Source organism: Primulina tabacum, chromosome 2 (assembly GCF_025594145.1).
Source record: "Primulina tabacum isolate GXHZ01 chromosome 2, ASM2559414v2, whole genome shotgun sequence".
Taxonomy (NCBI): domain Eukaryota; kingdom Viridiplantae; phylum Streptophyta; class Magnoliopsida; order Lamiales; family Gesneriaceae; genus Primulina; species Primulina tabacum.
This window is the reverse complement of record NC_134551.1, coordinates 10,629,038-10,701,126: the sequence shown is the minus strand read 5'-3', so window position 1 is coordinate 10,701,126 and position 72,089 is coordinate 10,629,038. Positions and strand designations below refer to the sequence as shown.

Genomic DNA, 72,089 nt, shown 5'->3' with positions numbered 1-72,089 from the left:
TTGCTGATATTTTTACCAAGAGCTTGAGCAAGGAACATCACACCTATTTGTTGTCCAAGATTGGTGTTTTAAATCTACACCAATCTTGAGGGGGAGTGTTAGTTGGTTTATTATTAGTTGTTATACATAAAAGTGTTACTTAGCTAAACACGCTTCTATTCTTTTGCCTTCTATTCTTTTGCCTTGTATATAAATGCCTACAACTGTATTTGAAAGAATAAGTGCGGGAATAGGTTCAGTGATATTCTTGTCTATTGTAACAAATTCTACAAGAACACTATCACATATGTTCTTCTAGAAGTGCATTACATCCAAGTTCTGTTGAAGTGATACGTATTGCCAGTATTCAAGCTAGAAAAATATTCTTTTTTTACCAATTAAGCTCGATAATTGAACGCTTGCGCTTTATACCCCCATAATGCTTATGCTTTCTAGGAAGATCAACATGCACATGTTCTAGCTGGGCTAATATATCTTCAGCGTTATTTCTTTAGGAGGAGATCTTGGTTCTACCTTACTATCAAATTGTTTGCTTCGCAATTGATCATTTAAAGGAAGAAAACGTCTATTCCCAATGTAAGCTATCTTACTTCTTATGCCTTCTGAAGGAGTTTCTTCGTTACAGGTTGGACATGCTTTATACCTTTTATACTCCATCTAGACATTAAATCATAAGCAAGATAATCATTGTTGGTCCACAAAACAGCTGCACGCATTAAAAAAGTATCATTAGTCACTTCATCTCAAGTATTCATTCACGTCTTCCCACAATTTTTTTAACTCTTCAATTAGTGGCTTAAGGAAAACATCCATATTTTTTCCGGGAGATGTCGATCCAGGTATTAATAAAGACAACATCATGTTTCAAACTTATACACTTCCAATGTGGCATGTTATACGGAACAACCATAACAGACCACATAATATAAGTCGTGTTCATGCTACCAAATGGATTAAAACTGTCTGTTGCCAAACCAAGACGTACATTTTTAGGATCCATGGAAAATGATGAAAATTTCTCATCAAACATCTTCCAAGAATAATCATTTGCGAGGTGCCTTAAAACACCATATTTTTTTAGTCACTCAACATCATGCCATCTCATATCTCTTACGGTGTGCCTAGAACTATACAAACACTTTAATCTAGGAGTTAAGGGAAAATATCGCATCACCGTTTTTGGTATTTTTTTTCCTTATTGTATTTTTGTCAATCCATCTACTCTTGCCACATGCAGGACGATATTGAAGCCCGACATTATATTTCCAGAAAAGGACACAATCATGTTCGCATACATGGATTGACACGTATCCCAATCCCAATTCACTTAGCTTTCTCTTTGCCTCATAGTGTGAGCCAAGTAATAATGCTTGAGGAAATGTCTGTTCAATAACTTAAGTAACATACCAAAAGATTTGTTGCTCCATTTGTTCAGTACTTTCACATGCGTTAATTTTACCCAGAAATTAAGCGCCGAGAAATTTACACATCCCGGATACAATTCTTTCTCAATTTCCTTCAACATATCATCGAAATTCTCAGTTTGCAAACCTTGATGTCGAACTGGCTCACTGCATTCTTCTTTCTCTACTGGTCCAGTCAAATCAGTCAGAACTTCTGTCATTTCATCTTGGGCATCACTATCAGATAAAACTTCATGCTCTGTCGGCGGATGTTCATATTTCTCACACCATGGTAGTCCCATACTTTGTATGACTGTTTTATCTCATACTTTATTAGGTGTATATCTACTAAGCGCAATGGCTGATACAGATGATTCAAACAAGTATTATATGGAGATCTTATTTTCCACTCTTCATTGACGTACTCGATAGCTCGTGTTATAAATCATAAATGAAGGAATATTGAGTCCATAAGCCTTTACTAAGAATTGGAACAGATGAATTCTTTAAAAACTTTATAATAACAAATCATTATATAACCCTCCCTTTCAAAGTATGAGGGAAGTTCGCTTATCAAAAAGTACGTTAATCATTAAATGGAGTATTGAAATCATACCGTTTAACATCAAAATTTTATCACCTAACCTAAAGAATACGGTATTTTCTCTCGGTTACAATGAAAACAAAACACTCTTGGCCCCGCCTCTTCCGATTAACAGCAACTCTCTCAAAACCTTCACCTAAGCCACTTCCCGATAGAAAAAAAGGATATGAAAATATTTATGAGGGCAATGATATGAGGATTTTATGAGGAGGAGAAAAAATATCAATGATTTGGGGATTCTATGAGAAGGAGAAAAAATATCGATGATTAGGGAATTGAGAATTCTTTGAGGCGGAAAAATATCGATGATTAGGCCATCTCCAACCCATTTGCACCATATTCTGCACTACATTTTGCGCTACATTAGTGTTACACCAAAATCATCTCCAACCCGTTGCACTACATTTCGCACTGCAATCGAATATTCTCAGAATATTCTTTTTTATTTCAACATTAATATTTATATTTCCTAATAAATATTTATAGTGTGATAATACGATAATAATTAAAGCTTATAATTTATATATTAAAATTGGAATTAATTATTTCGCATAAAATATTAAAATATTTGAATTAATTATTTCATATAAATTAATTAAACAAAATATTCTTTAAAAAAATATACAAGTCATTGGAAGTAAAAAAAACACGAGCATTTGATATTAAATGAATAATACAACACAAACACAATATTCGAAGAACTATATTGTTCCCACAAGTGCTCAATTAATGCATTTTGTAGTTCATAGTGAGCATCTCTATTTTTTATTTTTTTATAACGAACGAAAAATTCTTGAAATCTTGCATTTTCGTCATTGACCACCATTTCAACGTCTGGAGTCGGTGCTTCCATTGCATCTTGAATTGGTGCACTAAGAACACGTTCATCTTCAATCATGTTGTGCATGATAATGCAAGCTTTCATTATGTAATGTAAATCGTTTTTACGCGAAGACCGTGCTGGAGATGCCACGATCGCAAATCAAGATTGAAGAACACCAAATGCACGCTCCACATCTTTTCTGCATGAATCTTGTTTCATAGAAAAATATCTCTTTTTCGGTCCAAGTGGGTCACGAATAGTTTGCACAATAGTTGACTACTTTGGGTAGATACCATCGGCTAAGCATATTCTTTTCCACATATAGTATAATGAGCAGGTGGAGCAATGCCTTGAGCCAAATCGGAAAACGAAGTGGATGCCTCCAAAACATTGATGTCATTATTTGAACAAGGCATACCAAAATACGCATGCCATATCCAAAGATCATAATCGGCCACTGCTTCTAAAATAATTGTTGGTGACCCACTACGACCTGTATATTGTCTAGCCCAAGCAGTAGGACAATTTTTCCATTTCCAATGCATACAATCGAGACTTTCCAACATCCCTGGGAAGCCTCGTTGTTTACCAATATATAAGATTCGAGCAACATTATTGGCATTTGGAGATCTCAAGTGCTGGTTTGCAAAAACTTCCACCACTGCTCGGCAAAAGTGTTGCAAGCATTTAATCACAGTTGACTCTCATATTTTGATGTATTCATCAGCCGCATCCGCAGGCAAGCCGTATGCTAATAATCGAATTGCAGCTGTTGTTTTTTGATTAGTTGATAGCCCAAGTCGTCCCAAACCATCACTCCGTTGTATAAATAGCTATCATGATTTTTGACAGCGTCAACGATACGAAGAAATAGATTACGAGACGTCCGAAATCGTCGTTGAAAATAACCTTCATGAAATCTGGGATTCTCAAAGAAATAGTCATTGAACAAATTACGATCGGCTATTTCTCTATCGCGACGAATTACAACATGACCAGGAATTGATCCTCTTCTCGTGCCTTCGTTAACTTGTTGATTGATATAGGTATTCATCATTATATTGCGTGTCATCCAACAGATGATATATGGATGAGATCTCAATGGATGAGATCTATTGAAATACCATCCAAAGGTCACCATTTCCTTTACATATTTCAAGGGATAACTCTAAATATTATAAATAAGCCTGTATCTATTCATAAACATATCTAACACAATATAAGCATCTTATATTGAGAGTGATGGACGAAAGTTCAAGAAAGAACTACACTGTTGACGAAGATAAGTTCTTATGTCATATTTATTTTGATATTTCGCAGGATCCCATAATAGGTATAAACCAATCGAGAGGTCAAATTTGGTCTCGGGTTGCAGAGAAGTACAAGAAAGAAAAAAGAAGTGATTTACATCCGCGTCCTCAAAGATCAATTTAAAAATGCATTGAAGCATACTCACTTGTGTTGCACATTTGAGATGATGTGTTCGGAAAAATGAAAATCTCAATCCGAGTGATGCATCGGAACAAGATATCGTGAGTTATTTTTAAAAAAATAAATTTACAAGTCATTAATAATCAAAATTTTCTAATTAATTTTTTATATAATCAAAATTTTCTAATTAATTTTTTATACTTTTATGCAGATGAATCGCACAAAAGTACTGTATGTGCAAGAGAGTAAAGATAACAAAGCATTTCCATTCGATCATGTGTGGAATATTGTTAAGGATTGTGAAAAATTTTCAGCAGACAAAATTCCTTCAACAAAGAAATCTAGAATGCTTGCTACTAATCTAGATACATCACAATCTGATACTCCACTTGAAGAATCGCCCCAATCAGGTTCACCTATATTCTCTACATTTCTACTAAATTTAAGTGATGAAAATATCGATGACAGATCCCAAAGACCAATTGGAGTGAAAAAAACCAAATTAAAGAAGAAAAAAGATGAAGACATTTCTCAAATTCAACGTACAATGGAAGAACAACATCGCGAGCTTTTGAATGTTTTGAAACAAGGAACTGCCGAAAGACAACAAAACTACGACTTTCAAAAGAGTAGACTTGAACAGGAGGAAATAAAAATGGATGACAGTATTTTATACCAAGATTTGAGCAAAATTACTGATCCAACTCTGCATGAGTATACTAGAACTCAACAAAAAAATTTTTTGCAAAAAAGACTTGAAGCTTATACTAGAACTCAACAAAAAAAAATTTTGCAAAAAAGACTTGAAGCTGAACGTCGAGATAATGGCAACTTTGGATCTTATTTTGGAGATATTGGAGGATCGAGTTCTGGTTTACCTTATTACTAAACATCTATTTTTTATGTAATCTTTTATGTTTCATAATTTTGTTGTTTATTAGTTTTTGTTATTTGTTGTTTCGTATTGTTGTTGGTTGTTCGTAATTTGTATCATTTTTAATGCATTAATAATTTAATTTGGTTTTTAAAAAAATTTTATATTTTTATACTTAATTAATTTTAAATCAAAGTATTAAAATTTTATTATTAAAATTTCAAAATTTTAAAAAAAATTTAACTTAATATTTATTTACTTTTTTAAATAATAATTTATAAGTTTTATTATTTAATTGAAAAATTAAACTAATATAAAACATTTCAAAATAATAAAATAAAAAAATAAAATATATGTGGCGCAGCTACAGTTCTGCCCCACATCTGGAGTGAGAATTGGAGTCAACCTATTCCAACGTTAAATGTAGAGTTGCATTGGAGCAAATATTTCAACACTACGCAGGTGCTAAAACCATTGTAGAGGCATGATTGCAGTTGCTCTTAGGGAATCGAGAATTCTTTGAGGCGGGGAGATGAGATTGGGGGAGAGTGATTTGGTGGGAGAATGAATAATAAATATTTATATATATAACACTTTAATAAATAAACATAATAAAAATTTATAATTTTGTGTGTATATATATATATAATAAATAATAAAATCATAAATTTTACCTAACAAAAACTAAATTTAATTCAAAGAAATAATGAAATAAAAGTTTTTTAAAATACTAAATGTTCAAAAAATAAGTGACAAATTTTTAATTATAATTTAAACAAATTTAAATGTTTAAAAGTAACTGACATAAAAAGTGAATACAAAAACTCATGAAACGATTTAACATGTCAATATTATAAAATATATATCTTCTTTGATTTGACACATGAAAAATATTACTTTTTATGTCAAAGTAATATTTTTAATTGTTGATATGAGTCGTGTTGACTCGTCTCACGGATATAGATATGTGAGATAGTCTCACAAAAGATAATATTGTTCATCTGTCGGTTCGGTTCGGATCGTTTCGTTTCGTTTTGACACTATTTTATTTCAGTTTTTTGGTCCGAAAACTCCGGTTTGATTCGGTTTATGCAAAATGGTAATGCCTCGATTTATTCACCTTGGACAATTATTTGAATTTGAAATTAAAACATTGTTTAAAATTTTAGATATTATTTTTTTAGTTATTTTTTTTAAATATTTAATTATAAGATGAAAATGAATTAAATAAATATTAATAAACTAAAAATTAACAAACTTATACTTAATTCACTAAATAATATTTTATAAAATATATATGATCCATATAAAAATAAAAAATTAATGTAGTTAAATTTCGATTTTTTTTGTTTGTTCAATTTTGACATACATAATCCGAAACCTAACCATATAAATTTCATTTTTAACATTTGTATCCAAAATAAAAAAATTCGGTTTTCGGTTCAGTTACTTATTTTTCGGTTTGGATTTCTGGTTTTTTCATGTTTTAACAAAAGTTTGAACACCCCTAAAATGAGAATTACTTAAAGCTCAATGAAAAAAGGGTTAATAAATTAAGTTTATATGTTAATATTAGGGATGTAAATGAATGAAATATAATGAAAAATCGAAGCCTCAAATTCGGATCAAAACACATATTATTATGCTCGAACTCGATTCAAATTTAGAAATTTTTAAAATATTTTGCTCGATTTTGGTTCGAATAAGGGCTTGGGTTTGAGCTTCGACTTTAATTATTCGAATATGTTCACAAGCTATTCGAATAATTAAATGCTCAAAATCAATTTATTTAATATATATTTACATTATATTAATAAAATATCGAAGCTCGCGAGCTATATATTGACCAAAATAATTTGGGCTTCTAGTGCAGCTCGAATTCAATTAAGTATTTTTCGAGCCGGTTCAAAAAGTTGGTGGATAGGCTCAGTTCTTTACATTCCTTGATATCGGTTAAAAAAAAGAAGAAGCTATTCAGCGATGCACAAAGGCAAATGAGTCTTGTTACCAAAGGACACTCCACGTTTAAGTAATGTTGTGTGTGCTCTGCGTCACACTCAACGTCGCGAATGGAACAATGAAATATCTTTTCCATAAAAAATTTCCGGCGAAGTTTGCAATGCGTTGTGGAATGAAGTTTTGCAACACGTTAACTGAGTTGCGTAGCCAAAGGACCCAGAACATTAGAGGGAAAATTTCCCGCTACATTTCAGTGACGCTGAGTGTGCTTTGCGTCTCCATATGTTTACATTTAGTGCGCATCAACTTTGTCCATTCGCCAAATAATCTAAAGCAAAGGTGAGAAAATGGGCGCGAACAATTTTCTATCTTAGCGATCCTGAGCACATTATGTGTAGCCAAATGTTACATTTTAGCGATGTTGACCGCGCGGTGCGTAGGGAAAGATCAAATTTCTTGTAGTAAATTGTACCGTTTTATGATATATTATAGATCAGAAAAATGTTCCAATGATGATGATTCTGACCCACTTTTTTAAAGAAAATGGTTGGAACAAGAAATATGTTAATTGATTACTCTAGAACTGAGTAAACTATCTGCATTTAAGTTCTACATCTACCACGACAAGGTTCGTCTCAAGTTTAAATTCTGAGCTGGGGTGAGTGCCACTCTGCTTTAGTTTTACTATCTCAAAATCTATAAGCACAAAAGATTAAAACGGTCAAATTCGTTTAATGTATGTAACTCAATTCGACAAAAACGGAATGACAATCTTTATGAAGCACGTGGGACACAAATGAAACTATATAAACATAAGCTTCTTTGGAATTGGAGCTCATACTTTTTGAATGACGTAGAGAGCATTAGAATGTGATTTATAGTTGCGGACCATGTCCAGTAATGCTGATAGTCATTCTTGTTGTTATGGGATTAAAATTTGACAGGAAAAATAAGAAGAAAACAAAGAAATTGGCTTGTAGAGGCAAGTGTTGAACAATTTCTCCTTGAAAAGAATTTCCCTCTCACAATGTGTTAGAGGTTTGTGGCAATCTTCTCCCAAGATACAACTACAACTCTTGGATAATGAGCACTCAAATATCCAAGTTCTATAACAAGGAAATGAATGTAACTCTCTCTTGTTGAAGAAAAGAAGAAGAATAATATGCAAAAGAAAGAATTATGTATGTTTTATTTTCAATAAATCAAGCATTAAATGTTTTTCATGTGAAAAGACATGATCTTTCATTCATAAGGATGTCCCTTGGCCATTGTAACTGACCACAAGCATAAAAAAATGCCAAGGAAATGAAAACATACCAGAAAAATCCGAAGGGACATGAAAATCCGAAGAGGAGCCGCTCCGGGCGTTGAGCGCACGCCTGCGCACAGGCGTGCATGATTCCGAGCGCTCTCGGCAGCACCTGCTACTATTCACCGAAAATTTTTTCTTTTTTTTCGGTTTTCGTCCCTTACATGTTCCGACTACTCGTTTGAAGTTCTTTCAATATTCGATGAACTCATTTCGATTTTAATTTAGAACCACCGAACTTAATATTCGTTCATTAAGCTTCGTTCTTCGTTTCCAATTTTTCCGATCAAACATTGATTAATTTGCTTAATTTTCGTTGATTAAGCATCAAAATTATCCAACAATCCCCCACATGAATGAAATTAATGAATGAATCCTCGTGATGCATAAGAGAGAGTATATACGAAAAATTATCGCATCAGGAGAGGTGGCTTTTGGCTTTGAACCTTCCTTAGTGGAATACAATCGGATTTACTAGGCCACGAAGTGAACTTGATATCTTGAATTTCTTGGCGGTTCATGTAAACCTAGACAATTGTACCCACATGATAACCTTCCTTCCATTTCCATTTTGTTTTATTGGTTGTGTCTGTTTTGGTCATGGAACATATCTTGGCTTCATACGTGTTTCATCGAGGCGGCTCATCCTCACACGTACATAGGTGATCTCCTTGTACAAGGGTTGTGAAGTTCCGAAAATTTTAAGTCCATATGAACCACGTGCGTGCAAGTTATTAAATTCCTTATGTATTTTATGATTTTAATGCATACTTTCATTTAATTTATGAAATTTATTATTTTAATTATTTATGTTTATTTAATGTACGTTAAAATGTTTTCTTGAGTTTATGTTCAGATGTTTATTCGAGGCGGAATCAAGGAAAGGAGACCGGGACGATTTTAGTAAATATTATTGTGGTATTTTATTTTAGGTTAGGCTTGATGCATTTTTAAATAATTTATGAAGTTTAAAGCCTAATTTGAATATTAAGTTATTTTAGAATTTTAAACTTTTAAAGTTTATTAATTTAAGGATGTATTATTTTTAGTAGAGAATCATCATTTTTATTTAGTATACTAATTGATTAATTAGTATTTTTATTATATTAATTTAAAATCCTTAAAATGATCATTTACTAAATGATTTATTTAAACATGCAAGCACACACAAATTGACTCACACACACACTCACACCTTTACACATACATATACACGTATATTACATATACACACAAAACAAAACACATGTTATTCAACCTATTTGACTAAGGAGAAAAGAAAGTTTTTAAAAACTCTTCTCTCCATTATTATTTTTGGTTCCTCTCCACTTTTCTTTATCAAATTGTCTTTCCAAGAGCACGTCCATCTTTTTTTTCCTTTGAAATATTCCAGCATCTTTTGGTTGAGGTTATTCAAGAAAAATTCGAGCAAAGTTAGTCCCGGATCGTCTTCCGTATCGTCTCCGCTTCGGTATCGTCGTTACGGTATTTTTAAATATCAAAAGGCACGTATAATCTATTCTTGCTGCATCGATCATGTCATATTATGTATTAAGTTGTTTTTAAGCATAAAAATGTATGTATGATGTAGAAGTTTGAGCAGGAAAATCTACCGAATGTATTTGAAAGTATTTTTGGAGTTGAAATTTCGTGTTATGATGGTCTTTCGAAAACTGCGATTTTTCTGTACATATTTTGAGAAAACTTTCAACTACAAAAACGTAGATCTTTTCGATACGTTCGATTTGATATAAAATTCGAGTTATTTGGATTAAAAACGAGTGAGTTATGGTATTTTTAGTATGACTGCTCAAATTAGATCCGAAAATTCCTGTTTTGATGTTCTTTCAAAAACTGCAATTTTTCGGTACATATTTTGAGAAAACTTTCAATTACAAAAACGTAGATCTTTTTGATACGTTCGATTTGATATAAAATTTGAGTTATTTGGATTAAAAACAAGTGAGTTATGATATTTTTCGTATGACTGCTCAAATCGTGTTTCAAGAAAGTTATGAATTTTAATGTGTTCTTGAAGTTTTTATGTTGCAGGCTTTGTTGGGGATCGATGGGTGATCGTTGCTGCATATAAGAAAGTTAGTAATGATGTTTAGAGTATTTTTGAGGTTTCGATTCATGTCGTTAAAAGCTTGAATTATTAAGAAGTCGTAAGAAATAAACTTTAATATAAATGACAGTATTTTTGGGTCGTATAAATTGTAGGGTGATTATAAAAGTTTAGTTCATTGTTATGGTGTCCTAGAATGGTCTCATAGTGTGGAATCTTGATGCATTATGTGTTAATTGGGAGAATAGACATGTCATAAAATTTTCATCAAATAATTCGTTGGGCAGACGGACACGGACCCGGAGACGGAGGTTAGCACGGGGTTCGTGCCTTCTCATTTCTTCGACACATATTTAAACGCACAGACACGGACCCGTACACGGACCTAGGGACGGGGTCCGTGCTCCTTCTTTTACATGACACATATGAGGCAGTACCTACACAGACCCGGGGCCTGACTTGGGTACGGGGTCCGTGTAGCTTCAGTTTTTGGGATAAATATTTTATCACTTAAGGTTTGGTTTGAGGTGTTATGGTATGATTTAACATTAATGTTTTACAAGGTCAAGTGGTGAGAAATTATAGAATGTTCTAAGAAATTATTTAGCTTGAGATTAAGCATGACTTTTACGTTTAAGTTGTACACGTTAAGCTTATGAATTCATGTTAGTATGTTGCAGCAACGACACGATTGACATACAACGAATCCCTCAGCGCTAAGTAAGTATGTATGACGTGCAAAGAAAATATTTGAAGTTTTTGAGGTATGCTAAATGTCTTGTGACCAAAAGTAAATGGGTTTGGAAGTCGGTGAACGTGGCCGAGGACCTCTCCACCCCGTTAAATTATGAACGGGTTTGAAGTTAGGATTGGAAAGCGTTAAATTATGAACGGGGACCAATCCGCCCGTTAAATTATGAACGGGTTAGATCGTGGTTGTGAAGCGTTAAATTATGAACGTGGATCAACTGGCCTGTTAAATTATGAACAGGGATCTCATGTATGTGGCAGTGGATACGTCCCTGTCAGCCCAGTACTGTGGTTTGTCTGATCAGATATTTATTATGTTAAGGGTCACTTGCTTTGAAACATCATCTACGAAAATGATGAAGTTACGTATGTTCAAGTATGCAGTATGTTTATGAAAGTTTATGATGATGGCACGTCAGAGTATGTATGTACGTATGTTCAAAGTCATTATGCAAAATTCAAAGTTATTATGCAAAGTTCAAGCTATTATTCAAGTTCAAGTTTCAAAGTATGTATGTTCAAGTTTTAAGGTTATTATGAAAGTTTTAAATTTATTATGCAAGTTTCAAGTTTATTATGCAAGTTCAAGTTTGAAGTTATGTATGTTCTATTTTTAAGTTGCATGCGATTTTATTATGTAGTACTCGTTATTCCAGTTTATATGTGTTGAGTCTTTAGACTCACTAGACTTGATCGATGCAGGTGAGTATGTTGATGAGGAGACAGGAGGTGGCGACCAAGGGGCAGGCTTGGACTGAGCGGAAGGCTAAACCCGAGGACCACTATGTTTATGTTTTATGAAAACTTTAAAATATTATGTTTTTATGTTGGTTATGAGATAATTTGGAATAAGTACTTTGTTGGAAAATTTGAGTATGAGATGTTGATTTTAAATATTATTATGTTGAATGATAAGTAACGACTGTATGAATTTTATGTTTAAGAAAATTTTTAATTTTTCCGCAAATTTTGAAGTAGTAAAAGTACGGTACGTTACAAGGGTATCCTACTTACCCCGTATTTTCAAGCTAAGGAATCATTAAAAGTACCATACTTAACATCACTACCTTTGTAGGCAACTTCACTCATCGTCTTAGGAATGAGGAGTCATTCCTCAAGTTTTCATAACTTAGTTGTCTCATTGAACCAAGATCTTGGGATCTCAAATCAACAAGGTTGGGTTGCCACTGTAAAAACTTTATTTGGTAGGTTTTAAACTCATTCCTCTTGACAGACAGTACATTTGATCTCTATTTAATGCTTTTGTAAGTGGATCCGCTAAGTTATCCTTTGATTTAATATAATCAACGGATATAACTCCATTAAAGATCAACCGTCGCACAGTATTATGTCTTTGACGAATGTGTCGAGAATTTCCATTGTACATACTGTTTTGTGCCCTTGCAATTGCCGACTGACTGTCGCAATATATCAAGATTGCTGGAACTGGACTTGTCCACCACAGAATGTCCTCTAGAAAGATGCGAAGCCATTCAGCTTCTTCTGCAGCTTTATCTAGCGCTATGAACTCTGATTCCATAGTAGATCTAGCAATGCAAGTTTTTTTCGATGACCTCCAAGAGACTGCTCCTCCATCAATGCTAAATATATAGCCGCTGGTGGATTTGGAGTCCTTGGTGTCAGAAATCCAATTTGCAACACAGTATCCTTCAAGTACTGCAGGATATCTTGTGTAATTTAGTCCATATTCTGAGGTGTGCTTTAAATATTTAAGCACCCTTGTCAACGCCTTCCAGTGTGCATCACGAGGGTTACTTGTAAACCGACTTAACTTGTTAACCACACAAGCAACGTCAGGTCTAGTACAGTTAGTGATGTACATAAGGCTTCCAATAATTCTGGAGTATTCCAGTTGTGAAAACTGGTTCTCCACGATTCTTCGCCAAATGGACATTCACGTCTAAAGGCGTTTTTACTGGGGTAGAGTCATAAACGTTGAACTTCTTTAACACTGTTTCTACATAATAAGACTGAGATAGGACTATTGCTTCTGGGGTTTTAAATATTTAAATCCATAGAATTACATCAACAATACTCATATCTTTCATATCAAAATGTTTTGTCAACATTTTCTTTGTACCCTTAATCAACTCTTGGATATTCCCCATTATTAGCATGTCATCCACATATAGACATATTATTACATAAGATTCTCGAGTGCCTTTAATGTAAACACATATGTCACACTCATTAATTTTAAATCCATTTAACAATACTATTGTGGCACCCGGTTTAGGAATTCATAATTATTCCCTTACTAAGTGCCACATTTACCTTTAATCTTTCTCGATTGAACTGCTATTTTTATTTTTACCATTATTATTATTAAACAGATATGGTAGATAAAAATTTAAATATTTTCTACTATCATTTAAAGATTATATACAAATATTTACATTCTTATTTCAAATATGTACAATTATTTTACAGCGGAAGTTTAACATTTATTTATAAACAGATCATCCCAACTTTCAAATGCTCTTATTTCAGCTTCAGTTATTTTCCTCCTGTTCTAATTCTGGGGTTCCTGTGTCTGGAAATTTATGATAGTAGAAAATATTTACATTCTTATTTCAAATATGTACAATTATTTTACAGCGTAAGTTTAACATTTATTTATAAACAGATCATCCCAACTTTCAAATGCTCTTATTTTAGCTTCAGTTATTTTCCTCCTGTTCCAATTCTGGGGTTCCTGTGTCTGAAAATTACAATAGACGAAAAGAAACAGAGGGTTGAGTCTTTGAGGACTTAGTGAGTTTAAATTAGTATATGGCTTTTAAATAACGCTTCATTATGCATGAAATAATATAACAATTTAGATATTATGAATGATATGCAATGAAATAATAGATAAATGAAATTCCATAAATTAACATTGGTGGCTTTAATTGAGTACTTTTTACGAGCCGGGTGAACCATTTTCCGGACCGAAATATTCGGTGCGCGTTGTTCAGATGAACCATATACCCGAGACTTTTGACCCATTGTTCATTGGACTCATTTTCCGGGCCGAAGCCACGTTGTCCAGTGGACTCAATTTCCGGACCAAAATCCGTTGTCCATGACTCCATTCATTAATGGTATATCAATCCATTTATAAATATGCAAGAAAATATATCAGTAGTTGAAATGAATTGTAGATGATATTTGAATATTAAATAAATGCTATTGAAATTTTCAGGCCAAATGCCAAAGGCTTTAATAGAAAAATGAATAGTAATTTCCTCACCTGATAACTTACAGTTTAGGATTGATTAATAATCCGAGTTGCTGGAGCAAGTCCTAAAAATGTATTATGAATGATATTTATATGTTAGAGTTTTTAAGTAACTAGCTGATCATTTTCAGATTATTTTTTGTTCAAAATTTAACCCGGTTGATTTTACTTAAGTTTGCAAAATTCATATTAATTAGAATATATCTCCAAACATTACGAAAGTTGGCCAAAAATTCGGAAATATCACCAGGAATGTTCGGCCATCGGAAAATCGCCGATCCGACGGCGCGTGAGGTACACGCGCCGATGGTTCCGGCGCGTGGCTGGCCTTCCGGCGGCCACGCGTGGCCGGATTTTTTCCAGATTATGTAACTTTTGAAGATCTTTAATTCTTCTGTTGAAAGTTTTGTCAAATTCCTACCCGATCAATACCAGAATTAAATATCGTCGTATGGTTAACTAAGGTACTCCGGCATTCCGAAAATGTTAGTTCCGGTTGGGACGACGGGCGGTATGTACCTCATCTATTCAACAAGAGGTACAACTTTTATGTTCAAGCCGACCTCTAGTATGGTGTGTAGCTATAAGAAAAATAAGCGTATACTACCTTGCTTGAAATGGAATTCCGATACCGTTTCTCGGAATGTCTTTGTTTGATTTTTCTGGTTTTTGCTCGATCTTTTTACGTCACCTCCAGTGCTATATTGCTTTACGATATGAGGTGAATAGTTGGTGATTTATCAGGATTTTTTTGGAAAAAGGTATGGATTTTTCTTCTTTTTTTTCCCTTTTCTTCTCCTTCCCTCTTCCTTTCTTTCCTTCTTCTCGGCTCTCTCTCTCGGGTGGTTTGGGAAAGAAGTTCAGCTATATATATAGCCGTGCCTCATACTTATTTAAATTGATTTTTATTATTATTTTTTTTATTTTATTATTATTTATTTATTAAATAGAAAAATGTTATGTTTATCCAAACTTAATATTATTATATTCTTGTATCTAATTATGTATTGAACCTAATTATAACTTATTTTACATTGAACTTAATAATTATTGTACTTAATTACTTAACATATATATTGAGCTCAATTATAATATTTTATTATATTTTGGGTATTTAATTTTGAAATGTGAACCTCATAGTGCTTGATGAATTTTTATGTGTATTGTGATGTATTTTAATGTATTTCTAGATACTTTGGACAAATAAAATTTGTACCAAAAAATAATGTGATAAAATTTTAAAAATGCTAATAGTAAAATTTATACTAATAAAAATGCATTTATGCACCTTTGTTTTTAGGGTCTCAAAATATCCCCTACTTTTTTAAAAATCTGGTCCCCAGATTTAAGAGTTATTGGAATAAATGAGGATATTGACATCTCATATCTTTCTCTATTTCTCATGTTGCTTCTTCAATGTTGTGGTTTTTCCATAAGACTTTTATCAGCTGAATTGGTCGACCACGAAGTTCCTTTATTCTTTGGTCCAAAATCTTCACAGATTGTTATTTATATGTTAGATTTTCTTCCAGATCTATCTGTTGGTGGTCAATCAATTGGGCTGAGTCTACTTTGCATTTCCTTAGTTGCGATACGTGAAATACGTTATGTATACCGGAAATATTTTCAGGTAGAGATAGACGATAAGCCACAGTGCCTATACATTCTATCATTTCAAAGGGTCCTACAAATCGAGGATGCAACTTTCCCTTCTTTCCAGTAAGCTTGATTCCTTTTCTTGGTGATACTTTTAGTAACACGTAATCTCTGACTTCAAATTTCAAATCTTTCTGCCTTTTATCTGCATAACTCTTCTGCCGACTTTGAGCTGTTTGTATTCGTTGCCTGATAAGTTGTATTTTGTCGATAGCTTCTTGTATAATGTCAGGCCTGATTGCTCGTTCTTGTCCATTTCTTGTGCCTCTCCATTCATCCATATCCCAGTTAAGAGGAGAACGACATTTTCTTCCATATAATGCTTCATATGGTGCCATTTTTATTGAGGATTGATAACTATTGTTGTATGAAAATTCAACTAGAGGCAAATGTTTTCCCCAGTTTGCCCCAAAATCTAGCACACATGCGCGAAGCATGTCTTCCAATATTTGAATGGTTCGTTGAGACTGACCATCAGTTTACGGATGCGCTACTGTGCTAAAATTTAATTTGGTACCAAGGCATTCCTGAAGTTTTTTCCATAATCTTGACGTAAACTTTGGATCTCTATCAGATACTATGGTAGTGGGGATACCAAGTAACCGTATAATTTCCTTTTGATAGAGTTCAGCCAGTTTTTCCACCCCATATTTGTGACTTATGGGTATGAAATGTGCTGACTTGGTCAAGCGATCAACGATTACCCATATGCTATTAAAACCTCCTGGGAGCTGGGGTAATCCGGTCACAAAGTCCATAGTTATTTGATCCCATTTCCATTCTGGTATAGGGAGTGGTTGCAAAAGACCTGCTGGTCTTTGATGTTCAGCCTTTATCATTTGGCAAGATAGGCATTGTGAAATGAAATCTGCAATATCTCGTTTCATTCCTTTCCACCAGAAGTGTTTTTTAATCTCTTGGTACATCTTAGATTCTCCTGGATGAATGCTGATCCGAGACTGATGTGATTTTTCCATTATTTCCTTTTTCATTGAGCTAGGCACACAAATACGGTCATGATAGCATAGTATTCCTTGTGAATTGGTGACGAAATTGGTATCAGTACGGAGTTTTGAAACTTCTTGGTCCAATTCTTGATTTTGCTTAATTCTGGTATGAAATTCAGGTTCAATTCTCAATCCGGCCAAATGCCCACGAGAATGGATGTGTACCCATGCTCTGACTTCTTTCATTTCCAAACAAGCCATGCTAATCTTTCTGCTTAAAGCATCAGCCACTACATTAGCTTTATCTGATTGATAAAGAATGGAACAATCGTAATCTTCCAAAAATTCAATCCATCTTCTTTGCCTCATGTTCAGCTCTTTTTGACTAAATAAATACTTCAGGCTTTTGTGGTCTGTATAAATATCAAAAGTGGAACCGTAAAAGTAGTGTCTCCATTTTGCAAATGCAAACACTATTGCTCCTAATTCTAAATCATGAGTGGGATAATTTAACTCGTGATTCTTTAATTTTCTAGACGCATATGCAATAACTTTATCATTTTGCATCAATACACATCCAAAGCCTTCTTTTGAGGCATCTGTGTAAACCACAAATCCTTCTGTTCCTTCTGGTAAAGCTAAGACAGGTGCACTGGTAAGCATTTCTTTTAATTTGCAGAAACTTTTCTCACACTCATCATTCCATAGGAAAGGGTTGTCTTTGCGAGTTAGCTGTGTCAGGGGGACTGCAATTTTCGCAAAATCTTTAATGAATCTTCGATAGTATCCTGCTAAGCCGAGAAAAATTCTAATTTCTGTGATGTTGATTTGTTGTTTCCAACGAGATATGGCTTCTATATTTGCAGGATCTACTTCCAGTCCTTTCTTAGAAATAAAGTGGCCAAGAAATGACACTTTTTCTAGCCAAAATTCACACTTACTGAATTTGGCATATAATTGATGCTCTTTCAAAGTTTTGAGAATCAATCTTAAATGTTGAGCATGTTCCTCGTGATTTCTTAAAAATATCAAAATGTCATCTATGAATATGACAACGAATTTATACAAGAATGGTTGGAATATTCGATGCATCATATCCATGAAAGCTGCAGGAGCGTTGGTTAATCCGAATGGCATTAGTGTCCATAACGGGTATTAAAAGCCGTTTTGGAGATGTCATCCTCCTTAATTCTCAATTGGTAATATCCTTGTCGCAAATCAAGTTTTGAATATACTTGAGACCCTTGTAAAACATCAAACAATTCTTCGATATGTGGTAGAGGATATTTGTTTTTGATGGTAACATTGTTAAGTTCTCGATAATCAATGCACATCCTTAGAGTTCCATCTTTCTTTTTGACAAATAATACAGGAGCACCCCATGGAGATGTACTAGGCCTGACGTATTTCTTGTCCATGAGCTCTTGTAATTGAAATTTTAATTCTTTTAACTCTGAAGGTGCCATTCGGTATGGAGTTTTAGATCTGGGTTGTGCTCCAAGTATTAGATCAATGGAAAATTCTACGTCTCTCTGAGGAGGTAAAATATTGATCTCTTCAGGAAAAACCTCTGGAAATTCTTGTACAACTGAGATTTCTGAGATCTTGAGTTGATCCTTTGGCTTATTTATTAAATAAGCTAGAAATCCTTGTCCATTGTCTTTTAGAATAGCCTTAGCTTCTGTAGTTGATACTATTCCCATGGTATGGTTAGCTTTGGAATTGATTGGATGAGAAGTTTGAAGATAAACTTCTTTTGTGTAGCAATTGAGCTGGGCTTGGTGTCTAAATAACCAGTCCATTCCAAGAATAATATCATAGTTCTTGATAGGTAATTCAATCAAATCTGCTAGATATTCTTTTTCTTGGAAGTTTAAGGGACAGTTTCTGTAAATGATGTCAGTAATCATCGTTGTCCCTAAAGGTGAGCAAATTTCGAAGCTATATGGTAGCGGCTCAAATAACAGTGGTAATTTACATACAAAAACTTTTGAGATAAAAGAATGAGTAGCTCCTGGATCAAATAAAGTTTTTGCAGAACTGGATAATATGGTAACAGTACCTTCTACGACTGTAGTGGGGTCAACTTCCTCCTCTTGGTCCTAAGAGGACATAGGCTCGAGCGGGTATCTTTGGCTTGGTTGTGGGTTGGGTCTTCTGCGTTCTTTTTGGAAAATCTTGAATACAGTGTTGCTCACTTTCGCAAATAAGACATTTCCCACCTTTTCTCCAGCACTTTTCTTCTTCATGATTTGGTAATCCGCAATATCCACACTTTTTACTGCTGTTTCTTGGAAATTTTCCTTTTACAGCTTCTCCTTGCCTGACTGGTTGTGTTCTCTTTTCAAATTTTCTTTTCCGGTTATTATCCTCAAAAGGGTTGGGCTTCCTGATCTTCTTTTCTTCTTCCTCTTTTTTAAGAAGTGCCTTGATGTCTTCTTCCACTCGTAGGGCTTGATTAACAGCAGAAACATAACTGGTAACTTCTGTGGACAGTGTTGCCCAACGAATATCGAGCTTTAATCCTTGAACAAATTTTTTCTTTTTCTTACCTCATCTTCCATGTAATGTGGTGCATAATGTATAAGACGGTGGAATTCTGCCTCATATTGAGCTACGGTCATGTCACCTTGGACTAAATCCATAAATTCACGTTCTCGGGTATTTAATATAACTTGAGTTATATATTTACCTTCGAATTCTTGCAGAAAATTGTCCCACATTTTTGGGGTGTGGTTCTTTGTCCATTTATGTTCCACCGTACGCCACCAGTTATGAGCTGCTTCTTCAAATAAGTAAGTGGAAAAATTTACCTTTTGTTCTTCAGAGTAATTAAGAATAGAGAATATATGTTAATTTTGCTCAGCCAAGATTCTGCTTGATACGCATCTGGTTTGCCTTCAAACTTTGGCGGCTTGAATCTCAAAAATCTCTCAAGAGCTCGATCATTTGCCTCAATGTGATGTTCTTGAGCTTGATCATGAGGTCGTGGTTGATTTTGCTGATAAAACTGCACAAATTGATGCATTATTTCAAACATATTTTGTATGTTTTGTTCTCCGGGGGGATTGTGTTGAGCGTTTCTGAAATTTCCACCAGTTGCCGAGTTGTGGTCATCTTGAGGGGGGATATCTTGTCCAATTCTGGCTTGAGTACTATTTTGTGAAGACGTCATTTTAAACACATAAATATAAAATATGAACATATCTTGCAATGAATGTACATAGTTATGTCAGAGGGTAAACATTCAGTTTTATTTATAAACAAGACATGTTTCAAATATTTACAATACACAAGCAAAATACAAACAAAACAAGCAAACTGAGTCATCATGCCTACAAAAAATGATGACCATGATAATCATCATGCCTACAAAAGATGATGATTATTAATACTAGTTATATACTAGTGCAAAATAGTCATTGTCTTCATTCGTCGTCGGAGAGATCTATAAAAGTTGTGTGGCTCGAGCCTTCATTTGTGCCTGTGGTTCCCATGGTAACATTTTGATCCGTATTCGGCAGTGATGTATGTGGTTCAACTGGGTATGGTTCATAACTAAGCTCATTTTCATTTTCACTTTCAGGTAGGATAGTCATTGGAATAAGTTCATCTACTCCAAATACAAAGTTTTCCCACATGGGGTCAGAAAGAAATTCAACTTCCGGTGACTGCAACAGATAATATTTTATCATAAAGGGGTCTTGATCTATTGCTATGTTCATGATTCCAGAATATTCTGCAAAAGGGACTGGTACATACTCTGGAATACTACTACGGTGCTAGTGATGGGAGAAGCTGTGGTCTGATTTGTGTAAGATGGACCGATAACACCAGGTTCCATTCCGTGGATAGATTGATAAACCAGTTCACGCCCATGCATGATTAAGTGGTCAATGTGGATCGAAGGGTGTGATACTCCTTTTAAGAAACTAATCAAACCTCGGTCATAGAATTCATGCATGTCTAGTAAGTATATAAGAGTGCGGTCTCTTTCATACAGTACATGACCCAATTCTCCCTGATATGCTAGATTATCAGCCCTCATCCGTTCTTCAATAAATCCATGAAAAGTTTCAGTTGTTCCAAAGGTTTCAAAATGCTCCTGATACATATTCACTAGGCATTTCAAATCCGAATTTTCTTTGCTTAATTTTGTTATTTCATCCTCCATTTGTTTGATGATTATAGTTTGTTTATTTCTTGATGTCCCACTAGACTCCGTCATCCTAAAAGGAAAACATTTCAATTATGAAGACAACATAAAGATTAACGTATGACATTATAATAAACCTTAGGTTCCTGTTTCTAGGTTCTAAGAAACCTAGGCTCTGATACCACCTCTGTGGCGCCAGGTTTAGGAATTCATAATTATTCCCTTACTAAGTGCCACATTTACCTTCAATCTTTCTTGATTGAACTGCTATTTTTATTTTTACCATTATTATTATTAAACAGATATGGTAGATAAAAATTTAAATATTTTCTACTATCATTTAAAGATTATATAAAAATATTTACATTCTTATTTCAAATATGTACAATTATTTTACAGCGGAAGTTTAACATTTATTTATAAACAGATCATCTCAACTTTCAAATGCTCTTATTTCAGCTTCAGTTATTTTTCTCCTGTTCCAATTCTGGGGTTCCTGTGTCTGGAAATTTATGATAATAGAAAATATTTACATTCTTATTTCAAATATGTACAATTATTTTACAGCGGAAGTTTAACATTTATTTATAAACAGATCATCCCAACTTTCAAATGCTCTTATTTCAGTTTCAGTTATTTTCCTCATGTTCAAATTCTGGGGTTCCTGTGTCTGGAAATTACAATAGACGAAAAGAAACAGAGGGTTAAGTCTTTGAGAACTTAGTGAGTTTAAATTAGTATATGGCTTTTAAATAACGCTTCATTATGAATGAAATAATATAACAATTTAGATATTATGAATGATATGCAATGAAATAATAGATAAATGAAAATTCCATAAATTAACATTGGTGGCTCTAATTGAGCACTTTTTACGAGCCGGGTGAACCAATTTCCGGACCGAAATATTCGGTGCGCGTTGTTCAGATGAACCATATACCCGGGACTTTGGACCAGTTGTTCATTGGACTCATTTTCCGGATCGAAGCCACGTTGTCCAGTGGACTCAATTTCCGAACCGAAATCCGTTGTCCATGACTCCATTCATTAATGGTATATCAATCCATTCATAAATATGCAAGAAAATATATCAGTAGTTGAAATGAATTGTAGATGATATTTGAACATTAAATAAATGCTATTGACATTTCCAGGCCAAATGCCAAAGGCTTTAATAGAAAAATAAATAGTAATTTCCTCGCCTGATAACTTACAGTTTAGGCTTGATTAATAATCCGAGTTGCTGGAGCAAGTCCTAAAAATGTATTATGAATGATATTTATATGTTAGAGTTTTTAAGTAACTAGCTGATCATTTCCAGATTATTTTTTGTTCAAAATTTAACCCGGTTGATTTTACTTAAGTTTGCAAAATTCATATTAATTAGAATATATCTCCAAACATTACGAAAGTTGGCCAAAAAGTCGGAAATATCTCTAGGAATGTTCGGCCACCGGAAAATCGCCGATCCGACGGCGCGTGAGGTACAAGCGCCGACGGTTCCGGTGCGTGGCTGGCCTTTCAGCGGCCACGCGCGGCCGGATTTTTTCCAGATTATGTAACTTTTGAAGATCTTTAGTTCTTATGTTGAAAATTTTGTCAAATTCCTACCCGATCAATACCAGAATTAAATATCGTCGTATGGTTAACTAAGGTACTCCGTGTAGTGCCCAAATTAAGTACACTTATAATTCATGCATTTATTTAATTATTAAAGCATTTATTTAATTTTAAAACGAGTCCTAGTAGTGCATGAATTATTTAAATGCATTATTTTAAATTAATTATTTTTATGCGATGCACGTTAAAATATTTTTCGAGTTTCATGTTTCAGGCGATTATTCGAGGCGGGATCTAGGAAAAGACCGGGGACGATTCTTGGCAATTTGAAATGCCGTATTTTATTTTAAAATCTAGGAAGGGGCATTTTAAATAATTTATTTAGTTTAGCATTTTAAAGCCTTATTTATGTGTTTAGTTATTTAAAAATTTAAAACTTTTAAAATTAGCATTTTTGTGTGTATTATTTTAATTGAGGGATTTTAGTAAAGTTTAAAGAGTGTTAGTATTTTAAATAGTTTTATTTATTATTTAATTAAGCAATTTTTCCCTAAATTACTAATCTCACACACACACACTTTTACACACACTTAGAACCGATCAAAACACAAACACACTTATTTCATTCAGTTTTTATTACTTTTGAGAGGAGAATTACCAGGGTTCTTACTCCTAGAAGCAGCCGCCCCATCCCTCCATATTTCCTAGCGAGTTTTCGTTGGTTTTCTTCAAGAATTTTAGCGCCACGTTCGTCCCGGATCGACCCTCACTCCGTCTCCGCTTTGGTATCGTCGTTACGGTATTTTAAATATCAAAAGGCACGTATATTCTGTTATTTCTGCATCGATCTCGTTATATTATGCGTTGCGTTGTTATTTATGTGTAAAAATTCATGGGTGACGTTCGTTGTTTGAGCGGAAAACGATTTGGATCAGTTTTGAAATAAGTTTAGATCTCAAATCCCGTTTTTGCTGTTCTTTTGAAAATCTGAGATTTTTCGGTCGGGATTCTGAGAAAACTTTCAACATGAAAATTGTAGAATTTTTTGATACCTTCGATTTGATATAAAATTTGAAATATTTGGATAAAAATTGAGTGAGTTATGATGTTTTTCGTGGGACTGCTCAAACTTCGTTTTTCAGAAAATTATGTGTTGATGCGTTTTTGAGATTTTATTGTTGCAGGCTTAGTTGGGAATCGACAGGTGATCGTTACTGCGTCTAGGTATGATTAGTATGATGTTGGGTTGTTATTTGACATGTCGTTCGGTGTTGTTAGGCACTCGAATACGCTAGAAGTCGTAGGAACCGATTTGGTGTCAATTGCCACGTTTTTGAATTGTATGTGTCGTAGGGTGAACGTCGTTGCTTTGGGTGCTTGTATGTAATTGGTTCGATGTTTTGGCATGTTATGATGTGTCTCGAGGTGTTGGTTCTTGGTCCGTACAAACGAGTCTAGAATGTTAAGCATGACACGTACAGGATTTTCGTGAGTTTGCGTCCAACGATAATACACGGACCCGAACACGGACCCCGTGCACGGGGTCCGTGTCTTTGTCTATTCTTGATCGTCATTTTTGCGCACGGACACGGACCTCCACACGGACCAGATCACGGGGTCCGTGCCTTTGTATTTTTTTCGGTGTCAATTTGCGCACACACACGGACCCTTACACGGACCTAGACACGGGGTCCGTGCCTTCCTCCTTCTGCACGACACATTTTAGCGCACGAACACTGACCCCTACCCGGACCTAGGCACGGGGTCCGTGTCCTTCATATTTTGGGAAAAATTTTATATAGCATGTTCGGGGTTTGATGTCATGGTTTAGTACGATGATTTACAAGGTCGGGTCATGGGAATTTTAGAACGTCCTAAGGAATTGAATGTACTCGTAAGTAAGCATGATTACCTACGTCTAAGTTATGCAAGGTAAGCATGTAAATTCATGATTAGGATGTGCAGCAACGGCCCCAATCGAAGTCCAACGAATCCCTCAACGCCAAGTAAGTATGTTGACGTGCAAAAGAAAATATTTCAAGTCTTTTTGAGGTATGCTAAATGTCTTGTGATCAAATTATGAATGAGTTTGGAATTCGGTGAACGTGGCTGAGGACCTCTCCACCCCGTTAAATTATGAACGGGTTTAGATCGTGATTGGAAAGAGTTAAATTATGAACGTGGACCAATCAGCCCGTTAAATTATGAACGGGGATCTCATGTATGTGGCAATGGATACGTCCCTTTCATCCCAGTACTGTGGTTTAGTCTGATCAGGCGAATTATGTTATGGGTCACTTGCTTTGAAACATCCTCTACGCAAAATGATGAAGTTGTGTATGTTCAAGTATGTTCATGTATGCAAGCACGTTTAAGAAAAGTTTATGTTGATGGCACGTCTAAGTATGTATGTGCGTATGTTCAGTTTTATTATGCAAGTTCAAGTTTTCAGTATGTATGTCCTATTTTAAAGTTGCATGTGATTTTATTATGTACTACTCGTTACTTTCAGTTTATACGTGTTGAGTCTTTAGACTCACTAGACTTGATCGATGCAGGTGAGGATGTTTATGAGGAGACCGAAGGTGGGGACCGAGGAGCAGGCTTGGACTGAGCGGGAGGCTAAACCCGAGGACCGCCATGTTTTAAGCTTTATGAAAATATTGAACACTTTTGTCAAACTTTAACTTTCAAATCTGTTGTTGCGACAACTTGTGAGGCGTACAGTTTATTTATTTTAGCAAATTTTGAATGTTCACGTTTATTTAAGAAAAATTTTAATTCTTCCGCAAATTTTGAGTAGTAAAAGTACGGTACGTTACAGTTGGTATCAGAGCCGTGTTCTTGTAAAGGGTTACGCCTACTGCCAGTCGCAAGAAGCTCACGAAGTCACACCTCAAGTCTGTAAGTTTCAAAGTTTTAAATTTATGTTATGTAGTAAGCATGTAGTTCTGATTTCAGCATGTTCATGTTTTTAAGTTCAAGTACGTGCATCTTATGTTGTCTATATCATGTTCATGCATGTTGGGTTTACGTGTTGAGTAAATGTGGGAAAAGTATATCTCCTAGATGTAGGATTGTGCGTGAAGTAGGAGATGAGAATAGGGAAGCCCAGGATGGGGAGAGGGCCACTCCTCCTCGTCCACTGCCTGATATGCAGGATTAGAAGCTTGTAAGGATGACTCAGTTCGTCGCATAGTTTGCAGGGAACCAAGCTACAGTGGATGCAGGGGCGAGGCCCAGACCGGAAGCAGTTTACGAGAGGTTTAGGAGGATGGATCCTAAGGAGTTCTCGGGGACTACTGACCCGATGATAGCAGAAGTATGGATTAAGTTCATCGAGGTAATCTTTGCGTTTATGGAGCTGCAGGATGCAGACAGAGTTAGATGTGCAACCTTTTTGTTGACAGAGGACGCCAGGCTATGGGGGGAGAGCACGTCCATGTCGATGAATCTGCAGACTCTGTCATGGGATGACTTTAAGGAGGTCTTTTACTCCAATTAATTCAATGAGGAAGTACGATCCAGACTGACTAGGGAGTTTATGACGTTGCGTTAGGGGGATATCAGCGTTGCGGAGTTTGAGAGGGGGTGTCACTTTGTACCCCTGATTGCGAATGATGCGCGGGAGATGTTGAGGTATTTTATTGTAGGTTACGACCGATCTTGCGTCGTGATGTGAGGGTTGCTGGTCCGACGACTTATGCAGTTGCCGTGTCGAGAATTTTGGCGACAGAGCAGGACTAGAGGGACATTGAGGTCGATAGGCAGGGCAAGAGGCCCTATCAGGCACCTCGTCTTGAGGAATCTTCGTAAGTCATTAAGAAACTTAGGATTTAGTGGATATGAGTACTGAATTAGGTTATCTAAGACTACTTTGGTTGTGTAAGCTTTAATTTCAAGTTTATGAAATATGTGATTATACGGGGATATTTGATGAAATAAAAACAAAAGGGAATTAGTTGTATTCAACATAGGTTAGCAATGGTCGAATATTAAGATTTTTATCGAGTAAGAAATTTAAAATCTTTATATGAGGATTCTAAAATTCTGTGGGTTATAAGTGAAGTTGATTTATTAGAATTAGTCCATCATTAACATGGGGAAACTTATTAAGCTTTATACGTTAGAATGAATTAAGTACTGAGGATACGTCAAAGTGTGACATTCGTTCCAATGAGGAGGGTTTAAGTTTCTTAGGCCTCAACTATAATGTAATTGGGAAGGAAATAGTTTAAGCATGTGTTTGATGCTAGGAAGGTTTTATTATCTAAGCAGAATATCGATAATGTATATTTTGGGGTTTTATGGATTAATGTTACTCGAAATTTAAGATTTGCAACAATCTTTATTTGGGATGTACTTATAAATGGCTAAGTTACGTAAGTTTGGTGTCGTAATGTAAAGATTCGATTCAAGGATCGTAGGTCAATGTTATTACTGGGTTAAGATAAAGTTTAACTTTTGAGTGTAGAACCAAGGATAGAAGTTGATCAGTAACTTTTGGTACTAAGATTTCTTAGGTTGAGCTGCATAAATGCTAAGGTAATAGATCGATGAACATTACGGGTATAGTATAAGGAAAGTGAGATAAGATAAGTTTGAATCTCCATTTTTAATATTGGGAATTGTGAGAAAAGTCAGAATTCGAGGTCATAGTAAAGTAAAACTAAGACAATCTTCAGGACTAGATATGAACATTATGAGTTTTTAGCGACTAATGCTCCAGCAATTTTCATGGACCTCATGAATCGAGTATTTCAGCCTTACCTCGACCAGTTCGTCATAGTTTTATTGACGATATCCTTATTTACGCGAAGGGCCACGAGGAGCACAGTTAGCACTTGAAGACAGTTTTGCAGACTTTGCAGAGTCGCAAGTTATTTGCAAAGTTCAGTAAGTGTGAATTTTGGTTGGAGAAGGTAGCATTTTTGGGTCATATAATTTCTAGCAGCGGCATTGAGGTGGATCCAGCAAAGGTAGCAGCCGTTAAGGAATGGGTTGAACCGAAGAATGCATCAGAGATCCGCAGTTTTCTGGGATTAGCCGGCTACTATCGTAAGTTCATTCAGGGGTTTTCGTCCATAGCAGTGCCACTCACTTCGCTGACCAAGAAGAATGTTAAGTTCGTGTGGAGTGGCGAGTGTCAGAAAAGCTTCGATACTTTGAAATAAGCTCTTATTCTAGCGCCAGCGTTAGCCATGCCAACAGGGCAAGGTGATTTTGTGCTATACACCGATGCATCTAAGCTCGGGTTAGGCGCAGTACTGATGCAACAGAGTCGAGTTATAGCTTATGCTTCCAGGCAGTTGAAAGTGCATGAGAAGAACTACCCGACTCACGACCTGGAATTAGCCGCCGTTGTCTTTGCGTTGAAGATTTGGAGACATTACTTGTACGGCGAGAAATGTCAGATATTTATCGATCACAAGAGTCTCAAGTATTTCTTCACACAGAAGAAACTGAACATGAGACAGAGATGGTGGTTAGAATTGGTGAAAGACTACGACTGTGAGATTAGCTACCATCCGGGAAAGGCTAATGTCGTCGCAGACGCCTTGAGTAGAAAAGTGGCAGTTGTAGCACAGTTGTCAGCACAGAGACCTCTTCAGTCTGAGATTCAGAGGTTTGATTTAGAAGTTTTTCGCAAGGGAAGAGTTCCAAAGCTGTCTAATCTGACAGTCCAATCTTCTTTGCTAGACCGTATTCGTGCGGGCCAGCCTTCAGACAAGCAGTTGCAGAAGTGGAGGCTGAAGGATGAAGCCAAGGGCAGTGTACTCTACACAGTGTCAAATGGTATTGTGAGATACAGAGGCAGAATGTGGGTGCCTAGAGTCAATTCGATCAGAGAGGATATTCTGACAGAGGCACATGCATCTCCCTATTCCATTCATCCAGGAGATACCAAGATGTACAAGGACCTACAGACTTTGTATTGGTGGCCAGGAATGAAGAGAGACATCCGCATATTTGTGTCTGAATGCCTCACTTGTCAGCAGGTGAAGGCAGAGCATCAGAGGCCAGTAGGATTGGTTAAGCCACTCCCCATCCCAGAGTGAAAATGGGAGAATATTACAATGGACTTTGTGGTTGGGTTGCCAAAGTCAGTCAGAGGATCGAATTCCATTTGGGTTATAGTGGACCGACTCACTAAATCAGCGCACATTTTACCAGTAAAGACTGTCACGCCCCGAGACCGGGGTTGGTCGACACTGGCGTTGTTCATCAATCACACAATCGAAAAACAACCAGCCTCGTAGCACAGTATAAACCGAAACCAGTTTATTTCATAAATTCGCAAAATTTGAACATTTGTCTTTACAACGGAAAATAAATAAATGCGGAAACGTCTTACAAATAAAAAAAATACGAAAATTCTAAATCCGAATACTACAATTCTCGAAATTTATCACCAGTCCCAGAATTGTTCTGACTCTTCTTCCTCAACCTGCTCTTCGGATTTATCTGGGGAAGGGTGTAAGGGGTGAGTATTTTGGGAAATACTCAGCAAGTGGGGGCCGTTCGATTACACAACAACATGCATATAAAATTTCGAAATACATACACACACCATGCATATTTTGACTCATACCACATTCGTATCATTGACCTGACACTGAGATTCTTCTACTTTCAAAGGTTTACTGAATTCAGTCCCTAATTTTTATTCCTCTAATGGGGCGAGACCGAATCGGTTATATCCCCACCGTATGAGGGTCATATCATAGTTGGGATTCCCTCCCATATCAAGTTGAATCCCCACAGTGTCAACATAAAACCCATGCAGCAATCATAACCAGAAGGGGGGGTAGAAGAAGAATTGTACTCGACCGAAATTTCAAAAAACGAAAATGCATACACCGAAATTACACATTTAAAACAAGCCCACTTACCTTAAATTCTTGAGGAGAAAAACGTGAAAACCTCGGGATTCTTGCACTAGAATTTCGAAAATTCCTCATCGGCGACTGAACTGCGGCAGTGCTTCGCGGCTCTCGAGAATCCTAAGAAAACTAGGGGAGAAACTCGAAAAATTGGAGTAGAAAATGGTGTGAATTTTCGAGTTATAGGCCCTCCTATTTATAGGGGTTGACTGCTATCTCGATCGAGTTTATCCGCGCGTTTGAATTGAATCAAATCTTCATCTAGAATCATGATCTAAATCTAAATATTTATCCCTGATCCTGGATGATAAATTTCGAAATCTTGATATCCTTCCCTTGGATAAATTTCGAAATTATGTCATGTCCAGCCTGAAAAATTTTGACTTTTGTGTCTAATTTCCAATATTCGGTAAACTTTTTATTTCCCAATTATATTTCTTAAAACCCAAGATTTCCCTACTTAAACTCGAAATTTAGTGGTATTTTTCCAAGATAAGATTTTGATATATTTTTTTTTCTTAAAAATCCTGGTAGTTAAACTTTTAAATTTTTCCCAAGCCTGTATTTTATCGTGCAGACTTTTCCCTATATCTCATCAATTTCGAAAATCCTCCCTAAATCCTTCAATATTTTCGAAAATCCTATGATATCTACTTCAAGATTTGTAATCCAAGATTGAATTATCTTCCTGCTTAAATCATTATCCAGGTATATCAAATCTTAGATCTATATCCGGTATAATTCTGCATATCTCAAATTCCGAAATATACACGATATTATTTAAATTCTTGAGTTCCAAATAATGCTCAAGATAAAATTATCCATTCCATTTCGAAAATCTTGCAAATCTTGGTACAAAATATTATCATGATAAAATCTAAAATCATGGATTTTAGATCCCTCCCTCCTTATGGGAAGTTTCGTCCTCAAAACTTGGGTTGACTAGTTCTATGAAGAGGTAAGGGTATTGGTTCCTCATCCTTTCTTCCAGCTCCCATGTGGCTTCTCTTTTAGTGTGGTTAGACCATTGCACCTTGACGTAGGGAATGATTCGTCGCCTTAGTACTTGGTCTTTGGTGTCCACGATCCTGATGGGAACTTCTTCGTACTTCAGCTCTTCTCCCAAGTTACTTTCGATTATGAGCGGTTCTACTTCCAACACGTGGCTTGGATCCGAGATGTATTTCCGTAGTTGGGACACATGGAAAACATTATGAATTCTTGACATGTTTGGCGGCAGTGCCAATCTGTATGCCAGTGTACCCACTTTTTCCAGAATTTTGAAGGGTCCTACATAACGGGGGTTCAGCTTCCCAGCTTTGCTGAATCGGACAACTCCTTTCATAGGCGAGACTTTTACGTAGGTCTTATCGCCCACGTTGAATTCCACTGGCCTTTTTTTCAGATCTGCCCAACTCTTTTGTCGGTCTTGAGCTGCCTTGAGTTTTTCTCGGACAACTGTAACCTTGTCTACTGTTATCTGTATGAGCTCGGGTCCTACTATTGCTTTTTCTTCCACTTCATCCCAATAAAGTGGTAATCGACATTTCCTTCCATAAAGAGCTTCGTATGGGGCCATTCCGATATTGATGTGATAGCTGTTGTTGTAAGCAAACTCAATTAAAGGTAGATGAGTGCTCCAATTGCTACTGAATTCAAGAGTGCATGCTCGCAGCATATCCTCCAAAGTTTGGATGGTTCTCTTCGTTTGTCCATCGGTTTGAGGATGATAGGCCGTACTTAGGGTTACTTTCGTTCCCATGGCCTCTTGAAAGCTCTTCCAAAAGCGCGAGACGAACCTTGGGTCTCTGTCAGACAGTATGCTCACTGGTACTCCATGAAGTCTTACAATATTGTCCATGTACAGTGTAGCTAATTTTTCCAGATTGTAGTTCATACGGACGGGTAGGAAGTGTGCAGATTTTGTTAGTTTATCTACAATTACCCATATTCCGTCCTGACCTTGCCTTGACTTTGGTAATCCTACCACAAAGTCCATGGAGATATGGTCTCACTTCCACTCAGGTATCTCCAACGGTTGCAATAATCCTCCGGGTCGCTGGTGCTCTGCTTTGACCTGTTGACAAACCTGACACTTAGAGACGAATACTGCCACATCTCTTTTCATTCCGTTCCACAAAAAATTCCTCTTAAGGTCTCTGTACATTTTTGTACTGCATGGATGGACTGAAAACTTGGACTTGTGTGCTTTTGATAGTATTTCTTGGCGAAGTTTATCGTTGTTCGGTACGCACAGTCGTCCATTCATCCATAGGACTCCCTTGTCATCAATTTGTAGATCTTGAGACTTCCCGCTTTCGACTTGCTCCTTAAGTTTCTTTAGCTCGGGGTCTCGGTCCTGATTTAACTTGACGGTCTCCTGCAGACATGGCTGGGCCGAGAGGGAAGCTAGAGTGATCTTGCCTCTATTTTTCCGACTCAGAGCATCGGTCACTTTGTTCGCTTTACCTGGATGGTAACTTATAGTCAAGTCGTAATCTTTCAGTAGTTCGATCCATCGCCTTTGCCTCATGTTTAGTTCTTTTTGGGTGTACAAGTACTTGAGGCTTTGGTGATCTGTGAAAATTTCACACTTGGCGCCATAGAGGTAGTGCCTCCAAATTTTTAAGGCAAAGACAACTGCTGCTAACTCAAGATCATGCGTAGGGTAGTTCTTTTCGTGCGGTTTCAACTGCCTTGACGCATAGGCGATCACTCTTCCCTCTTGCATGAGTACGCATCCCAGACCTTCCTTAGATGCGTCACTGTAGATGGTGAATTCCTTATCTTCAGTAGGTAAGATTAGCACTGGCGTGGATGCAAGTTTTTCTTTCAATGTCTAAAAACTTTTCTCGCAACCTTCGTCCCAGATGAACTTGGAATTCTTCTGAGTGAGCTTAGTCAGTGGTATAGCTACGGAAGAAAAACCTTCGACGAACTTCCTGTAATAACCTGCCAGTCCAAGAAAGCTCCTGATGCCTGTGGCGTTCTTAGGTTTTGGCCACTCTGTAATTGCCCCAACTTTCTTGGGATCCACTGATACTCCTGCTTCCGAGATCACATGTCCTAAAAAGGATACACTCTTAAGCCAGAACTCACATTTCTTAAACTTAGCATATAGCTCTTTCTTCCTCAGTGTCTGTAGTGCAAGGCGGAGGTGCTCTTCATGTTCTTCCTCGTTGGGAGAATAAATGAGGATGTCATCAATAAATACAACTACGAACCGGTCCAGAAATGGTTTGAACACTCTGTTCATTAGGTCCATAAAGGCTGCAGGCGCATTGGTCAACCCAAAAGGCATCAGTGTGAACTCATAATGCCCATATCTTGTCCGAAAAGCTGTTTTGGAGATATATGCAGCCCGCCCTGACCTTCAGTTGGTGGTATCCAATCCTCAGATTCAATTTAGAAAAGACTGCGGCTCCCTTGAGCTGGTCAAATAGATCGTCTATTCTCGGAAGAGGGTACTTGTTCTTGATAGTGATCTTGTTCAGTTCTCTATAGTCGATGCACAATCTCATACTCCCATCTTTCTTCTTCACAAAGAGTACTGGTGCTCCCCATGGGGACACACTAGGTCGAATTTGCTTTTTGTCCAGTAATTCTTGGAGTTGCTCTTTTAGCTCCTTGAGTTCAGCTGGCGCCATCCTGTAAGGTGCTTTAGAGATTGGTGCTGCACCAGGAACCAGATTAATTTCGAACTCACTTCGTGGTCCGGAACTGTCCATGGGAGTTCTTCTGGGAAAACATCCGGGAACTCACATACTATTGGGATGTCTTCTATCCTCATTTCGACTTCTCCTTGACTTCGTTGATCATTGCTATGTAGATTTCTTCTCCGGATTTCATGGCCTTCCATGCCTGGGAAGCGGAAATGAGTGATTTTCTTTTCTTGGATTTACCATGATACACGATCTCTTTCTGATTTGGGGTTCGGAGCTTAACTCTTTTCCCTTTACAGTCCACTATTGCATGGTTTTTGGCTAACCAATCCATCCCTATAATGATGTCGAAATCGACCATAACCAATTGTATCAAGTCGGCACTGAAAGTCTGATTAGCGATACCGATCTTACAATCCTTGTGAATTTCATGAGTTTCTATGGTCTTACTCGTAGGTGTGGCTATCCGAAAAGGTTCAGTTAGAGATTCGGGCTTAAGTCATAATTTCTTAGCAAACCTTTTAGACACAAAAGAGTGTGTAGCACCACGGTCAAACAATGCATAAGCAGGTACTTTTTGAAGTAAGATGGTACCTGATACGACTTCATTGGCGTCGTCCGCCTCTTCTTGGTTCATAGCGAACACCCTGGCATTAGGCTTATTCTCCTTTGGTTTGTTGGGGTTAGCTCCCACATTCGGCCCAGTTCTCTTGTTGGGCCCAGCTGCTTGGTTGGCGGCCGTAGGACAATCTGCGATCCTGTGCCCTGCTTTCCCACATCCGAAGCACGCACCACTGGCTCTTCGACATTCCCCGGGGTGTCTGAAACCGCACTTCGGGCATGGCTTTGGTCCTTGATGGTTGGCCGCTGAGGTTTGCCCTGAGGAATGTCCGCCTGATTGGTTTGGCTTTCTAAACTTCTGACCGCCCTGAGAAGACTGACCGGCATGAGGTCGCTTGTTCTTATTCTCTCCCTCCCTGCGTCGGATGTTGGTTTCAGCTCGGATAGCTGCGCCCATAAGATCTGCAAAATTGGCGGGCTGATAAACTGCTAAGGCTGACTGGATTCTACTGTTTAATCCTCTCTTGAAGCGGTGCAGCTTCAAAACTTCGTCCTCCATGATGGCCGGAGCATAAGACCCAAGTGCATTAAACTGGGAGGTGTATTCCACCACTGACATGTCTGGAGCTTGAGTGAGATTTTCAAACTCACTTAACTTCTGCAATCTGACCTCTGCCGGATAGTACTGTTTCAGAAATGTTTCTCGAAAGTTTCGCCATGTGATTGGTCCAGCAGCGATCATGGCTGGCGAGACTGCTTCCCACCATTTAGCTGCTCTGTCTTCCAGGAAAGTTACAATCACATCCACTTTGAGTGCCTCGGGAACTTCCAAAAGCCTTAACTGAGTCTCGACACTCTTTAGCCAACTCTGGCCAACTTCGGGATCAGCGTCCCCTCTTAATATCGGACATCTGTTCTTTCGGAGAGATTCATAATGAAAATTGATTCCATTCGGTGGTGGTGGTGGAGGTGGTTGATTGGCATTTGGGTTTCCCAACCCTTGCAGTGTTGTCGCCACTATGGTGGCTATGGCCATAAGATCAGCTCGGCTTAGATTAACTGCAGGCGGTGGTCCTTTCTCCTGTCGATTCTCCTGTCTCTCTTCGCGATCGGCATTAGCGTAACGCGGGTTGCGGTTTTGCCTTGGGGGTCTGCCGGCCATTTCCTACATTCGCAAGTTCTAAAAATTGGTACGAGTAGGTTTCATGCAATAGATTGCGCAGAAGTAAATTGAAATCAATGGAACAAATAAAATATTTTATTGATTTCTCAAACAGGAAAATAAATGAACATGACCAATCTAAATAAATAAATGTACTGAAGAAAAGAAAACGTTAGCAACAATGAGAATAAACTACTAAGAATGATTCACTAAAATGCTCTAATCCGCTATCTCTCCATTCCCCTTGGCCACGTCAGGTAGGGCTTCTTCCACCTCGGGATCCTCAGGCACCTCTGGGTCTAAGAACTCTGCAAGCTGCATCTGAAGACTCTAATTTTCCGATTCCAACTCAGCAATCTCTTCCCTGTGGGTCAGAATCTTTCCTATCGCGTCATTCAATTCATTTCTTGCGTGTGCGCAGTTTGCTTCATTCTTCTGGATGAGCTCCTTCTCCTTTCCTTTCCTTTCGTCTACCTCCTTGGATAGCCTTTGGTTATTCTCAGATAATTTCATGATCACATTCCAAGATTCTTCAATTTTTTTCTTATCCCTCAGCCGGGCTTGACGGGCTTCAGACAGTTCTATGGTGCGTCTATCCACTTCCTTCTTAGCTTGCTTGGCTTGACTCATCGTTATTTGTAATGACTCTCACAGTTCGCAGTTATGTTCTTTAACGAGCTCGAACATTTGGAAGACCTCGTCAATTCTTTTCTCTGCTGCCTCCAGTTTGGTAGTCAGATTTTCCACTTGTTGCCTCCTCTCAAGATTACTAGCTCTCAGCCTCCTGATAGTCCTATCCTGGTGTCCTATAGCCAATTCCTTTAAATGTATAGCAGCCTGAGCGCGCGTGCGATGCTGGTTGTAATCCAACTGAATAGTCTCCCTATGGGTAATCAGGGTTACTTTCTTACGAGCAGTGACACGAAAACGAGCCATTTCTTGAAAAAAATAAAAAGGAAATGCTCAGAATATCACAAATAGGACAGAATAAAAATTTCAAGGTTATATAGAGTCAAATATACGAAAATAATCAAAATTTTCGGAAATTTCCAAAAATGGAAAGTTTTGAGATAGACACATGGATTCAAAGCATATGTCGAGAGGATTCCAGAACAGTTGACGGAATCGAATTCGGAGTTTCCTATGAAAAGTTATAAGGGTTACAAAACTTTCCTAAAACGGCAAAAACGACGTTTCGGAGGCCTAAACGAAGGATTTTCGCGATTTGGACCCCTACCTCACGACCAAAGTCGTGAGTCTCGATCGTTGGGCCGTTTCGGAGGGAATAGCGTCGGTCCCAATTAAAAATTCATCAGAAAATTTTTCGTTTTTTTTTTCCGAAAAAAATCTTTTCACACCGGGATTATGAACCTGGCGGCTCTGATACCACTTAAATGTCACGCTCCGAGACCGGGGTTGATCGACACCGGCGTTGTTCATCAATCACACAATCGAAAAACAACCAGCCTCGTAGCACAGTATAAACCGAAACCAGTTTATTTCATAAATTCGCAAAATTTGAACATTTGTCTTTACAACGGAAAATAAATAAATGCGGAAACGTCTTACAAATAAAAAAAATACGAAAATTCTAAATCCGAATACTGCAATTCTCGAAATTTATCACCAGCCACAGAATTGTTCTGACTCTTCTTCCTCAACCTGCTCTTCGGATTTATCTGGGAAGGGGAGTAAGGGGTGAGTATTTTGGGAAATACTCAGCAAGTGGGGGCCGTTCGAGTACACAACAACATGCATATAAAATTTCGAAATACATACATACACCATGCATATTTTGACTCATACCACATTCGTATCATTGACCTGACACTGAGATTCTTCTACTTTCAATGGTTTACTGATTCAGTCCCTAATTTTTATTCCTCTAAGGGGGCGAGGCCGAATCGGTTATATCCCCACCGTATGAGGGTCATATCATAGTTGGGATTCCCTCCCATATCAAGTTAAATCCCCACAGTGTCAACATAAAACCCATGCAGCAATCATAACCAGAAGAGGGGTTAGAAGAAGAATTGTACTCGACCGAAATTTCAAAAAACGAAAATGCATACACCGAAATTACACATTTAAAACAAGCCCACTTACGTTAAATTCTTGAGGAGAAAAACGTGAAAACCTCGGGATTCTTGCACTGGAATTTCGAAAATTCCTCTTCGGTGACTGAACTGCGGCAGTGCTTCGCGGCTCTCGAGAATCCTAAGAAAACTAGGGGAGAAACTCGAAAAATTGGAGTAGAAAATGGTGTGAATTTTCGAGTTATAGGCCCTCCTATTTATAGGGGTTGACTGCTATCTCGATCGAGTTTATCCGCGCGTTTGAATTGAATCAAATCTTCATCTAGAATCATGATCTAAATCTAAATATTTATCCCTGATCCTGGATGATAAATTTCGAAATCTTGATATCCTTCCCTTGGATAAATTTCGAAATTATGTCATGTCCAGCCTGAAAAATTTTGACTTTTGTGTCCAATTTCCAATATTCGGTAGACTTTTTATTTCCCAATTATATTTCTTAAATCCCAAAATTTTCCCTACTTAAACTCGAAATTTAGTGGTATTTTTCCAAGATAAGATTTTGATATTTTTTTTTCTTAAAAATCCTGGTAGTTAAACTTTTAAATTTTTCCCAAGCCTGTATTTTATCGTGCAGACTTTTCCCTATATCTCATCAATTTCGAAAATCCTCCCTAAATCCTTCAATATTTTCGAAAATCCTATGATATCTACTTCAAGATTTGTAATCCAAGATTGAATTATCTTCCTGCTTAAATCTTTATCCAGGTATATCAAATCTTAGATCGATATCCGATATAATTCTGCATATCTCAAATTCCGAAATATACACGATATTATTTAAATTCTTGAGTTTCAAATAATGCTCAAGATAAAATTATCCATTCCATTTCGAAAATCTTGCAAATCTTGGTACAAAATATTATCATGATAAAATCTAAAATCATGGATTTTACATCCCTCCCTCCTTATGGGAAGTTTCGTCCTCGAAACTTGGGTTGACTAGTTCTATGAAGAGGTAAGGGTATTGGTTCCTCATCCTTTCTTCCAGCTCCCATGTGGCTTCTCTTTCAGTGTGGTTAGACCATTGCACCTTGACGTAGGGAATGATTCGTCGCCTTAGTACTTGGTCTTTGGTGTCCACGATCCTGATGGGAACTTCTTCGTACTTCAGCTCTTCTCCCAAGTTACTTTCGATTATGAGCGGTTCTACTTCCAACACGTGGCTTGGATCCGAGATGTATTTCCGTAGTTGGGACACGTGGAAAACATTATGAATTCTTGACATGTTTGGCGGCAGTGCCAATCTGTATGCTAGTGTACCCACCTTTTCCAGAATTTGGAAGGGTCCTACATAACGGGGGTTCAGCTTCCCAGCTTTGCTGAATCGGACAACTCCTTTCATAGGCGAGACTTTTACGTAGGTCTTATCGCCCACGTTGAATTCCACTGGCCTTCTTTTCAGATCTGCCCAACTCTTTTGTCGGTCTTGAGCTGCCTTGAGTTTTTCTCGGACAACTGTAACCTTGTCTACTGTTATCTGTATGAGCTCGGGTCCTACTACTGCTTTTTCTCCCACTTCATCCCAATAAAGTGGTAATCGACATTTCCTTCCATAAAGAGCTTCGTATGGGGCCATTCCGATACTGCTGTGATAGCTGTTGTTGTAAGCAAACTCAATTAAAGGTAGATGAGTGCTCCAATTGCTACTGAATTCAAGAGTGCATGCTCGCAGCATATCCTCCAAAGTTTGGATGGTTCTCTCCGTTTGTCCATCGGTTTGAGGATGATAGGCCGTACTTAGGGTTACTTTCGTTCCCATGGCCTCTTGAAAGCTCTTCCAAAAGCGCGAGACGAACCTTGGGTCTCTGTCAGACAGGATGCTCACTGGTACTCCATGAAGTCTTACAATATTGTCCATGTACAGTGTAGCTAATTTGTCCAGATTGTAGTTCATACGGACGGGTAGGAAGTGTGCAGATTTTGTTAGTCTATCTACAATTACCCATATTCCGTCCTGACCTTGCCTTGACTTTGGTAATCCTACCACAAAGTCCATGGAGATATGGTCTCACTTCCACTCAGGTATCTCCAACGGTTGCAATAATCCTCCGGGTCGCTGGTGCTCTGCTTTGACCTGTTGACAAACCTGACACTTAGAGACGAATACTGCCACATCTCTTTTCATTCCGTTCCACAAAAAATTCCTCTTAAGGTCTCTGTACATTTTTGTACTGCATGGATGGACTGAAAACTTGGACTTGTGTGCTTCTGATAGTATTTCTTGGCGAAGGTTATCGTTGTTCGGTACGCACAGTCGTCCATTCATCCATAGGACTCCCTTGTCATCAATTTGTAGATCTTGAGACTTCCTGCTTTCGACTTGCTCCTTAAGTTTCTTTAGCTCGGGGTCTCGGTCCTGATTTAACTTGACGGTCTCCTGCAGACATGGCTGGGCCGAGAGGGAAGCTAGAGTGATCTTGCCTCTATTTTTCCGACTCAGAGCATCGGTCACTTTGTTCGCTTTACCTGGATGGTAACTTATAGTCAAGTCGTAATCTTTCAGTAGTTCGATCCATCGCCTTTGCCTCATGTTTAGTTCTTTTTGGGTGTACAAGTACTTGAGGCTTTGGTGATCTGTGAAAATTTCACACTTGGCGCCATAGAGGTAGTGCCTCCAAATTTTTAAGGCAAAGACAACTGCTGCTAACTCAAGATCATGCGTAGGGTAGTTCTTTTCGTGCGGTTTCAACTGCCTTGACGCATAGGCGATCACTCTTCCCTCTTGCATGAGTACGCATCCCAGACCTTCCTTAGATGCGTCACTGTAGATGGTGAATTCCTTATCTTCAGTAGGTAAGATTAGCACTGGCGTGGATGCAAGTTTTTCTTTCAATGTCTAAAAACTTTTCTCGCAACCTTCGTCCCAGATGAACTTGGAATTCTTCTGAGTGAGCTTAGTCAGTGGTATAGCTACGGAAGAAAAACCTTCGACGAACTTCCTGTAATAACCTGCCAGTCCAAGAAAGCTCCTGATGCCTGTGGCGTTATTAGGTTTTGGCCACTCTGTAATTGCCCCAACTTTCTTGGGATCCACTGATAATCCTGCTTCCGAGATCACATGTCCTAAAAAGGATACACTCTTAAGCCAGAACTCACATTTCTTAAACTTAGCATATAGCTCTTTCTCCCTCAGTGTCTGTAGTGCAAGGCGGAGGTGCTCTTCATGTTCTTCCTCGTTGGGAGAATAAATGAGGATGTCATCAATAAATACAACTACGAACCGGTCCAGAAATGGTTTGAACACTCTGTTCATTAGGTCCATAAAGGCTGCAGGCGCATTGGTCAACCCAAAAGGCATCACTGTGAACTCATAATGCCCATATCTTGTCCGAAAAGCTGTTTTGGAGATATCTTCAGCCCTGACCTTCAGTTGGTGGTATCCAATCCTCAGATTCAATTTAGAAAAGACTGCGGCTCCGTTGAGCTGGTCAAATAGATCGTCTATTCTCGGAAGAGGGTACTTGTTCTTGATAGTGATCTTGTTCAGTTCTCTATAGTCGATGCACAATCTCATACTCCCATCTTTCTTCTTCACAAAGAGTACTGGTGCTCCCCATGGGGACACACTAGGTCGAATTTGCTTTTTGTCCAGTAATTCTTGGAGTTGCTCTTTTAGCTCCTTGAGTTCAGCTGGCGTCATCCTGTAAGGTGCTTTAGAGATTGGTGTTGCACCAGGAACCAGATTAATTTCGAACTCAACTTCGTGGTCCGGAACTGTCCATGGGAGTTCTTCTGGGAAAACATCCGGGAACTCACATACTATTGGGATGTCTTCTATCCTCATTTCGACTTCTCCTTGCACTTCGTTGATCATTGCTAGGTAGATTTCTTCTCCGGATTTCATGGCCTTCCATGCCTGGGAAGCGAAAATGAGTGATTTTCTTTTCTTGGATTTACCATGATACACGATCTCTTTCTGATTTGGGGTTCGGAGCTTAACTCTTTTCCCTTTACAGTCCACTATTGCATGGTTTTTGGCTAACCAATCCATCCCTAGAATGATGTCGAAATCGACCATAACCAATTGTATCAAGTCGGCACTGAAAGTCTGATTAGCGATACCGATCTTACAATCCTTGTGAATTTCATGAGTTTCTATGGTCTTACTCGTAGGTGTGGCTATCCGAAAAGGTTCAGTTAGAGATTCGGGCTTAAGTCATAATTTCTTAGCAAACCTTTTAGACACAAAAGAGTGTGTAGCACCACGGTCAAACAATGCATAAGCAGGTACTTTTTGAAGTAAGATGGTACCTGATACGACTTCATTGGCGTCGTCCGCCTCTTCTTGGTTCATAGCGAACACCTTGGCATTAGGCTTATTCTCCTTTGGTTTGTTGGGGTTAGCTCCCACATTCGGCCCAGTTCTCTTGTTGGGCCCAGCTGCGTGGTTGGCGGCCGTAGGACAATCTGCGATCCTGTGCCCTGCTTTCCCACATCCGAAGCACGCACCACTGGCTCTTCGACATTCCCCGGGGTGTCTGAAACCGCACTTCGGGCATGGCTTTGGTCCTTGATGGTTGGCCGCTGAGGTTTGCCCTGAGGAATGTCCGCCTGATTGGTTTGGCTTTCTAAACTTCTGACCGCCCTGAGAAGACTGACCGGCATGAGGTCGCTTGTTCTTATTCTCTCCCTCCCTGCGTCGGATGTCGGTTTCAGCTCGGATAGCTGCGCCCATAAGATCTGCAAAATTGGCGGGCTGATAAACTGCTAAGGCTGACTGGATTCTACTGTTTAATCCTCTCTTGAAGCGGTGCAGCTTCAAAACTTCGTCCGCCATGATGGCCGGAGCATAAGACCCAAGTGCATTAAACTGGGAGGTGTATTCCACCACTGACATGTCTGGAGCTTGAGTGAGATTTTCAAACTCACTTAACTTCTGCAATCTGACCTCTGCCGGATAGTACTGTTTCAGAAATGTTTCTCGGAAGTTTCGCCATGTGATTGGTCCAGCAGCGATCATGGCTGGCGAGACTGCTTCCCACCATTTAGCTGCTCTGTCTTCCAGGAAAGTTACAATCACATCCACTTTGAGTGCCTCGGGAACTTCCAAAAGCCTTAACTGAGTCTCGACACTCTTTAGCCAACTCTTGCCAACTTCGGGATCAGCGTCCCCTCTTAATATCGGACATCTGTTCTTTCGGAGAGATTCATAATGAAAATTGATTCCATTCGGTGGTGGTGGTGGAGGTGGTTGATTGGCATTTGGGTTTCCCAACCCTTGCAGTGTTGTCGCCACTATGGTGGCTATGGCCATAAGATCAGCTCGGCTTTGATTAACTGCAGGCGGTGGTCCATTCTCCTGTCGATTCTCCTGTCTCTCTTCGCGATCGGCATTAGCGTAACGCGGGTTGCGGTTTTGCCTTGGGGGTCTGCCGGCCATTTCCTACATTCGCAAGTTCTAAAAATTGGTACGAGTAGGTTTCATGCAATAGATTGCGCAGAAGTAAATTGAAATCAATGGAACAAATAAAATATTTTATTGATTTCTCAAACAGGAAAATAAATGAACATGACCAATCTAAATAAATAAATGTACTGAAGAAAAGAAAACGTAGCAACAATGAGAATAAACTACTAAGAATGATTCACTAAAATGCTCTAATCCGCTATCTCTCCATTCCCCTCGGCCACGTCAGGTAGGGCTTCTTCCTCCTCGGGATCCTCAGGCACCTCTGGGTCTAAGAACTCTGCAAGCTGCATCTGAAGACTCTAATTTTCCGATTCCAACTCAGCAATCTCTTCCCTGTGGGTCAGAATCTTTCCTATCGCGTCATTCAATTCATTTCTTGCGTGTGCGCAGTTTGCTTCATTCTTCTGGATGAGCTCCTTCTCCTTTCCTTTCCTTTCGTCTACCTCCTTGGATAGCCTTTGGTTATTCTCAGATAATTGCATGATCACATTCCAGGATTCTTCAATTTTTTTCTTATCCCTCAGCCGGGCTTGACGGGCTTCAGACAGTTCTATGGTGCGTCTATCCACTTCCTCCTTAGCTTGCTTGGCTTGACTCATCGTTATTTGTAATGACTCTCGCAGTTCGCAGTTATGTTCTTTAACGAGCTCGAACATTTGGAAGACCTTGTCAATTCTTTTCTCTGCTGCCTCCAGTTTGGTAGTCAGATTTTCCACTTGTTGCCTCCTCTCAAGATTACTAGCTCTCAGCCTCCTGATTGTCCTATCCTGGTGTCCTATAGCCAATTCCTTTAAATGTATAGCAGCCTGAGCGCGCGTGCGATGCTGGTTGTAATCCAACTGAATACTCTCCCTATGGGTAATCGGGGTTACTTTCTTACGAGCAGTGACACGAAAACGAGCCATTTCCTGAAAAAAATAAAAAGGAAATGCTCAGAATATCACAAATAGGACAGAATAAAAATTTCAAGGTTATATAGAGTCAAATATACGAAAATAATCAAAATTTTCGGAAATTTCCAAAAATGGAAAGTTTTGAGATAGACACATGGATTCAAAGCATATGTCGAGAGGATTCCAGAACAGTTGACGGAATCGAATTCGGAGTTTCCTATGAAAAGTTATAAGGGTTACAAAACTTTCCTAAAACGGCAAAAACGACGTTTCGGAAGCCTAAACGAAGGATTTTCGCGATTTGGACCCCGACCTCTCTCGATCGTTGGGCCGTTTCGGAGGGAATAGCGTCAGTCCCAATTAAAAATTCGTCAGAAAATTTTTTGTTTTTTTTTTCCGAAAAAAATCTTTTCACACCCGGATTATGAACCTGGCGGCTCTGATACCACTTAAATGTCACGCCCCGAGACCGGGGTTGGTCGACACCGGCGTTGTTCATCAATCACACAATCGAAAAACAACCAGCCTCGTAGCACAGTATAAACCGAAACCAGTTTATTTCATAAATTCGCAAAATTTGAACATTTGTCTTTACAACGGAAAATAAATAAATGCGGAAACGTCTTACAAATAAAAAAAATACGAAAATTCTAAATCCGAATACTGCAATTCTCGAAATTTATCACCAGCCCAAGAATTGTTCTGACTATTCTTCCTCAACCTGCTCTTCGGATTTATCTGGGGAGGGGAGTAAGGGGTGAGTATTTTGGGAAATACTCAGCAAGTGGGGGCCGTTCGAGTACACAACAACATGCATATAAAATTTCGAAATACATACACACACCATGCATATTTTGACTCATACCACATTCGTATCATTGACCTGACACTGAGATTCCTTTACTTTCAATGGTTTACTGAATTCAGTCCCTAATTTTTATTCCTCTAAGGGGGCGAGGCCGAATTGGTTATATCCCCACCGTATGAGGGTCATATCATAGTTGGGATTTCCTCCCATATCAAGTTGAATCCTCACAGTGTCAACATAAAACCCATGCAGCAATCATAACCAGAAGGGGGGGTTAGAAGAAGAATTGTACTCGACCGAAATTTCAAAAAACGAAAATGCATACACCGAAATTACACATTTAATTTCTAGTAGCGGCATTGAGGTGGATCCAGCAAAGGTAGCAGCCGTTAAGGAATGGGTTGAACCGAAGAATGCATCAGAGATCCGCAGTTTTCTGGGATTAGCCGGCTACTACCGTAAGTTCATTCAGGGGTTTTCGTCCATAGCAGTGCCACTCACTTCGCTGACCAAGAAGAATGTTAAGTTCGTGTGGAGTGGCGAGTGTCAGAAGAGCTTCGATACTTTGAAATAAGCTCTTATTCTAGCGCCAGTGTTAGCCATGCCAACAGGGCAAGGTGATTTTGTGCTATACACCGATGCATCTAAGCTCGGGTTAGGCGCAGTACTGATGCAACAGAGTCGAGTTATAGCTTATGCTTCCAGGCAGTTGAAAGTGCATGAGAAGAACTACCCGACTCACGACCTGGAATTAGCCGCCGTTGTCTTTGCGTTGAAGATTTGGAGACATTACTTGTACGGCGAGAAATGTCAGATATTTATCGATCACAAGAGTCTCAAGTATTTCTTCACACAGAAGAAACTGAACATGAGACAGAGACGGTGGTTAGAATTGGTGAAAGACTACGACTGCGAGATTAGCTACCATCCGGGAAAGGCTAATGTCGTCGCAGACGCCTTGAGTAGGAAAGTGGCAGTTGTAGCACAGTTGTCAGCACAGAGACCTCTTCAGTCTGAGATTCAGAGGTTTGATTTAGAAGTTTTTCGCAAGGGAAGAGCTCCAAAGCTGTCTAATCTGACAGTCCAATCTTCTTTGCTAGACCGTATTCGTGCGGGCCAGCCTTCAGACAAACAGTTGCAGAAGTGGAGGCTGAAGGATGAAGCCAAGGGCAGTGTACTCAACACAGTGTCAAATGGTATTGTGAGATACAGAGGCGGAATGTGGGTGCCTAGCGTCAATTCGATCAGAGAGGATATTCTGACAGAGGCACAAGCATCTCCGTATTCCATTCATCCAGGAGATACCAAGATGTACAAGGACCTACAGACTTTGTATTGGTGGCCAGGAATGAAGAGAGACATCCGCATATTTGTGTCTGAATGCCTCACTTGTCAGCAGGTGAAGGCAGAGCATCAGAGGCCAGTAGGATTGGTTAAGCCACTCCCCATCCCAGAGTGAAAATGAGAGAATATTACAATGGACTTTGTGGTTGGGTTGCCAAAGTCAGTCAGAGGATCGAATTCCATTTGGGTTATAGTGGACCGACTCACTAAATCAGCGCACTTTTTACCAGTAAAGACTGTCACGCCCCGAGACCGGGGTTGGTCGACACTGGCGTTGTTCATCAATCACACAATCGAAAAACAACCAGCCTCGTAGCACAGTATAAACCGAAACCAGTTTATTTCATAAATTCGCAAAATTTGAACATTTGTCTTTACAACGGAAAATAAATAAATGCGGAAACGTCTTACAAATAAAAAAAATACGAAAATTCTAAATCCGAATACTACAATTCTCGAAATTTATCACCAGCCCCGGAATTGTTCTGACTCTTCTTCCTCAACCTGCTCTTCGGATTTATCTGGGGAGGGGAGTAAGGGGTGAGTATTTTGGAAAATACTCAGCAAGTGGGGGCCGTTCGATTACACAACAACATGCATATAAAATTTCGAAATACATACACACACCATGCATATTTTGACTCATACCACATTCATATCATTGACCTGACACTGAGATTCTTCTACTTTCAATGGTTTACTGATTCAGTCCCTAATTTTTATTCCTCTAAGGGGGCGAGGCCGAATCGGTTATATCCCCACCGTGTGAGGGTCATATCATAGTTGGGATTCCCTCCTATATCAAGTTGAATCCCCACAGTGTCAACATAAAACCCATGCAGCAATCATAACCAGAAGGGGGGGTAGAAGAAGAATTGTACTCGACCGAAATTTCAAAAAACGAAAATGCATACACCGAAATTACACATTTAAAACAAGCCCACTTACCTTAAATTCTTGAGGAGAAAAACGTGAAAACCTCGGGATTCTTGCACTGGAATTTCGAAAATTCCTCTTCGGCGACTGAACTGCGGCAGCGCTTCGCGGCTCTCGAGAATCCTAAGAAAACTAGGGGAGAAACTCGAAAAATTGGAGTAGAAAATGGTGTGAATTTTCGAGTTATAGGCCCTCCTATTTATAGGGGTTGGCTGCTATCTCGATCGAGTTTATCCGCGCGTTTGAATTGAATCAAATCTTCATCTAGAATCGTGATCTAAATCTAAATATTTATCCCTGATCCTGGATGATAAATTTCGAAATCTTGATATCCTTCTCTTGGATAAATTACGAAATTATGTCATGTCCAGCCTGAAAAATTTTGACTTTTGTGTCTAATTTCCAATATTCGGTAGACTTTTTATTTCCCAATTATATTTCTTAAATCCCAAAATTTCCCTACTTAAACTCGAAATTTAGTGGTATTTTTCCAAGATAAGATTTTGATATTTTTTTTTTCTTAAAAATCCTGGTAGTTAAACTTTTAAATTTTTCCCAAGCCTGTATTTTATCCTGCAGACGTTTCCCTATATCTCATCAATTTCAAAAATCCTCCCTAAATCCTTCAATATTTTCGAAAATCCTATGATATCTACTTCAAGATTTGTAATCCAAGATTGAATTATCTTCCTGCTTAAATCTTTATCCAGGTATATCAAATCTTAGATCTATATCCGGTATAATTCTGCATATCTCAAATTCCGAAATATACACGATATTATTTAAATTCTTGAGTTCCAAATAATGCTCAAGATAAAATTATCCATTCCATTTCGAAAATCTTGCAAATCTTGGTACAAAATATTATCATGATAAAATCTAAAATCCTGAATTTTACAAAGACGACTTTCTCCATGACGCAATACGCGGAGCTTTATATCTGGGAGATTGTTCGATTGCATGGGATCCCAGTTTCTATTGTGTCAGACAGGGACCCGAGGTTCACATTGTCCTTTTGGAAGAGCCTACATGCAGCCATGGGGACGAAATTGCTTTTCAGTACGGCCTTTCACCCGCAGACAGATGGCCAGTCTGAGCGAGTGATCCAAATTTTGGAGGATTTATTGCGGGCCTGTATGATCGATTTCCAAGGGACTTGGGAATCGAAGATACCTCTAGTGGAGTTTACATACAACAACAGTTTCCAATCATCGATAGGTATGGCTCCCTACGAAGCATTGTATGGAAGGAAGTGCAGATCACCAGTTCATTGGGATGAAGTTGGTGAAAGAGCAGAACTTGGCCCGGAGATAGTTCAGCAGACTGCAGATATTGTGGTCAAGATTCGAGACAGAATGAAGACCGCCCAGAGTCGCCAAAAGAGCTATGCCGATAAGAGGAAAAGGGATCTCGAGTTTGCCGTAGGTGATCACGTTTTTATAAAGATAGCGCCCACGAAGGGTGTTATGAGATTTGGAAAAAGAGGCAAGCTGAGTCCGAGATTTATTGGACCTTTCGAGATTCTTGACAGAGTTGGGACACTAGCTTATCGTGTTGCCCTTCCGTCGAATCTGGTAGGGGTACACAATGTGTTTCACGTCTCGATGTTAAGGAAGTATCTAGCTAATCCTTCACATGTTCTGAGTTATGAGCCGTTGCAGTTGGCTCTAGACCTGTCATATGAGGACGACCCGTCCAGGTCCTAGATAGACAGGAGCGGAGACTTCGGAACAAGGTGACCAAGCTGGTCAAAGTCAAGTGGCTGAACCAATCAGTGGAGGAAGCCACTTGGGAGTCAGAAGCAGACATGATGAACCGCTACCCGGAGTTGTTCGGTAAGATTTAATTTCGAGGACGAAATTTATATAAGTGGGGGAGGAACTGTAGTGCCCAAATTCAATACACGTATAACCCATGCATTTATTTAATTATTAAAGCATTTATTTAATTTTAAAACGAGTCCTAGTAGTGCATGAATTATTTAAATGCATTATTTTAAATTATTTATGTTTATGCGATGCACGTTAAAATGTTTTTCGAGTTTCATGCTTCAGGCGATTATTCGAGGCGGGATCGAGGAAAAGACCGGGGACGATTCTTGGCAATTTGAAATGCCGTATTTTATTTTAAAAGCTAGGAAGGGGCATTTTAATATTTATTTAGTTTAGCATTTTAAAGCCTTATTTATGTTTTTAGTTATTTAAGAGTTTAAAACTTTTAAAATTAGCATTTTTGTGTGCATTATTTTAATTGAGGGATTTTAGTAAAGTTTAAAGAGTGTTAGAATTTTAAATAGTTTTATTTATGATTTAATTAAGCAATTTTTCCCTAAATTACTAATCACACACACACACATTTTTACACACACCTAGAACCGATCAAAACACACACACACTTATTTCATTCAGTTTTTATTATTTTTGAGAGGAGAATTACTAGGGTTCTTACTCCTAGAAGCAGCCGCCCCATCCCTCTATATTTCCTAGCGAGTTTTCGTTGGTTTTCTTCAAAACTTTTCGCGCCACGTTCGTCCCGGATCTACCCTCACTCCGTCTCCGCTTCGGTATCATCGTTACGGTATTTTAAATATCAAAAGGCACGTATATTCTGTTATTTCTGCATCTATCTCGTCATATTATGCGTTGCGTTGTTATTTATGTGTAAAAATTCATGGGTGACGTTCGTTGTTTGAGCGGAAAACGATTTGGATCAGTTTTGAAATAAGTTTAGATCTCAAATCCCGTTTTTGCTGTTCTTTTGAAAACTGAGATTTTTCGGTAGGGATTCTGAGAAAACTTTCAACATGAAAATTGTAGAATTTTTTGATACCTTCGATTTGATATAAAATTCGAAATATTTGGATAAAAATTGAGTGAGTTATGATGTTTTTCGTGGGACTGCTCAAACTTCGTTTTTCAGAAAATTATGTGTTGATGCGTTTTTGAGATTTTATTGTTGGAGGCTTCGTTGGGAATCGACGGGTGATCGTTGCTGCGTCTAGGTATGATTAGTATGATGTTGGGTTGTTATTTGACATGTCGTTCGGTGTCGTTAGGCACTCGAATACACTAGAAGTTGTAGGAAACGATTTGGTGTCAATTGCCACGTTTTTGAATTTTATGTGTCGTAGGGTGAACGTCGTTGCTTTGGGTGCTTGTATGTAATTGGTTCGATGTTTTGGCATGTTAGGATGTGTCTCGAGGTGTCGGTTCTTGGTCCGTACAAACGAGTCTAGAATGTTAAGCATGACACGTACAGGATTTTCGTGAGTTCGCGTCCAACGATAATACACGGACCCGAACACGGACCCTGGCACGGGGTCCGTGTCTTTGTCTATTCTTGATCGTCATTTTTACGCACGGACACGGACCAGAGCACGGGGTCCGTGCCTTTGTATTCCTTTCGGTGTCAATTTGCGCACACACACGGACCCTTACACGGACCTAGACACGGGGTCCGTGCCTTCCTCCTTCTGCACGACACATTTTAGCGCACGAACACGGACCCCTACCCGGACCTAGGCACGGGGTCTGTGTCCTTCATATTTTGGGAAAAATTTTATATAGCATGTTCGGGGTTTGATGTCATGGTTTAGTACGATGATTTACAAGGTCGGGTCATGGGAATTTTAGAACGTCCTAAGGAATTGAATGAACTCGTAAGTAAGCATGATTATCTACGTCTAAGTTATGCAAGTTAAGCATGTAAATTCATGATTAGGATGTGCAGCAACGGCCCCAATCGAAGTCCAACGAATCCCTCAACGCCAAGTAAGTATGTTGACGTGCAAAAGAAAATATTTCAAGTCTTTTTGAGGTATGCTAAATGTCTTGTGACCAAATTATGAATGGGTTTGGAAGTCGGTGAACGTGGCTGAGGACCTTCCACCCCATTAAATTATAAACGGGTTTAGATCGTGATTGGAAAGAGTTAAATTATGAACGTGGACCAATCAGACCGTTAAATTATGAACGGGGATCTCATGTATGTGGCAGTGGATACGTCCCTGTCATCCCAGTACTGTGGTTTAGTCTGATCAGGCGAATTATGTTATGGGTCACTTGCTTTGAAACATCCTCTACGCAAAATGATGAAGTTATGTATGTTCAAGTATGTTCATGTATGCAAGCACGTTTAAGAAAAGTTTATGTTGATGGCACGTCTAAGTATGTATGTACGTATGTTCAGTTTTATTATGCAAGTTCAAGTTTTCAGTATGTATGTCCTATTTTAAAGTTGCATGTGATTTTATTATGTACTACTCGTTACTTCCAGTTTATACGTGTTGAGTCTTTAGACTCACTAGACTTGATCGATGCAGGTGAGGATGTTTATGAGGAGACCGAAGGTGGGGACCGAGGAGCAGGCTTGGACTGAGCGGGAGGCTAAACCCGAGGACCGCCATGTTTTAAGCTTTATGAAAATATTGAACACTTTTGTCAAACTTTAACTTTCAAATCTGTTGTTGCGACAACTTGTGAGGCGTACAGTTTATTTATTTTAGCAAATTTTGAATGTTCACGTTTATTTAAGAAAAATTTTAATTCTTCCGCAAATTTTGAGTAGTAAAAGTACGGTACGTTACACTTCGGCATTCCGAAAATGTTAGTTCCGGTAATATTTTGGGACGACGGGCGGTTTGTACCTCATCTATGCAACAAGAGGTACAACTTTTATGTTCAAGCCGACCTCTAGTTTGGTGTGTAGCTATAAGAAAAATAAGCGTATATTACCTTGCTTGAAATGGAATTCCGATACCGTTTCTCGGAATGTCTTTGTTTGATTTTTCTGGTTTTTGCTCGATCTTTTTACGTCATCTCCAGTGCTATATTGCTTTACGATATGAGGTGAATAGTTGGTGATTTATCGGGATTTTTTTTGGAAAGAGGTATGGATTTTTCTTCTCTTTTTTCCCTTTTCTTCTCCTTCCCTCTTCCTTTCTTTCCTTCTTCTCGGCTCTCTCCCTCGGGTGGTTTGGGAAAGAAGTTCAGCTATATATATAGCCGTGCCTCATATTTATCTAAATTGATTTTTATTATTATTTTTTTATTTTATTATTATTATTATTATTTATTTATTAAATAGAAAAATGTTATGTTTATCTAAACTTAATATTATTATATTTTTGTATTTAATTATGTATTGAACCTAATTATAATTTATTTTACATTGAACTTAATAATTATTGTACTTAATTACTTAACATATATATTGAGCTCAATTATAATATTTTATTATATTTTGGGTATTTAATTTTGGAATGGGAACCTCATAATGCTTGATGAATTTTTAATTGTATTGTGATGTATTTTAATGTATTTCTAGATACTTTGGATAAATAAAATTTGTACCGAAAAATAATGTGATAAAATTTTAAAAATGAAAATAGTAAAATTTATCTAATAAAAATGCATTTATGCACATTTGTTTTTAGGGTGTCACAACTACCTTGTCAAATTTTTCGTGTCACTGCTCGGGCGCTTGTTTAAGTCCGTATAGTGACTTAATTAAACGGCATACATTCACTACAAGAAAACTGGTTTTTTGCGGCACGACATTAACGGCGTGCTTTACGCCGTTGCATTAAAAGCACGCCGTTAATGTAATTTTTAAAAGCGTGCTTTAAAATGCATGCCGTTAATGTGATTGCACCTTACATTAACCACGACGTGCAGAAAAAAAAACGCTGTAAATATATTTATTAACGACGTACCGAAAAATATGCTGTTAAAACCTTTTGTTTCAACGGCGTGCATTTAGTACGCTGTAAACAATAATATTTACGACGCACAATGCATGCTAGGAGTATTAGCAATAAAATTACTGCTTTACAATTGAGAAGGCGCCAAATCCCCAAATATATCGCACCTCTCTTTTTTTTTTTCCGATCAAAACCCTCATCTTCCTCTCTTTTTGCCATCGTTCCTGCAGATTCAATCTTCTTCTCTTTTTCCCATCGTTCATCGCCAAATCCTCAATCGTCGTCCCTGCAGGAGTGCTTGTTTATGTAATACGGGTGTGCTTGTTCATGGGTGTGCTTGTAATACGGGTGTATTTTCTGATTTTGTAATCGTCGTGACTCTGCACTTAACAACTTCTCTCACTTGCCATTGACTCTGCACTTAACAACTTCACTCGTATCTCTCTTTTATACCTCAGCACATTCTTCTCGAGCTCTTCCTGGTATGGGTTCTTAAAATCTGTCTCAATTTCTCTTCTGTTGGTTGTATTTGTGTGTAAGATTGTTTCTCGTTCCAACTTTTGTGTGATTTTTGGACTGGGTTTTGCGATTGGCTTGTGTATTAATGTGATTCTGACGGTATTCTGTATTTTAGGATTATAGTGGTCATATTTTTCTGAATGAATTTGATTAATGATTCGATCCTTTGCGGATTATCGCTTTTTTATCGAACCAAGTTGTGTGAATTTGCATATAAGAGTTCAGAGGACATAAAAGAGTAATTGGGTGGAGAGTTGACATAATCTGCCACAAGAAAAAATATTTCATAGAACAGCCCAATCATGAAAACTTTTGTTTAATATTGTAGGAATCAATGTCACCTTCTTCCGTAGCTTTCTTTCCCTGTTTTTTCAACTTGTTCTTCCCTTTAGCTGATTCTAGCTTGATTGATTTATGGGGTTTCTTTTGTACATCACCACGCCCCTTTATTCCTGAAGCAAACTGAGAGTTAGTTATGTTTTTGTTTATTGATTTTCTGTTCTTCTTCATAGCTTCGTTCTTAGGGATGGCAATGAGTAGGGTATGGGTCGGATTTCATACATACATTCCCATACCCATTTATTAAATTCATCCCCATACCCATCCCCATACCCATCGGGTATTGAATTTCATCCCCATCCCCATCCCCATACCCATCGGATTATCGGATACCCATACCCTACCCAAATACTCTATTATCATATACAATTGAATTTTTTTTAATTTAAATTGTTTCAACGAAGTTATGAATATTTAAAAAATTATTTAAATGAAAAATAAGAAAAATTATTAATGATAAAAATTTGCAAAATAAACTTTGCAGAAAAAATAACAAAATATTAAAAATAGCCCAAGTAAAAAAAAAAAAAAAAAAAAACCAAAACCAAAACCAATAAAAAAACAAAGTCACGTACATTCCAAAATCTCAAAATTAATTGGTTAAAAAAATCCTAAAATGAATTGAGAAATATGCAAACAAAAAAGGAATACAATGAACCATAATCAAGAAATAATGTATTTTTCAATTTTTGAAGTCAAACATGAAATAAACTTATCAGTGGAGAAGATGAGAAATTGAATGAAAAATAAAAAAGTGGGAAAACATTGAAACGTAAAAGTGAAAGTGAAAGGGAAGAGAAAAGAAAAAGTACCGATTTGCTTGGATTTGAGAAGATGAATCTTTAATATAAATAAATATAATTATATATATATATAAATAAATTTAAACGGGTATTCGGGTCGGGTGTGGGTCGGATAATATCAAACCCGCCTCCATACCCGAACCCGAAAATCCTCATACCCGATTACCCAATTATTTAATCGGGTCTAAAAATCCCTCCATACCCTCTTCTATTCGGGTCGGGTATCGGATCCTCCAGCGGGTTCGGAGGAAATTGCCATCCCTATTCGTTCTTATGTGTCACTTCTTTAGTCTCCTTTTGAGCATGGCAAATTTCATTAGAATCTGATTATTTGGGAATGTTGATGCCCATGACTGATTATTTGTTCTTTGGAATCTCATGCAATTTATGAGCGAAAGAGGTGGTGAATATTGCATATTCACTGAAAACAGATAGACATCTCTTGTTTTCATTCACACCGAAGCTGAGACGCAGGTTGGATCCGACTATAATCAACACCGAGTAAATTATTTCGGAATCATCCTCTCAACCTTAACAAAGGCAGATTTTCTTATTAGTTCTGTTAAGTTTGTGTATGCTAGTCAATAGGACTCAACAGGCCGATTATCTCATTTCCCATTTTACAGAAGCTCCACGTTATAAGATTATTAGATCAAATCCTGTATATTGTTGTTACCAATTTTGTAGAAAATAGAAGAGAAGTTGGTGGTTTTCTCATCCTGTTCTAAAGATGGGTTCGCGGAAACCAAGTTTTTCGTGTTTTTCATGCTATGTTACTGAGAGATTTCGAATTTTTAAAGCTCAAAGTAATAATTTTTGTGAATTGGATCTGAAAAAGTAGTAGTTTAGAGAAAATTAAAATAATTGGGTTCAATGGAATCAAAGCAAATAGAGTGAGTGTCCAGGTTCATGAACATTTAGATGCTTAAAGAAGCAAACAAGAAACCTTGCATGTGTCTTTGGCCTAACATGTCACTTCAAATTTGGGGGTGCAATAAGAATGCAACGGATGCCAACAAAACAATTACATCACTGGATATTAAGTTTTCAATAATTAATTACGTTTTTAGAATTTCGAATTATGTTTAGTTAACCGATTACATGGCAACTCATACAATTAATAATTAGTTAATAATATATATGTCTAAACGTATAAGTTAATTGGCTAAATTCGATCATATAATTTGGTAAGGAAAAATGCATTAAAAATTTGTGAATTTTTAAAATAAGACAGATAGTTCATTTTTTTTATATAATTTCTATTTATTTGAATTAAATCTACATTAACAGTTTTGTGGCTAGTTTTTAATATTTAGGGCAGAAGTTTAGATTATATTTTTATTCATTTTCTCATTTTATTTATGAAGTAATGAAAATTATTTGAAGTCATATATTAATTTGAATGTTAAGGTTTGGGTCATTTACGAAATGGATAAAAAATGGATTCATTTGCCTTCAAGACTTGTACTCGAGTATGAAGAAGGGGTTCAAAAATTTCTTGCACAAGCAAAGGACTACGTCAAAACACGTGACATAATATTATGTCTTTGTATACGTTGTAAAAACAAGAAGTATATGAAATTTGACAAAGTGTATGAGCACTTAATATTCAAGGGGTTCGATCCTTCTTACACGATTTGGTTCTTCCATGGTGAAACTGATACCTCACCATTTGAAGGTGAAGGTAGTTTAGGAGGAGTTCAAGAAGCGGATGATGAAAGTAGAGAGACATTTCACTTATATAGGGATGCATTTGTCTCAGATGAAGAGGTTGGACATACTACGTCTGACGCAAGAGATTATGAGTTTACTGATTTATTAGAAGATGCAGAAACTCCTCTCTTCCCCGGATGTACGACTTATACAAAGTTGTCAGCATCTGTCACATTATACAATTACAAGTCTACCAATGGTCACACTGACAGTAGTTTCAATGAGCTCCTTAAGATCTTAGGTGACATGCTTCCAGAAAAAACCACACTTCCACAAAGTGTTTACTCGATGGAAAAGTTGTTGAAACCATTTGATTTGGGATATGAGAAGATTCATGCTTGCCCAAATGATTGTTGTCTATTTAGAAAGAAGCTCAAAGAATTAGACTCATGTCCAAAGTGTGGTTCCTCAAGATGGAAGGTGGACAAAGTTACCTTCAAAGTTCGTAAAGGAATTCCTGAAAAGGTGCTAAGGTATTTTCCTGTGATACCAAGATTTAAAAGGATGTTTAAATCAGAAGAAATGGCTGAAGATTTGATTTGGCACTCCAATCACAAAAGTCAAGATCATATGATGCGTCATCCAGTTGATTCAGTAGCTTGGGATACAATAAATCACAACTGGCCTGCTTTTGCATCAGATCCTAGAAATCTTCGTCTTGGTCTTGCAACAGATGGATTCAACCCTTTTGGTGACCTTAGTTCCAGATATAGTTGTTGGCCGGTTATCTTGGTCAATTACAATCTTCCTCCATTGAAGTGCATGTCGAAGGAAAATCTTATGTTAACATTACTAATACCAGGTCCAAAGCCACCGGGAAATGATATAAATGTGTACTTGGAACCTCTTGTGGAAGATTTGAAGGAGTTGTGGGATATAGGTGTTGAGGCATTTGATGCATTTAGCAAGTCAATGTTCAATCTGAAGGCTATCTTGACGTGGACAATCAATGATTTTTCAGCTAATGGAAACCTAGCTGGATGTGCCACAAAAGGAAAATTTGTTTGCCCAATATGTGGTGAAGACGTATGTTCTATGTGGCTTAAGTACAGTAGAAAGTTTTCATACTTAGGCCACCGAAGATTTCTTGCTTCTGATCATCTATTTCGTGAGAAAAAGAAGTGGTTTAATGGGAAAAAAGAGAGAAAAGGAAAACCAAGGCCTTTGACTGGTTTAGAAATTCTCAATGCGGTAAAAGTCATTGAAAATGACTGGGAAAAAAAAGAGTCAGAATATCAATAATGCAAAGAGAAAGAGAAAGACGCATGATAGTTCAAAAAATGTACAAAAATCAGATCAAATGTGGAAGAATAAGTCAATTTTTTTCAGTTTGCCATATTGGAGTGTGAGTTATTTTGCACTATATTCATCAAGTTTTATAAATTTTTTTTTTGTTCATAAATTTTTTATGAATCATGAACTAGTACTATGAAATGTGTTAATTGTTACGTGCAGGGAATGCTGCTACGTCATAACTTAGATGTGATGCATGTTGAAAAAAATGTCTGCGAAAATATCATAGGCACATTGTTAAACGTGAAGAAAAAATCCAAAGATGGTGTGAATGCTCGCAAAGATTTGATGCACTTAAACATTAGAAAAGAATTACATCCTCAAGAGAAAGGGGAAAATATGTATCACTTGCCTGCTGCACCTTACACATTGTCTAAAAAAGAGATGAATGTATTTTGCTCTAGATTGAAGAAAATAAAGTTACCCGATGGCTATAGCTCAAATATTGGTAACTGTGTTTCTTTAGAAGATCATAAGCTTATTGGGCAGAAATCTCATGATTGCCATGTTCTAATGCAACAATTGCTATCAGTAGCATTGAGAAGTCTTTTACCTAAAAGTCCACGTAGTGCTCTATTTCTATTGTGTGCATTTTACAATGAATTATGTCAAAGAGTGTTAGACAGGAACCGTTTAGAGCAACTCGAGGAGAATATTGCTGAAATTCTATGCATGTTGGAAATGTACTTTCCACCCGCTTTCTTCACTATCTCGGTTCATTTGACAATTCATTTAGCAAGAGAGGCTCGCTTGTGTGGGCCTGTCCAATTCCGTTGGATGTATCCATTTGAAAGGTAATAGATATTAATTTATTTTTAGACTAATATTATGTTATACAAATAATTTAAATTTGCTACAAACACTAGTTTCATGTGAAATTTGTTTTTTTCTTTAGATTTATGAAAACATTTAAAGAGTATGTGAAGAAACGAGCAAGGCCAGAGGGTTGCATAGCTGATAAACCAAATCTACAGCGTACAATAATATATCAATTACAGCTTGCATTGCACCCTACAAACATATCACTACTTTTAATTGCAGTGTGTTGCACGCTGTCAATAGCTCACATTATCAACAGCATATTACGCATGCCATGGTACCTTTTAACCGCAGCGTGCAGTACACGCGGCCAATGAATCATCAACAGCATATTTCGCACGCCATGGATACTTTTAACCGCAGCGTGCACCAATTGGTCAACATATCAACAGGATGTTTTGCACGACGTTGAAACTTTTAACCATAGCGTGCAGGGCATGCTGTCGAAAGATAACTATCAATAGCACACTCCGCACGCCGTTATTAGAGTAAACCGCAGCGTAAACCGCACGCTGCCAATAGTTTCAAACTTAAGACGGCTTTCAACTTTACAGCGTGTATCGCAGCGTGCATTATCTTTCCGCGGCGCATATTGCACGCCGTGGAAACCCACTTTTCTTGTAGTGATTTCTTTTTTGTCCTTTAACAATGAAGCCTTCAGGTTGCTCCATATATATTTCTTCTTCAAGTTCACTATTTAAGAATGCCATTTTGACATCCATTTGATGTAACTCAAGGTTATGCCAAGCTGCAATGGCAATGAGCACATGAATGGATGTTATTATTGAAACTGATGAATACGTGTCGAAGAAATCATGACCTTCTCTTTGTCTATAGCATTTGGCCACAAGCTTGGCTTTGTATTTTTCAATACTTCCATCAACTCTAGTTTTCTTTTTCAATATCCATTTGCATCACAATGTCTTGGTACCTGGTGGAAGATCCACTAGTTCTCAAGTATGGTTTTGCAAAATGGAATCCATTTCAGCGTTGATGACTTCTTTCCAATAAGGAGCTTCAGGGCTAGCCAGAGCATCTTGTATGTCCTTTGGTTCATTCTCCAACATAAAAGTATGGAAGTCTGGACCAAAGGACTTTGAGATTCTAGTCCTTTTGCTTTTTCTTGGCTCTTGCTCCTTTGGAGGGCCTTCCAATGGTATAGCATTTTAATCTAGAGTTGGCTCATGTGTAAGTATTTGACCTGCATGCTCCGTCTCAAGTTTTCGCTTGCTAGAACCATTTTATTTCCTTTCTTTACAAGGAAATATATTTTAAAAAAATACTGCATTTCTTGACTCAATTGTCATGCCGTATTAATTTCTGAATTTTCATATTTATGCACTATAAACCTATAGGCACTACTATTATGTGCATATCTGATGAATATGCAGTCGACCGTTTTGGTCCAATTCGCTCTTGTTTAGGCTTTGGTATTTCAACCTTAGCTAGACACCTCCACACTTTGAGGTACTTGTAGGAACGCTTATGACATTTCCACAATTCGTAAGGTGACTTGTCATTTTTCTTGTGGGGTATCTGTGATTAGCCGATAGTATTGCTTCCCCCCACAAGTTTTGGGGTAGTCCTGAACTTATTAAAACAGCATTCATCATATCTTTCAGATTATATTCTTTCTTTCGGCAATGTCATTTGATTGGGGTGAATAAGGAGAAGTCGTTTCATGAATTATGCTCACAGATGTGCAGAATTCATCAAACGATGCTCCGTATTCGCCCCCTCTATCGCTTCGAATCCTCTTTATTTGTTTGCCTAGTTGATTCTCAACTTTGTTCTTATAACCTTTGAATGCTTCAAGAGCTTCATCTTTCGACCTCAAAATATATACGTAACAGTACTTTGTATGCTCATCAATGAATGTCACGTAGTATCTTTTCCCTTCTCTAGTTTGTACAAACTTTAAATCACCAAGATCGGTGTGTATTAGTTCTAGAGGAGTTGTACATATTTCAATCGAGTGGTAAGACGCTTTGGTCATTTTTGCTTCAACACATATCTCGCATTTGTGTGTTGGATCCACGTTGTGTTTAGGCAATAATTCCAGTTTCATTAAACATTGCAAGGTATTAAAATTTACTTGTCCTAAACGAACATGGCATAAATGAGAACACTCAAGCAAGTAAATAGAACTTTTGTCTTTATTACTTTCAACAACATTTTGGCTTATAGCCATTACATTCAACTTGAAAAAGTTCTCATCGAGATATCCTTTTCCAATAAAAGGATCATTCTTGGTCAATACAACCTTGTTAGACTCAAATACTAGTCTAAACCCGTGTTTGACCAACAGAGACCTCGACACGAGGTTCTTTCTTATGTCTGGTACATGAAGTGCATCGACAAGTGTTACTTCCAAACTAAATGTCATCTTCAGTAATACATATATGGTGCTCACACCTCAGATGAAGCGGAGTTCCCCATGTATAGTTTCTCCCGGTCGATGGAGTATACGTGGAGAACATCTCTTTGTTGGAGCATATGTGTCGAGTTGCTCCAGTATCAACCCCAACGCCACTCGTTGGGGTTTTCGAGAATATTTGCTTCTAAAATAATTGGAGATAAATCAAGTTCAGAAAAATCAAATGGTACCGACCTTTCTTGAACTACGTTGGCTTGATGATTTCCCTTCTTTGGCTTCCTACAAAACTTAGCCATGTGATTCGGTTTTCCGTAGTTATAACTAGTGCCTTTGAACTTCTTTTTATTTGGTGGTTGTTGGACTTGTTGTGGTTGCTTTATCAAACTTCCTTTTCTTCCCTTTGAAACTCGATTCAACAATGTTCACCCTTGTTGTCATTTTACTTGCCTTGGACTCGGTGCTCTTGTTCTCCTCTTCTATCCTCAATCTCACAATGAGATCCTCAATTCCCATCTCCTTCCTTTTGTGCTTCAAATAATTCTTGAAATCCTTCCACAACGGAGGGAGTTTCTCGATCAAAGCAGCAATTTGGAAGGACTCGCTTAGACTCATTCTCATTCCTTCCACATGAATCTCGTGCAAGAGAAGTTTTAATTCTTGCACTTGACTCATCACGGACTTTGAGCCCACCATCTTGTAGTCCAAAAATCTCCTAACAATAAACTTCTTCAAACCCGCATCCTCCGTCCTGTATTTCTTATCAAGCATATCCCAAAGTTCCTTGGTGGTCTTGACTTGACAATACACATTGTACAATGCATTTTCAAGTCCATTGAAGATGTAGTTCTTGTACAGGAAATCATTTTGGTTCCATGCTTCCAAAACGGCCCTCTTGTTGGTGTCTGTCTCGTCTTCAGCAACGGTGGGAGGATCCTCCTTCAAGAACCTTGAAAAACTCAAGGTTGTGAGATAGAAGAGCATCTTTTGTTGCCATCTTTTGAAATCTGCACCGGAAAACTTTTTTGGTTTCTCTCCTGGTGCAACGGTTGCATGTTGTGTTGTAGATGATGATGCCATTGAGATTATTCTTGCAAGTAATTAAAAATTCAAAATTCTTCTTAAGATTTTTGTTATGGGATTCAAATTTGACAGGAAAAACAAGAAGAAAACAAAGAAATTGGCTTGTAGAGACAAGTGTTGAACACTTTCTCCTTAAAAAGAATTTGCCTCTAACAGTATGCTAGATGTTTGTGACAATCTTCTCCCAAGATACAACTACAACTCTTGGATAATGAGCACTCAAATATCCAAGTTATTTAACAGGAAAATAAATGTAACTCTATCTTGTTGAAGAAAAGAAGAACAATATGCAAAAGAAAGAATTATGTATGTTTTATTTTCAATAAATCAATCATTTAATGTTTTTCATATGAAAAGACATGATCTTTCATAAATAGGGATGTTTTTTGGCCATTATAACTGACCACAAGCATCAAAAAATGACAAGAAAATTAAAAAATACCAGAAAAATCCGAAGGGACATGAAAATCCAGGCGCACCGAAGAGGAGCCGCTCGAGCTCTGCGCACGCGTGCGTGCTGCCGAGCGCTCTCAGCAGCGTTCGGCAGGCGCGCACGCCTACTACTGTTCATCGAATTTTGTTTTTCGGTTTCCGTCTCTTACATGTTCTGACTACTCGTTTGAAGTTCTTTTAATATTCGATGAACTCGTTTCGAGTTAAAGTCAGAACCACCAAACTTAATATTCGTTCATTAAGCTTCGTTCTTCATTTCGAATTTTTCCAATCAAACTCGTTGATTAAGCATCAAAATTATCCAACAATTCTTCATGTCTAGCTTGATTATCCCCTTGTCAGTCGTTAGGACAACTAGGTAACCAGCTTCCGAATCCGCGAATTCGGAATCCCTGTATAGCTCAGTCTACAATTCCAGAACAACACCTGAAAACGACGTCAAATATTTACTTGTATTCGAATAGTTGGTTCTGAAATTACTAAGTTGATAATGTATTTATTTGTGAGGAGGAGAAGTGAATTTTCGGGGTGAAGACCTGGTTAGTGAAAGTACTTTCTTTTGTCTTGCAAAAACATTTAGCAAGTTGGGCTTTTTGGTTTTCATAATGACCTGTATAATGTATCGATATGAGCTTAACTAAAGTTCAAACGGAACAAATATCGCTTCATTAAGATACTGAAAGGAAACGTCTCTTGATTTGCAAGACAAAATTTATCTGTTAAATTTTTTTTTTACATAAAATTTTGTGCAAGAGGTTTTGTATTTGTAGAATTTTGAGTTTCTTAAATTATAGATTTGATTTTCAATATTTAAAAAAATTTGTTTCTTAATGAAATATTGCTCTCCTTATCTTGTGAGAATCTATTCAAAGAATCTTATTAATATCAAAACAAGCATATATATATTGAAGAATAATTGTTGTACCAAAAAGAAATGAAACGAGCAAGATAAAAGAGAACAAAGAGAGAATTTTCTGAAAAACAAGCAAAGACAAAGCATTGTTGTTTCACTATGTTGTCGTGACATGTTGGATACATTTGAAGATAACATATGTACAAAGTGTTGATTGAAGAATTGTTTTGTTATTACGAATTTCAGCCACACAGAGTTACATTCTTGTGTTTTGCTTATTTTTGTTATTTTAGGATGTAATTTACTTCATTTACTAGTTTTTCGTTTTCACTAGTATTGATTCTGTAAACTCGATTTCCTTTCTATTGATTATGTTGCTCTAAAGCAACGCACAAGTGTGTTCACTTGTGTATAGTTATCTCTGTGTAACTTTTAACTAAAGTTATTTATTTGTGTGTTATATATTTTGTTACATATTGTCACGAGGTGTTACAACATCCGAAAAAATATTTATATACACACAATTCTTAATATTATGTTTAAAACAAAATACTTTCAATTGGTATCATAGCAACTCTTGATGTTACCAAGTGAGATTCTGGTTTCTTTTGTTTAACAAATAAAATTCAATTGACATATCACTTGCCAACGCTGCACTACAACCACATTTCTTGGATGGATCTAACTACGTCTTTGAAAATTCAAAATAAGATTTTATATCAAGTCCGTAGATGAAAGAGTATGTTAACGAGTTGGACTCTACCAAAAAGAGTTGATGAAGACGGTGACAGTCTGATCAAACTAGAAAGCTAATGGACAATTGTTGAAGTCCAAATTTCGAACTACCATTCAAGGGCATTAAATGATATCTTCACATCAGTTGATATAAACATGTTTAGTTTGATTACCAATGGTTTTTCTGGTAAAAATGCATGGAAAATCCTTTTAAAAACATTGTGAAGGATCTGAAAGTGTACGAAGAACGAAGTTAAGAATGATGACATCTAAATTTGAAAGTTTGAGGAAGGAAGAAACTGAGACAAGTGCAAAGTATGATTATCACTTGAGAGAGATAGCCAATAAAACATTAAGCCTTAGTGATCCAATTTCAAATGAAAGATTGGTCAGCAAAATATTACGATCACTTCCGGTGTACTTCAATATCAAGACCTGTGCAATTGATGAAGCACGATATACAACTCAGCTCGTACTAGATGGCTTGATTAGTTACCTTCATACTTTCGAGATGAACATTGACTTACAAAAGAAAGACAAATGTATGACTATTGCTTTCCAAGTTTCTAATGAATCGTACAACAATCTTCGTCAATTGTCACAAGAAGCCAGTGAGTCGGACCTTGTGAAGACTCCATCTCATTAATCACGAAGAAGTTTGAAGATTATTTGAAAATGATTAGATACAAGAAGAAAGCAGGACAACAATTGACTGATATATTTGTTTCTCGTGTGCATATATTCATCCAATTATGGTAAAAGGCGACAATCAACTAACCAACGGGGGAGGTTTGAAATCATTCTAAAATTTTATTATGGGGCTGTCTTGAGCAACGACGAGTGATCGATCTTATATCTCATGTTCAAAACTTGAACGGCGAAGTTGTACCAAGCAAGTGAAAGAAAATCCATCGTCGCTGGATGTGCTTGTGAAAAAGGGTTACTCCGCATTCAGGATCCATCTTCGTTAGTGCCATAGAATTCGAGAGAGAAAGTGCTTCAATTCAGATAGTACTGTACATTTGGCTGGACTCCTTGCATTTATTGTGCATGATGTTGGTAACTCATTTGTCTGGACTCATCGGATGTATGAGTCACGTAAAAAATTGCTAAGTTCAGTATAAAGTTCAGCTATCTATCTAATATGGCGCATAAGTTACTAGAAGCTATACCAATTTGTGCAGTTTTGCGCTGACTATATATCTGTTGTTGGCTGTCGTAGAACCGACATCTTGCTACAAACCTATAATTCATTCTGGACTTGTAACTCATGAAAACTGAACGAACATATGAGCTTTTGTTTTGAAATCAATTATTACTCTTGAAGCTACCTCTGGTTTAGCAAGAACAATAGCTACAATAACTGGTGCCAACGATTTAACATAGATTTTTTAATCAGACAAGAGTCTAGCACCATGTTTTTTATAGACCGTGTCCCCATTGTTGCTCTCAGCAACATTTCACATAAAAAAAAATTTTAAAATATGTTGCGTTGAAATAATAGTGAAGGATGTTACATTTTCTGGGGTAAAGCATATATACATATGCTTATGTTTTTGATAAAATATTTCGAATATAAATAAATATTTTTGAATGAACTCCAAGACACGTTTGCAACGCTTTCTTTTAAGAAATATTTTCTCCCTCACTTTAGTCGCATGGATATAAAAAATAGGCCTCAGGATACAATGAAGATATTTTGTATTTGTAGGTGACTAAATCAAATCAGAATCTAACAAAAATAATGCACTTTCTTGATCTAATGATGTCATATATATATATATATATATAAATGAAAATTCGATTCAGAACAGACGCGATTTTTCATCAAACATTGCACCCTTTCATGAAAACCAATCATGAAACAATGTGTTGTTTCCAAAGAGTTCTCTTACCCATTGCGAATGATTGTGTGGTTTCTGAAGAGCTTTTGGGGGCAACTCCCACGAGGTGGCTCTGCCCCCGTGACCTAACCGGGCAGGTCGATCTCCGTAATTTTCGTAGTAATAAATATTGTTCGTTATCGACAAACTAAATAATTATGAAAATTGTTCAAACATCTGTAGGTAAGTGGATTTATGTTTTTATAAATGGGAAAATAAAAATAGGGAAAACCCCCTGTTTTTGAATTGAAAAGAACACATGGTAGCCAGTCATGAGTCATGAAACTACAACACATAACAATAAATTTTTACTGATATATATTTTAGTTGGCCAGTGGCCATACGATGCTTACAACTACGCAAACACAATTTTAATGGCAGAAACATTGTCATTTTGAGCTGATATTGGATAATTTTATATATTTTTTTATGTTTTTACTTGATGATATATTGCTTTATTTTTTCAATTATGGACATAGTAAGAAAAAAATAAATCGGGATGTAGCATATATTATTCATAGAGTTGGAATTGAATTCGATCCAAGCTTAAAATTAAGCTCTATTTAAAATTTGTATAAAAGGTTCAAAGTTTATAAGTTTTTAAGTGAATTATAAAATATTATATTGTCATTTTGGAATAGGAAATTTAATTTTAGGCAGTGACATATGTAATAAAATAGTGATGGAACACCCAAAATTAGCGTTATCGCAAACCATTCTCATTTGGGCAATTTGGATTAATAAAAAAAAAGTCGAAAAATGACATTATAAATTATATTGAATATAGATTATAATAAAGGAAATGGGATTGTTTTTATGTATATAAACAATTGCAATAAATATTAGCTTTTCTATAGGGTAATGATGTTGGAGGATTGGAAAATTTTGCTTTTATAATATCGTTTCAACTTGTCCACGGAGTTTATGTATTAGTTTTTTTAAAATAAATATTTTTTTTGCAAAACATAATAATTTTAATGCTTGTTAGACTCATGAAAGGAAAAAAATACGGCTTTAAATTGTTGCAAATACAAATAATTGAGAAAAAAATCTTATTTTAAAGTTATATTTTCTAACTTTGTACATGGGTTTAACTTTTCACAACCGCTCTAATAATATTCCAAATAATATGTATAATAATAAATAAAATTGTTTGGGTAATTATAATATTTTTTTATATTGAAAAGCGTTGAAAACAAGAAAGTTGAATGTTGAAAATAAAAAGTTGAACGTTGAAAATTAGTGTGTGATGATGTATTTATTTTTGGATTATTTCTAAAAAAATTCTATAAATAGGTCTTTCAATTTGTGAAGAAAATCACAATTGAGTAGAGAGAAAATTTTGTAGTATGTAGTTTAATATATTTTGAGAGTTTGAGATTTTTACTTTTTATCGTAAATTTTTACTTTTAATAAAAATAAGGATTATAACTCAAGATCTCGTTATTTTGCACTAGCCAATTTGTCCATGCCAGATTTTAATGTTTTGTATGGATAGTTTTTTAACGTTTTAAAGAAGGGTAAACTGTAAAGCATGCAAGAGTATGGATCTCTTCTTTGGGATTGGCGAGTTCGCTTTGGTAGCTACTGCTGATTTATGATATTAAAAATTTAATTTTAAAAAGTTAAAAATAAATTTTGTTTTAATTATTATATATAAATAAATATTAGATTAATAATTAAATTTTAAAAAGTTCAAAAATAATTTTGTGAGACGAGTCTCTTATTTGGATCGATGAATATTATTTTATGCCGAAAATATTAATTATTATTGTAAATATGAGTAGAGTTGACCCGTATCACTAATAAAGATATGTGATACCGTTTCATAATAGACCTACTAATAAATAAGTAATTCATATGAGATATTATAATTATAATATCTTTATCGAGAGTTTATAACTAGATCTTGTCTGCTTAGAAAATTGATGTGATTATTCAAAACGTGATCTAAAACAAAGTTATGTCCTCGATTCAAAGAAATGAAGAACCGTTGTGTTGTCTCAATCTTTTGAAACAAGTCATAGTTGTGATATTCAACCATAAACTACGAAAAGTTTAGTAACAAATAATCACAGATAAACAACTGAATTCAGATGAACTTTCAAAAAACTCGTTTTTTAAAGATTCACCTGAAAACAATCGACGAACATCATAAAGAACAAATCTTTGGTAAGTTTTATTTTTTGTTGTTCGAACAAAGCAAAACGCATTTGAATTTGAGAGCAAAACTCACAAAATTTTATTAAAATCTTCAATAATTGTCAATGATCAATGTTACAATGAGGGGCATGCGCAGGGGCGGTGAAAATCTCCGCTGGGGCGTGCATGTCTTGGCTTGGATACCTTCTTTTTGGTTCTTCAACACTTGTATGACATTATAATGACCCCAAACTTGATTGGTATGCTCTTGGTATCTTTCCATAAATCCTTGAGGAACTTTCTTGAACTTCTTTTCAACAGTTAGCTCGTAACGACCGATCAGATTCATATAAAAAATTTATGTATTAATTAATCTTTTGAAACAGAATGCACATCTATACATTATTTATATTGAGTTTATCCTGCCTTAGGGTAATCTCAGGTCATTATTATCCATTTTTTGAGTGGTACTCAAGCATGGATCACATATGTTTTGTTCAATAACCCTACCATAACATCTCAATAAGTTTTATAATTTAAAATATTATATGTTTAGGATTTATTTTAATTCGTTATCAATTACATAAATAAAATAAATACCCAGATATGATGTGATATGTTGGACAGATAAAATCTTAGAGAAAATCATTTTTTCGTAAAAAAAGCAGTAAATTTATTCACAATCATTGTAATTAGTGGTAGAATTACCAAAGTTCTTCCATTGTGATGATATCGAACTAACTGAGGTTATGGATAGCGATCATTCTCTACATATTATAGGTCATTTTGTAGTTGATGATGACGATTTTGAAGATAATACATTAGAAGAATATGATGAAGAGGATGATGATACTGTTGAAATTGACGAAAATGATAGTATTGACAATGAAGTAAAGAAATATCTTTATTTATATCATCGTTTGTTTATCACATTATAATTTATGTTATTGTCCATTTATTCCATGATTTATGACGTAATTCATTTATTTAATCTTCTATGGATGTCTAGTTTGGATGGTAGTGGTTTGGGTACTGGTGAGGGTGGATCAGTAGAGGATGGAGGAGGCAGACAAACAACCTGGAGACATGCAACAATCTTGTTGTAGAGTTCTCGAGCAGACATTAAGAAAGCAAAAAAAAAAAAAAAGATAGATTGGAGGTTGAGTTTGAGCACTATACATTAGGTAATCTTGAAAAACTGAGAAATGGTTTAATAATTTAATAGCTCAAATAGTTCGAGATAAAATATCTTCTCGTTTAGGACTTGGGATAATGTCTTTAGGTTTAAAAACAACTCATATTTGATCATTTTGATGTAAGTTATGAAAATTATATTATGTTTTTTAATCTGTGCATCCTTTTTAAATAATATAATAAACTATGTATTAATGAGTTTTTTTTTTAAAAAAAAAAATTCATATATTCAAAGATAAAAGTGGTTATGGCAGAGGTAGAATGGTGATACTCACTGAAAATTTAGGATCCGGTTCCAGCAGGTGACGCTAGTCCAAGTGCAGACCTCAAATTTATTTAGGCTTGAAATCACGAAGAAGACTGTTAGAAGATGACCGGGAGGGTGTTCCGGCATAGCCCTTCCGATGCTCAAGTCAGAGACTGAGAATATAATGAGAAAGCAGCTAAGGGTACTGCTGAAAGTCAATATACTGAATTAATGAATTGGACACCCAAACCTAATATTTATAGGAGAGTATATGGGCATGTCATGGGCCTTCTACCTTGACTAGGGATGGGCTGGGGGTCCAAAATCTGGTTTAGGCTTGATCTTGATGGACCTATTCTTAGGGTATCACCAGTCTCCTCCTCCCAAGTTGAACTGAATCGCAAGTTCAAAGGTCGATTGTGTTGTCCTCGGCTTACAACATGTGAGTTGTGTATTATTCTCCTACCACTCATAAGCTCTCCCCACATATTTGCTCTCGCCAACGCATGTCCGCCTCCGCCCCCATCCTCTCGCCCACTCGCGAACCTCGTCCACCCGAGAGCTTCGCTCGCCCATCACAGCCCTCGCCCTCGCCTCTCCCATGCCCTCGCCAATCCGTAGACTCACCCCTCCTTGCGCGGCACCCAGCACAGCCCATTGTCTCACTCATCGCCCTAGCTGCCCACCCCACAGCTTTGCTCTTAACCACCCAGGCCATCCTTCGCCAGCCCCTGCTCATCCTCGCCCGTCTTCCCATCGCAAGCCCTCGTCTATAATCTCCTCGCCTTCAACCCTTCTCCCTCACCAGAAGCTGCCCTCCCGCACAGCCCTGCATTCTCGCCACAGCCACGACTCGCCCACGCTATCCCCCCGCCCTCGCCACTCTCTCGAGTCCTTGCCCCGCGGAGCCTGTGTAAGGTCCAAAATTAAGACGGCGTAATCCAACTGCATGCAAATCTAGGAAATACTGGAAAATGAGTAATTAACTGATTTTAATTGCTATTTGATTATGTGACATACATGTTTACATGTTAAATATAATTTTATAATTATCATCATGAATAAAATTGCATTTTTAGGGATATTCAAGTTGCGATCGAGGAACGGAGACCGATTGTAACGCCCCAGATTCGACGACTGTCCTCACTGTATCAAGACGAGTCTTTTCAGCGTGCTTATGTCCTCACTCACACGCACCCTTGGAAACTTCCCAGGAGGTCACCCATCCCAAAATTGCCACAAGCCAAGCACGCTTAATTTTGGAGTTCTTATGTGATGAGCTACCGAAAAAAAGATGCACCTTCGTGATATGAGTAGTACAAATCAAATCTTTTATGCCCTCTTCAACTGTACAGTCCATTACATTGAACAGTCTCGGAATCCCTCTCATTCCCGTGTGGGTCGGTTCATTCATGTTCCCTCCACCAAGAAGCCTGCCAGGAGCCGCTCATTGTCCGTGCAACCTCATGGCACCGGCGATCACCCCCCGCCCTCTTCGGCCCCGGGCCTCACATGCCCACCAGCTTCCGCTTGGTTCGTCCACGAACCACACTAAAATGATGTACAAAATATTTTGTGTAATATTTGGTGGTTCGGCCAATGCTATGGGAGGTTAAAAAAAAATTTAGCATGTTTTAAGAAAACGAATAAACAGACGTTTCACCGATGGCTAAAAAATAGAAAATATTTTTATTAAATAATTGTTTTTAATTATTTAAAATATGATTGTGGGTTTTTCTTATTTTTTGAAAATAAGGGGTTTTGAGATGATTTTATACGCCGGGACGTAAACTTTATCGGTATTGGTTTTTCAACTAAAATACGAGCTTTTTGGCATCCCGGCTAATAAATTCACAAATTTATTTAAACAAAAACATTGTTAATATTTTATTAAATCCTAATTAAGACTAATGGACTTAATTTAAAGGCTTAATAGGCCTAAAGCCTAGTTAGTAATTTAATTAGTGTATTTAATGTATTTAAAAACTTAAAACCCTACAATTTGCAACATAAGTCACGGCCACACACCCCACATATTCTGAAAAACTTCCCCCACCACCCCCATACACGATACACACATACACAACTCAAGGTAGAAGGGTTTTCGAAGATTCGAAGGGATACAAGCCAAGGTTTCGATCCGTTCTTCATCGTCAACGTGAATTCGTGCGTATTAAACGCAAAGGCACGCCATATATCTCCTTTTCTCATCCATCATATCATATTAATGTTTTAATAATTGGATGCATGAAGAATATGACTTATTTTCCAGAATTTTCGAGTTAAGGCACTTTCAAGTTTCGAATTCATGAATTTTTTATGCATTAAATTATTCATGCATGTTAAGGGGCTGCCATGATGTCAAGTCATGTTTACACTGAGATTTTATGTAATTTAGAACCACACACAACTCACCAAACTCACCTCGGTGTCAAGCAAAACAAGCAGAAAACCGAGAAGTTGCTGTCAAGGGGTTTTGGGGCGATCGGGTTCATGGTTAAGGGGGTTGGTTTGGTCTTGGCTTGGGCTAAGTCTCGGCCAGGGTCTGTCATGGGTCAGGGGGAGAGTCCTAGCCATGCTAGGACTCGGTCTGGAAGTGCAGGGAGGAGTCCTTGCAAGCCACAATTCTGTGCAGGCTTCGTGCGACTGGTAAGGGAGTAGGGGCTCGGTCCAGGACTCAGGGGCTGGGCTAGGACAATTCTTTAGAGTCTTAGGAAGGTGTGAGGGCGAGTGGTTCGGGGCCTAGGCTCGCTGGCTAGTACCTGGGAGCAAAAGGGAGAGTCCTACCACCTTAAGGAGTTCTCGGCCAGAATAGGGGTGTCTTGGGGTGGCTCGTTTTTGGCTTTGGGATGGGTTTCTTAGTGGTTTAAGGGTCCAGTAGGGTACTTTAGGATGTTGGTCAAGTTTTGGATCAACATGGTTCGGGGCTAACTCGTGAAAATCGAAAGTTGGCTCGGGGTCGAAGTTTAGGTGTCAAATTAGGGTTTTTAGCTAAGAAAATTGGAAAACGGCTCACGGGGGTCGAGTTGTGATTCATAATGGCTAAATTAATATAAAAAGACTAAATTTATAATTTAGGAATTTTATATTAAAGTTTGGGATTTTTCGAGATTAAAATACCGTCAAAACAATTAATTAAAGATAAATAAAAAAGTCTGATATTTAAGCCAAATAAAATTATGAAAAAATTTATTTAAGCTTAAATAATTATTTGTGACATATTAAGTCAAGAAATCAAGAAAAAAGTCAAAAACGTAAAATTGCGAGGCCAGGGGTAAAACAATCTTTTTACACCAAAAAAAAATTAGTAAAGGTCATGGCAGTGCCCTAAATGCTATTTTTATGATATCATGACTATTTTTGAATGTTTATGAAATGTTCATGATTAAATTATGATT

The 72,089-nt window shown here is 37.3% G+C and overlaps 6 protein-coding genes across 7 annotated transcripts in view; 2 read left to right on the top strand and 4 right to left on the bottom strand.

Moving 5' to 3' along the window:
* The window catches only part of LOC142537497 (uncharacterized), a 4,257-nt gene extending 4,168 nt beyond the window's left edge, over positions 1-89 (top strand). Inside the window, exon 3 of the mRNA XM_075643008.1 lies at positions 1-89. This exon is cut by the window's left edge and continues 1,808 nt beyond it. Within this exon, the coding sequence (XP_075499123.1) occupies positions 1-89 (89 nt within the window).
* Positions 90-3,129: 3,040 nt separating this feature from the next.
* On the bottom strand, positions 3,130-3,884 carry LOC142537496 (uncharacterized). Its single transcript, XM_075643007.1, has 2 exons — positions 3,740-3,884; positions 3,130-3,491 (listed from the first exon to the last, which is right to left on the bottom strand). The coding sequence occupies exons 1-2, from the start codon at positions 3,882-3,884 to the stop codon at positions 3,130-3,132; spliced, it is 507 nt and encodes a 168-aa protein (XP_075499122.1).
* A 29,942-nt stretch (positions 3,885-33,826) lies between these two features.
* On the bottom strand, positions 33,827-35,050 carry LOC142537495 (uncharacterized). Its single transcript, XM_075643006.1, has one exon. The coding sequence runs from the start codon at positions 35,048-35,050 to the stop codon at positions 33,827-33,829; it is 1,224 nt and encodes a 407-aa protein (XP_075499121.1).
* Positions 35,051-41,305: 6,255 nt separating this feature from the next.
* Positions 41,306-42,529, bottom strand: LOC142537494 (uncharacterized). Its single transcript, XM_075643005.1, has one exon. The coding sequence runs from the start codon at positions 42,527-42,529 to the stop codon at positions 41,306-41,308; it is 1,224 nt and encodes a 407-aa protein (XP_075499120.1).
* A 9,657-nt stretch (positions 42,530-52,186) lies between these two features.
* On the top strand, positions 52,187-57,835 carry LOC142530290 (uncharacterized). 2 transcript variants are annotated; one of them, XR_012816114.1, is made up of 2 exons: positions 52,187-52,723; positions 54,301-55,288. XR_012816114.1 is itself a non-coding variant. In XM_075636053.1 (2 exons), the coding sequence occupies exon 2, from the start codon at positions 55,331-55,333 to the stop codon at positions 56,855-56,857; it is 1,527 nt and encodes a 508-aa protein (XP_075492168.1). In that variant the 5' UTR covers positions 52,197-52,723; positions 55,313-55,330; the 3' UTR covers positions 56,858-57,835. The 2 variants fall into 2 exon arrangements, 1 of the variants encoding a protein (XP_075492168.1); XM_075636053.1 differs by lacking the exon at positions 54,301-55,288 and adding an exon at positions 55,313-57,835 and having other exon boundaries at positions 52,197-52,723.
* A 2,611-nt stretch (positions 57,836-60,446) lies between these two features.
* Positions 60,447-61,181, bottom strand: LOC142537493 (uncharacterized). Its single transcript, XM_075643003.1, has one exon. The coding sequence runs from the start codon at positions 61,179-61,181 to the stop codon at positions 60,447-60,449; it is 735 nt and encodes a 244-aa protein (XP_075499118.1).
* Positions 61,182-72,089: the final 10,908 nt, after the last annotated feature.

Coding starts and splice junctions, on each gene's coding strand:
- LOC142537496 (XM_075643007.1), bottom strand. CDS start 3,884: ATGAATACCTATATCAATCAACAAGTTAACGAAGGCACGAGAAGAGGA. Junction 3,492..3,739: donor GAATCCCAGATTTCATGAAG/GTTATTTTCAAC, acceptor TTTGCCGAGCAG/TGGTGGAAGTTTTTGCAAAC.
- LOC142537495 (XM_075643006.1), bottom strand. CDS start 35,050: ATGGCCGGCAGACCCCCAAGGCAAAACCGCAACCCGCGTTACGCTAAT.
- LOC142537494 (XM_075643005.1), bottom strand. CDS start 42,529: ATGGCCGGCAGACCCCCAAGGCAAAACCGCAACCCGCGTTACGCTAAT.
- LOC142530290 (XM_075636053.1), top strand. CDS start 55,331: ATGGATAAAAAATGGATTCATTTGCCTTCAAGACTTGTACTCGAGTAT.
- LOC142537493 (XM_075643003.1), bottom strand. CDS start 61,181: ATGGCATCATCATCTACAACACAACATGCAACCGTTGCACCAGGAGAG.